Here is a 62,500-nt window from a genome sequence, read left to right on the forward strand (position 1 = left end):
TTTTGTGAGATCACAAAGTAGTAACAACCGCAGTAGGGTGATGCATAAGCATGCTGGTAGAATCTATAAATAGATGGAATGTCTTGAGAATTGCAATCTCATCGGTAACCTTTGATTCTTGCAACCGATGGCGAACATTAGTTATCACGATCCAAATAAGGTGTATCATAATTAATCCTTTTTGTAACAATTGTAGACACTTGTCATTGTCAGCAAATGCATGGACAAAACTGGCATTAAATAAATGACCCGGCGTGGTATGTTTTATCGCATTGTTCAAAGCTTAATTTATCATGTCCGACTTATGGAGAAAAACAATTATGCGGGCTTAGAACAGGGTTCATCTCTATCGGAGCGTTGAAGTCTTTTGTGTGCCAGTAGTACTGGCCCAGTTGTACAGCAAACGTTAAACTCCGTACGTGACCTGAATAGGTTATTTTCGAAAGCCCTCAAACGCGAAGGGGAATTATTGAAAACAATATTGACGATGTAAATACAGATATATTGTCTATATAGATGTATTGACAATAAGATTATTGTCAATAAAAGCAATCGTGTTGGGTCCACTTCACACTTAATCTCATATCGATCTTCGGTTCGTTTTTTTTAGCGGACTACACTCGGCAAAACTATTAAATTGTAAAACATTCGGCTTTTTTCCATGTTTATACCGAAATCAATTTACTTTGTTCTGCTATTTTCTTTACTGATCTATTCTGTAAACTTAAATTATCTTCTATGGTCAATTATTTTGTTAATATAAGTTACTGGTTCGTCGGTAAACATATCTTTTTTACTGTATGGTCACCATTTCATTGCCGAAAAATTGTTCAAATTAACTGAACAAACTGTAATTTGTGATCTCACGTGGAACATCTGTCAAAAACATCAAAATCGCACCAGTTTGTGAATAAAATTTTGTATTACGAAGTAAAAAGTCTATTTTCCTCCTTATTAGCTACACAGATAAAAATTCTGAATTTTAATTGTGATGTAAACATTCATTCACGTAGACTTGTATTTCATTCCACGCAACCGAGCAACATGCAAACAATGTTGTTTACAAAGATGGGCCTTTGTATGCATTATTAGCTACATTGCATGAAATGTGTCAGAACTTTCCATGATATATAATGTAAACGTATATGATATGTGACGCTCCATTTATGTGCATCATATTGATCAGAAATTTACACTATTTTTTCAAACTGTGTAGAGAATAGTCTTAAAAGATGGTAGGTACATAGTTCCGTTAGAGTACGGCAGTATGAAAATTGAACAGAAGTTGAAAATGAGTCAAACGCACACTTCTTTGCCTAACCCGTACGATGTACGCGGAGAATTGAAGTATGTCTTCAAATCTAGAGGCAAAAAAATGTGCGGCCGCCTTTGCTCATATACTGTCTGCGGCTGTGGAATAGTTCTAGCGACATTTCATCACTACCTAAAGCCTGGTAGCAATCGTTTCGGTAATATTTGACAGCTCACGAGAGTCCCTTAACTACCGAGTACTCTGCACCTGGTATAATTAGCGAAACGATCGCCAAGTGCTCAGATGTTCTTATCTCATCAAAAAATAAACCAAGTTTGGTGAAAAAAAAGTTAATATGCTTGGTTAAAAATCTAAAACCTTTATATAATAACTATATAGGAAATGAGCAATTTTGGAGATTTTGAAAAATGTTTTTTTAGACGAACCACGGAGTAATAACATGTTACAGGCTATCTTGATAAGGTGTTTCTTGTCGATAATTATTATATACAAGGGTGTTATGTTATAACTCTGTAGTCTGAATGGTACATAATATAATATAAGGTACAAAAATGGATTAAATCCAGACATGTTTTTTATTATAGTTATTTAGAGATCCAAAATATTTATTCACACCTGAGATTCAATATTTTAGCTAAGCCATATTATAATTTTTACGCTATTTTTGCGAGCGTTTTATCCGCTCTCGGTAGTTTTCTTCACCTTCACAATTATTAGTTGTGGGCTTTCTATGCTAACCAATGCATGAAATTGTAAATTGTTTGTCTAGCACAATGATCCGTAATGATTCTCTATGAGCAAGGAAACCGAGAAAATTCCCCACCCGAAAGATTACCTCGACCGGACAAGGGAGTCAAACCCGCCACCTCCGTCTTGGTAATATCGTGCCTTTACTCACTGTGCTAACTGAAACCGAAATCTCCAAAATGTTCAAATATGTAACTCCTGAATTTTTAGTTATTGTTATTGCGCATTTTGCACCAAATTAGACTCCTGTGCAAAAAATAATTGCGCAGTAATATTTTCGCACATGCCAGAAAATGTAAAAATAGACATATTTGAAAGCAGTAACAGCTTAAGAACATTACTAGCAAGCTACACTGTTGAATTAAAGCTCTAGAAAGCATTAAGAAGCTCCATATTTAACTGTTATGACCAGTGCGAAAATATTACTGTGTACTTATTTTTAGCGCAGGAGTCTAATCAGGTGTGAAATCCGCAATATCAGTCGTTAAAATTATCTGTAATGATCCACCGAACTCCCTTTGGGACTGTCCTGAGAGTAACAGAACAGAAACATTATTTTTATATTCTTGAACTTACAAAAAAATTTGGGATTCCGCAAAATTTTTATGATACTGAATTTGGGAAGCATTTGCTTTCCTCCTCTGACACTCTCTGTTAACACCCATAGATTAAATAACTGAGGAATGCGAGGGGGGCGACTCTATCTACGATACAGGAAAAAATGTGTTTTGCTGTGGTTAGCTGCACAGCGTGATAGAAAGAAGATTGATAACGATTCTGAAGATTTCCTGCAAAAATATGATGCGCGATGCAAGTAGATGCGAGGAATTAATGAAGATTTTTCGAAGATTGATTCATCGCTGTAACATTCCGGAACCTGTGGAAAGTCAGTACCAGCTGTAACTTGCTAACTCAGGGATAAAGGGTCGTTAATTGACTTCTTCCATTCACACACATTCAAGAACTTTCACACACATACACGAACAATAGTTGACTAAACAGGAACATTTGGAAAAGAGACGCGACTTCACAATGGTCGTGTTGAAAATGAGTATCAAATGATCTCTTCAACGAGCTTAAAATCGTCAAAGAAGAAAGTTTCAACTAAATCACAAGAATGGCGAAGTCAGATAGTATTCTTTGAGAACTTCCACAGTTGTTAATTACGACCTTTCTAGGCATGTACCAGCTTTGCATTAGCATTACCCAACTAACAATTTTCACAATATAAACGCTTTACTCATTTCATTTATAAATCCTCAAGCTGCATTCAAACGTTATACGATATCAGGCAACCTTTACTCAACCTCTATACAAGCAAATCTGGCGAACTTAGTCAGCTACTTATGGCTGTTGGAACGGTCGGGAGAAGCTCTTATTGCATATCCATTAACGCTTCTATACAGCTGTTATCCTGCTGTTTAGTTGTGTGTGAACTTGAAAGGCGCTTATTCAACCTCTTTCCGGTTGTACAATAATCACTACACAGCTTTCTCTTGAAGCCGGTTTAAATACTGTTTACGCTTTTTTATGAAGGAATTTATTGAGTTTAATTTGCTGTGAATCAAATTAATCGGAATTAGTTACAAATCATCACCAAATTATTTACCCTGCACCGGAACCTGGAATCGAACTCGAGACGACCTCATTGGCAAACCTTGACAATTCCAACTGTGCTACGCCAACACTTTGAACTTATGTAAACAAATCAACATTCCCTTCTACAACAAACAACAAACAACTACAAGTTAAAGGTATTCTTATTCTTAAGCTCCCTATAAAACGAATATCTTGAGCATTTTTAGTATTATGAATAATTACACCAACACATATAAATAATAAAGCCTTAAATAAAGCATGAGTTAATAAATGAAAAAAAGTTTATTTATAAAATCAAATTGATAAAATTCTTATCATAAGGCCTAATTAACTTAATGTTGATAAAGCAATATTTTTTTTAAGTCGAATTCAAAATTAGCCCCTAATCCTGCTATAAATATAGTTAACCCAGGAAATAAAAATAATAATTGATCAAAAAAGAATTTTCTAATAAAATATTAAACCGAATTAATAAATAAACCCCTGCTGTTACTAAAGTTTAAGAATGAACCAAAGCAGAAACAGGAGTAGAAGCAGCTATTGCCGCAAGTAAGAAGAAAATGGAATTTGAGCTTTTTTAGTTATAGCTGCTAATATAACTAATCCTCCAATAGAGATGAAAAAATCTCTTAAATAAAGAAAAAAATAACTAATCCTCCAATAATTATTATAATTGATACGTACCGATATTTAACAATTATAATTTTACTGATACCTCTTTTACGCTGCTGAAATTTGGTATTTTATTCCTCCTTTTGTCGACAAATCAGTAATTCTGAACAACAGTCAATTTTACAATTGCTGAAATCCCGGCAAACTTATTTTTTTGCGGAGTTGGTTGCTGAGCACTCGGCGGTACGAGCAGTTTGAAATGACGTTTCCTACCACTCGAACTTCGCCGTGAAACAATATTTTGAAAACAAATATCTTCTAGCACCTCAGAAAAATACTGTGGTCTCAAAACTGCAAAATAAAACTTAATGTGTACCATAAGCGCCAATTGTGGTAGAGCACTGGCTAGACAATGCTTATGAGTAACCATCCCTGAAAGAATCGGAAGTTCGGGTAATCTACAGAGGACTTTCTCCATGTTAAGGGCTGCTCGAAAGCGTCTGTTCCCTATGTTAGCGGCGGCTAATTATCGTCCCCGTGGTCCTCTGATGAGACAGGCCCATGAAAAAAGACTCGATGCAAATTACACAGAAGCAATTACGTATCGATGAAATAGGCAAAGATCTAGGCGATGAAAAAAGGACTACGATTGGTAATTCGGAACATGGAACTGCAAGTCGCTTTCCTTCGGGGAAGTGATACGACGAGATTCAACCCCACAACTTCGTAGTCGTAGCGCTGCACGAACTTTTCTAGACGGGACAGAAAGAATGGAAGCCAATGACTCCACACAATCACAAAAATAAAACAATAGATTATATGCCGTAATCAAAAAGCCGTAGACACATATTTCTTCAGCTATGCCATTACTTATACCGATAATTGAAACTAATTTGTTTGATGCTATCACGACTCACCCATTTGTGAACGATCGCATCTTGTATCCTACACTCAAAAAATAAATCACATTTCCGATGGAAAATATCCATTAGAATTTCACATAACTTTCATGTGATCTCATAATTGGGAATCGCACTACAAAATCACATGAACTTTATGTGTGCAATGAAATTTATGTGATTTATCACATAGAATTCATGTGATCATATGAATGTTATGTGAATTTCAGATAAAAATCATTAGTTTTGTTATTGGAAAAATATCATGTGCGTTCCCAATGGTAACTATATGCAAACTTTTTTCGGTGTACCTATCCTTCCAAACGAACTGTTAATGATTGTCAATTCTTTTCTTTATTCGTTTCATTTTCTCTTGCCCACAGCGTTCCGAGGAGCGTTCTGTCCAATTGGCCGTACGAGTGCATAAAACGCTGGAGCTGGCCGATGACAAATTTTACGTTATCACTTGTGGTAAAACTGGATTCGCAAGGTAAGGCATCAAAGCTTCATTGGGGCTCATCTGACTGTAGGTTGCAATATAGTACAACTATTAATGGCTTTTCCTCTCACTTTAATACAACTGCACCGTCTCAAACACAATAATCATTCACTTTAATTAAGGCATTGTTGTAGAAGGTTTTTGTTATATACTCCATACTATTATAAAATTAATAACCCAAGAGAAGTACAAGAAATTTCTTTCATGTAAAAATCAAATATTCGGCTTTCCTCATTTACTTTGTTTTTTGTTTTTTTTTTGGCAAGGGCGCACAGTCACGGTGACAGGGTGTGTGGGATTCTTACCGCACTAAAACCTCCTTGGATGCCTTGCCCTTTTCCCCCGGAACCACTTGTCGTATTACTTCGGAGGGGCCGTCCATTACGCACCTCACTTTACCTCAGCTAATTGGCGCTTCCAGTTCGCTGATCGTCTCTCAGATTTGTGAGCCATTTAGCTTCCAGCGTCACGTTCTACTCGGTTATCCCCGGTGGTGGATTCAGCCTACTCTGACGGAGAGTTCTCCCTGCTTCGGCTTTCAGTTCGCACTTGTGTGAGCACATTACTACTTTCTAGTTGGTCTTCTCGCCATTTTCGCTGCAGCGCTGACATGATCTGAGTTACTGCTCTGCTGACGGCGTTAAAGGTGCCCTCCTCTCGACACATTTCTTCGACGACATTCTCCGTGCTAAGGGCGAGCATATCCTCTCGCACATCATCAAATCTAGGACATTCGAAGACCACGTGCTCTGGTGATTCTTCCACATTCCCACACTCCGGACAGAAGGGTGACGTTGTGTGTCCGAACCGATGCAGGTACTTCCTGAAGCAGCCATGACCAGACAGGAGCTGCGTCAAGTGGAAGTTTACTTCTCCATGCTTCCTGATCACCCAGGTCGAAAGAGTCGGTATTAGCCTGTGTGTCCATTTACCTTTCTCTACTGCATCCCACTCCTGCTGCCACTTAGCCATCGACTCCGTTCTTACCATTTTTCGTACTCCTCTGGTTTCTCTCGTCATATGGCACTCGTAGTCCTCCGCCAAGGTGATGCCGATTGGTATCATACCGGCGATAATGCATACTGCCTCCATCGAAATGGTTATGTACGCATTCAAACTCGCATGGCCATGAGCCGTAACGTACTGCTCAATTTCCTTTGATTCTGCTTCGTTTTCAGCGCTTCAATCCAGGCTGGACCTCCGTACCTTAGTATCGATGAGGACACACTAACCAGAAGACGCCTCTTGCTGCTGCTTGGACCAGAATTGGGCGGCATGATTCTGGCTATTGCGTTCTGGCCTCTGCCTGGATCCCCTCGGGACCACTGTGAAGCGACTACTTAGGGGGGTGGCTGTGCTCATGCACTTGTCGTACTCTTAAGGGCCACCCACATTAGATCCGTTTGCGTTGCGTTGACGTAAATTTGACAGTTAGACAATGGATTCAGCTGTCACTTTGCCGCAACGCGTCCGATCCGGATCTAATGTGCGTGGGCCTTTAGCGCTAGCTGGCGTTGCTAGATCGCTGCTATTCTCTCCATTTACGCTTTAGCTCCGACATAATCTGCGTGACTGCCCTGCTGACGGCATTCCAAGTGCCCTTCTCTCGACATATTTCAACGACAACATTCTCCACGTTAAGCACGGGCATCTCCCTTCGCACTTCTTCGAACCTTGGACAGCCGAAGACCACACGCTCCGGCGTTTCTTCGACGTTGCCACACTCCGGACAGAGAGGTGGCGCTGCGTGTCCAAACCGATGCAGGTATTTCCTGAAGCAGCCGTGACCAGAAAGGGACTGCGTTAGGTGGAAGTTGACTTCTCGGTATTTTCTGTTCACCCAGGTCGAAAGAATCGGTATTAGTCTATGTGTCCATCTACCGTTCTCCGTAGTGTTCCACTCCTGTTGCCACTTAGCCAATGATTCCACTCTCACAACTTTCCGTACTCTTCCGGCTTCTCTCCGCATGTAGCACTCGCTGTCCTCCACCAGGGTTGTGCCGATAGGGATCATACCGGCAATAACGCATACTGCTTACGACGAGATGGTTCTGTACACACTCACGACTCGCATGGCCATGAGCCGGAACGTGCTGCTCAATTTCTTTTTGTTCTGCTTCGTTTCCAGCGCTGGAACCCAGGCTGGACTTCCATATCTCAGTATCAATGACAACACACTGGCCAGAAGACGCCTCTTGTTACTGCTGGGGCCAGTGTTGTTCGGCATGATTCTAGCTATCTCGTTGATGACCTTCGAAGTCTTTTCACAGGCAATTCAACGTGGCTGTTGAAGTTTAGCCGGTCATCGATCATCACTCCCAGGTATTTTAGCACACGCTTCGAGGCTATGGCGTGCTTCCCAACGGTGATTTCTGCCCGCTGTACCGCTTTACAGTTACTGACCAATAGCACTTCCGTTTTGTGGTGGGCTATCTGCAGCTTCGCTCCTTGCATCCAGTTACCAATCATTTCGATCACCTCGGTTGACAACACTTCCACCTCTTCCAGCGTCTCGCCTGTTACCGTCAAGACGACGTCGTTCGCAAATCCAATGACCTCAACATCTTTGGGCAGCTTCAGCGTTAGCACACCGTTGTACATCCCGTTCCAGAGCGTTGGACCAAGGATGGAGCCTTGTGGAACTCCCGCTGTGATCCTTATCGATCTCTGTCCCATGTCTGTCTCGTAGACTAGAACCCGGTTCTGGAAATAGCTTTTCAGGATCCTGCACAGGTAGTCAGGGACTCTCATTCTATGCAGCGCCTCGGCGATGGCCTCCAAGCTGGTGCTGTTGAAGGCATTCTTGACGTCGATCGTTATCACGGCGCAATATCGATCTCCTCTCCGCTTCAGCTTGGACACATTCTCACCTCTCTCGACCACTGTCCGAATTGCATCCACCGTTGATCTCCCTTTCCAGAATCCGAACTGCATCTCCGACAATCGGTGCTCACTCTCCGTGTATTTCGTTAGCCTGTTTAGGATGATCCTCTCCAAGATTTTTCCGAGTGTATCCAGCAGGCATATAGGCCTATACGATGCTGGATCCCCCGGTGGTTTTCCTGGTTTCGGTAGCAACACTAGCTTCTGCATCTTCTACCTATCAGGAAAATGACCCTTGTCCAGGCATTTCTGCTGCACCATCCTGAACATGTCCGGGGACGCCTGGATCGCCACTTTTAACTCTACGTTCAGGATTCCATCCGGACCAGGAGCTTTCTTCACCTTCAATCCTCTCGCCACTGCTACAAGTTCCTCGTTGGTGAATTCGACGTTATCTCCCTCTCCTTCTCCGTACGGTGTAGTCAAGTTGTTGGGTCGTGCTTCGGGAAAAGTCCTTCCACGATGACTTTCAGCTTCTCTGGACCCATTTCAGCGGGCATCGTTCCTCTCTGTCTGCTTCTGTTCTTGCTCTCTGAACACGTCTTCTGGCTCTGAGACAACTAGCGCGGAGGGTGCTAAGTGCCTCGTTCCACCAGTAAAGTTGACGCCGTCTGTTATTTGGCTCCAGTTTCCTCGGCATGGTCGTGTCACAAGCTCTCACTAACGTTTCTGTCAGCTCGTCCACGTTCAGAACCACGGGGTTCCTGTCCACACGAAGTGCCTCAACGAAAAGATCCTTGTCGTTAGCCTTCGTCTTCCACTTCTGGTCACAAGTTCTCGTCCTCCGTACTGCCACAGTATTCCGTTGGCCGATGCCATATCGGATCGCCTGATGGTCGCTATGAGTGTGTGCTTCGCACACTCTCCAATCCATGTTTGCCGGCCATCTTTGCGAAAATTGCTGCTGGTGCCTTCGTTAGTCTGCATAACTTCCAGTTTTGCCAGAGCTTCCAGCAGACTGTGCCCTCTTGCATTGGAACATCTGCTTGGCCACTCAACTGCCCAAACATTGAAGTCTCCTCCGATGACTACCCGTCGTCGTCCAATCAGCTCTTCGGTAAACCCATGCAGCATCTCGTGGAACTGCTCCATCGTCCATCTGGGGGGTACATAACAACTACATATGAATATTCCGTTAATTTTGGCGATCACGAAACATTCGTATGAGCTCGCAACCACTTCTTGAATAGGGTATCTGCTCATAACTTGTAGAGCCGCCATCTCAGCTCTATCCGCCACCCAGTTACCGCTATCTGGACAGACTCGATACGGTTCCTCAATGACTGCAACGTCGCACTTTGCTTCTGTTGTCTACTGTCACAACAGTTGCTGTGTAGTGTCGCAATGATTGAGGTTTATTTGGCTTACCATTTCGATCAAACAAATCGTTCTCGAGGTAGCTATTTTTAATTATTGCATAAGCCCTTTTAAAAAGTTATTCGCGTACAATACTAAAGGCTGGCGCACAATGCATACGTTTTCGGGTTTTTGACAGATAATGCATGGGCTAACTGTCAAAAAACCTGAAAACGTATCTATTGTGCGCCGGCCTTAATCAAGCAAATGTGTAAAGTGGCATTTTGGGCAATAACAAACAACTGTGCAAAATTTCATCTTAGGCTCAAGGTGACTACATATAGGTGTTCTAATGTGTCAAATTCATGATTCAGCCATGTTGGATTTTTGTATGGGACAGCGACCGAGTTTGTTTACAATTTGCACTAAAACCGCACTTTCCCCCCCCCCCCCCCGCGACCTCCTCGCTTATATAGTGACAAAGCTGTATCACCATTTATATACCCACCATGCTTAGGCTCTGAACTATTTGGTAGATTATTTTAACTTTTGGTTAAAATTTGACAGAAATTATCGATTAACTCTGCTATCAGAGCTTGGTTACTTCTGAAAGATAAGAAGTTAAATTTCGACAACCTTGGCTAAGTTCTTCTCGAAAATCGGTCGATCGACAGCACAGGGATTTACGAACATAGAAAATAACTTTCGAAATATTACTTTTAACCACGAGTTAAATTTTACTCGGCAAATAGTTCACAGCCTTAATCGGTAACAATCGATAAAAAAATCGTTATTTGAAATGGAACCGCTCAACTGCAAGCTGCTTGTTTCAATGAACACCTATGTAGAGAATAATTTGCAACTTTCTTCAATTGCTTATAAAACTTGTCTATAGGAAAAGACTATTGTTCTTCTTCTTTCTAAAATCCTCCTTGGTAAGGCAATATCTCGAATCAGCTGATAAACCTTGCTCGAACAATACATATATCACTAGCTGTTTCTACCTACTCGAAGTCGCTCATATTTGACTGAATGAACACCAGTAAAAGTAGCTCGGATCTGTTGAATGAACGCCAAAAACGAGCTTGCAAGTTGTTGCAATCTGTTTCGATCTTGAACAAAGCTATAGCATATATGGTTATTTATAAGTACCTAAACCCACGGATAAACGATTAATCATATACCTTCCTTTCGATTCTCAGGGACGACAACTCTCCTGTGGCGCTCAAATTCTTCGAGAATGACCGTCGAGTACAAGAAACTGTGTATGGTCGTAGATATACCGTTAAGGCGGAGGTAACCCACCCGAATGGAACTCATGGAATCCGAGTGAGGAATTGTTTCGCTTTTAACAAGAAAAACAAAACCATCGTATTAATCGATGATCGAGGGTAAATCAAAATTGCATGGAGTGTTAAAAGCGTTATCATTATTAGTTATTATTCTTTATTAATTCAGATGTCCTGTTATGAACAGCGGAACATACATCATGACTCGCTTCCGAACTGCTGCCAATGGAACAACGGCTATTGCCACATTGAACTCTATGTTCCGCTTCCCTGATGGTATGAAGACATTCTAGTGAAGCTACGTAGATCACTATATAAGAATCAAATTCTTTCTTTTCAGGCTCGGAAGTTCACTTCCAGTGTGATGTGGACCAGTGCAATGGTCTTTGCCCTGATATAGATGATAGCATGTGTTCACAAGATCCGAGCGCTTATATCAAGTCTGGTCGAGCGTTAGGACAAACTGACGAAGGAATGCTATTAGCAGCCACTACAGTCTTTGTGCTGGATCCAATTGATGCTAAACGTTAGTATTATACATACTTGATTGATGCTTGAAGAGCTTTAGACTGTTGGTTCTTATCTTTTGCTGGTCAAACGCCTTCGAGGCTTGACCTGCTTTACGCTACCTACTGAGTTCGAAGCTGCTTGAGAGTCCCACACTTTTTAGATCTTGCTTCACTTGGCGTAACCACCTTTTTGGTCAAAATGTACCTACACCATGTTTGCGGGATTTTATTCCGGCAGTACGCACGACTTCCGGTAATAAAACGTTTCTGAATATCTCTGCCGACGTCACCCGAGGTATAAAAATTCATCCACCACCTCAAATTCGTCTCCGTTTATTATTAGATTTCTGCCTATACGAGCTCTATCGCGCTCGGTAGCTTCAGTCTACCGATATTTTATCTTCAATGTTTTCACAATCCTATTTATTCTGCTTCTATTTCAACACCTTCCTTATTGATTACCGATACTTCTCCAGCTACCACACCTGCTTGCTTAAACTTAAAAAAAATTCAGATATTCGGAACTAGCCCTGATGAAGATCCCAACCACTGGATCGAACGTTGACTGTAAAACTTTTTCTTGGAAGCTGAAAGCCAAAAAAATACTAATCCATCTTTAAACTTCCCCGAAAGGCTAGAGTTTTCTGTACTTTTTAGAGCTTCCCTGAAGTAATTGGAACTGCCCTAAAGATCTCTGATCTTCAATAATGTTCTCTGGACCTGAATTCATCAGAGGTTTTTAAAAGCTGACGCAAATTTTCTGAAGATAATTTAATTGCGCTGATGTTCTTTGATCTATCCTAAAGCTCCCACAATTTTTCTGATGTTTTCGATACTTAATTTAAGCTCATGAAACTTCCATTAAAATCAAAAAACCTCCCTGAAGTTTTTATTAAATTTTCAAGAAGTTCTCGAATTTTCTCTTAAGTTTCCTAATGTTTCAAGTAGTTCTCGGAACTTCTCTAGCTAGGAACTTGCTTGAAGACCCCACATTTTCAGAACATTCCTGCAATTCTCGGAATATTCCATAATTCTTCGGAACTTCTTGAAAGTTCCTGCAATTAATTAATGGAACTACTCTGAAGATCTCTGATCTTCCTCGAAATACATTGAACATCTCTGAAAATAATGAAACTGTTTAAAAATCTCTAAACTTCTATGTAGTTATCTAATCTTCTGTGAAGATATTGATTAAGTTTTCTTAAACTCCGTGACTTTCTTGAAACTTCTGTAAAGTTCCGGTTATTTCCTTGCGGTTCATTAAACTGCCTAGAGGTTTTCAAAGCCATCCTGAAGTTCTTGCAATTCTCCTGAAGTTCTTGGTACTGCTCTGAAAGAAATGGAACTGTCCTTTTTTTTTCCTTTGGTTTGTTTTTTCCGTCCATCTTGTTTTCCGTGCTGAGCACCAATGCTACCGACGTGTAAATGGAACTGTCCAAAAAATCTTTAAACTTCCCTGAAAATCTCAGACCTTCTTTAGAATTCACAAAACATGCCTAGAGTTTTCTAAAATGTTCGGAACTTCCCTGAAATTCCTTGAACTTCTTAAAGTATCTTAAAATGTTGTCCCGGATTCATCAAAACAAACGTTCAAGGTTTTTAAACTTGCCCGAAAGTCTAGACGTCCCTGAAGCTATCGTGACAGCCTTAAGATCTCTGAGCTACCCTGATAATCTCTAGACCTATATTTCTTGAGGTTCTTGGGACTTTTCTAAAGTTTCCACAATTTCCCTCAAGTTTTCTGAACTCCTTTGAAGTTTTCTCGACATTCCTGAAGCTCTCTACATATACCTGAAGTTCCGATAACTTCTTGAAAGTCCCTGCAGTTTCCCTGAAGCAGATGGAACAACCCTAAAGTTCTCGAAGCCTATCAGATGCGCTCGAAATTTTACAGAAGTTTCCTTACTATCCCGTAGTCTGTTCATGAAACTTCTTCAAAATCCTCGGTTTTTACTTTCATTCCTCAAAACTTCTTCAAAGTTCTTACAATTTGTGCAGACCGTCCTGAAGTTCTCTTGTCATTCTCACTATTAACTTTTCTGATAATGTTGCTAGAATTGCTCTAAAATTCATAAAACTGCTCTAAAGACCTCTTAAACATTTTTTTTTTGTTTTTCTGTGAAGTTTCCAACAATTTTCTTGTTCTCTAAACTTTCTGATGTTCCTTAGACTGTCATGTTTTTTTGAAACCCCTTGAAGGTTCTCGCTATTTTCCTGAATTTAATGGAACAGCCTTAAAGTGCTCAGAATTCACCTGAAGTTACCATGATTTTCCTGATAATCATGGAACTGTCCTGAACTGCCCAAAGTTACGTAACATCCCTTAAGATATTAAAACTCAACTGAAGTTTTCGCAACGGAAGCAATTTTCCTTAATTTAATAGAACTGCTCTACCAAAGCAAGCTGAACAACAGATATTCCAATGTTTGTATGTTCTGATAAGGCCCGTATATAGTCAATAAGGCGAAACAACGTGACAATTGGTACTTGGGTAAAGCTCTCAGTCTTTACTGAAGTTCTCGAAACTTTCCAGAAATCTATGGAACCTACCCTAAAGATCTTAAAACTTCCATGTTGTTCTGAACGTTCACGATGTTCTTGATGTTTTCGGAATTTCCATAAAATTCTCAGATCTGAAGGTTCTCGTCATTCTGTTGCTAGTGGAATTTACATAATGTTTCCACAGGTGCTTGCAACTCTTAACTTCTTGGGACTCTTAACTTCTTTGAAGACATATTATATATGTATATTTTCTGTTCATGGAACATTTGCAAAGTTCTTGCAATTATAATTAAGTTGAAGCTCTCAGGTAGCGGCGTAATCCAAACACTGAATACGCTACTTTGAACTTACGTCATGTTAAGTTTGTTTGCAGTGCAATTTTGCTGATATGAGCGCACAGTAATGTCCAAAACTTCCCTTATGCAAAGCTTTGTAACAGAAACGGTTCTAGATTGATATATCTGCGCCCAGTTAGTATTAATTGCACAAACAAACCATCATGACAGGCCTAGCTAAATCCGGTTAGTTTGCGATTCCATCAGATGTGCCACAAGGAAGTCATCTAGATCCATTGATATTATATTTCAATGACCTATGTGGTAGTCTGTGCCCTAAGAAGACATTGTATGCGGATGACCTGAAAATTTCCAGAGCGATACAATAAATTGTGGACTGCTACGCACTTCAAGCTGATTTCGAGCGACTATCTATCTGGTGCCAGGTAAATAGAATGCATACTAATGTTTATTTATTTGTCGTCAATCAGTGTAGACTGTTTTGCAATTGTTGTCTTAAGTGCTATTTTTACAATTTTGTCTTTGTTTATATTTTTTATAATATGTCTTGAAAACAAGTTAAAAAAAAATTACTTCTAGCTAGTTATGCGAGGAATTAAAATATTGCTTTAATTTGGTTTTTGTCATTGTAAAGTCAATGTTATCGCAGTGCTTATTATATTTGTCCATCATTTGGTTCAAGGGTCCAAATTTGGCATAATTCGTACGATGACGATTTGCAGCAAATATATTTCTGTTTCGTAAATGCCTAGATGGTGTATATATATTTAAGGATCTTACATATGCAATGTACAATGTTTTTTATCGTATACGGATCGTGAAAGTTATAACAGAAACGTTTTATGAAACCAAGCATGTTCCCTAATAAAAATTGTATGGTTAATTTGCTTAACGCCGTGTTCTGGGTATCATCCAAACCATTTGTGGAATAGTTCAATGATTTGGGTTATCGTTCGTTTATGGTTATTTTTTATTAGGGTTGTTAGCTCTGTTAATAATCGTGTTATAATGATCTGTGAAAGTATGTTTTGAGTTCAAAATAATACCTAGATCCCTGACTCTATCACACTTTTCCTAAAGTGATTGTTACACAGCAAAAAATTAATTTTAATATCACATCAAAGTTGATGCACTTCAATCGTGTCGAAAATAGGGTGTAATATTACTTGCCAAAAAAATAAACAAATGCAGTGAAAGCAGCGTAATGTCAGCTCATGCACTGTATTAATGATAATTTTGTCCTTTTTGGCAAGTAATATTACTCCATATATTTGACACGATTGAAGTGCATCCACATTGATGTGATATTAAAATTATTGTTTTGCTGTGTATATCAGGTAGGATTCGTTTTCTACTAATGGTAATTGAGTTACATTTTTTATATTTAATTGTAGCAGGCTTTTTTGACACCAAGTATGGAATATCTGTATTTCCTTTTTGAATGTGATGATGTCTTTGACATCTTTTATTTCAAAAAAAAAGTTTAATGTCGTCAGCATAGATTAAAACTTTCAATTTTTTAATAATGTAGCATATGTCATTGACGAAGAGAATAAATAAAGGCGGACCTAAATGGGAGCCTTGAGGAACTCCTGAAGTGACATCAACGGGATTTTATGTTTTTCCTTTGTATTTTACTATTTGTTGGCGGTCAGTTAAATATGATTCAAGCCACTTGAGGAGTGCGTAATGAATTCCCATTTTTTTAAGTTTAAAAAGAAGCATAGGTATGTCAATTCGATCAAACGCTTTGCTGAAATCTGTATACAACACTTCTACATGGTTTCCGTTATCCGTTGCATTCAAAGAATAATTAATTAATTCGAGCAAATTCGTAGTTTTTTTTTTGTTTTTTTTTTATATCTTTATTAAGGAGACTTTCAGCCCGGGGTTGGTTCGTCTCCGCCCGAAATTCGTAGTTGTTGAACGGCCTTTAAAGAAGCCATGTTGCATAGTAGTTATTCTGTTTTTAATTTGAAGAAAGATTTTTTTCATTTATAATCGTCTCGAAAAGTTTCGGAATACAAGAGATCATAGCTATACCACGATAATTACGTATGTCAGATTTTTTTTTTTTTTTTCAAAGATAGGCACTAAAACGAGTTTTTTCCATATTTTAGGGAAGTTTCCAGATTCCAGTGACATATTGAAAGTCCAAATTAATATAGCAGTAAGTTCAGTTGCTAAAGTTTTCATAAAAACTGGCGGTACACCATCTGGACCAGGTCCTTTAGATGCATCTAAATTGTTTAAACCCTTTAAGATATCATGAACCTTGATTTGACTTACGCTGATGTCACTTGAAAATTCTGGATAAGATTCTAAATATCCACGGTCACGGTCCTCTTCTGAAAACGTAGCATAGATTTCTTGGAAGAAATTTGCAAACAAATTGCATATATCATCCGATTTCACACCTGCCTCCAAATGCATCTTTGATGGAAAATTATCAGATTTTAACTTGGTTTTCACATAATTGAAGAAGTTCCTAGGACAAGATTTTATTTCAAGTTCAGTTTTTAAATTATACTCTTCAAATGCCATATGTGTCCGCATCCTTGAGAAGTGTAAAGTCATAACTTTTACGCGTGTACGACCCAATTGTGTACGACTACATGCTGCTCTCGCCATTGTAAAGAGTCAGTTCAATCATGAGTCATTCTAAACAGCAAGTTGCGTTTCCGTGAGGACATCTCGATGACAGTCGTCAAAGCGTATGCAGTGCTTTTATTCTTACGCTCTAATGTCACTGTTTTGCTCACTAGTTCGTAGTGTCATTGAATAGGCCGTACACGTTTGGGCCCCGTTTCACGCTGTTCATGTATAATGAATTAAACGACTATCGCTTTTGTCTTAACCTGGGCCCAGCTCAGATTCCTGTCTTGTCCTTTATTTCCTTGTTGAGGATCCGCCGCCTTTAGCTCATGGGTTTGCCTCTGCTGCGATGTCCTGCTGGGTTCCAATTTAGCGCTTTCTGTTGTGATGCCACCAGGCACGAATTATATACCATAGGCATTAGACTGATGAAAAAATTGAAATTTTCGCTCCACAGTCCTCAAAGGTTACAAATTGGGTTGGCCTCCCAAAAGTTGAACTATTTTAGTGAAAAACTGACTTGGCACAAACCATTTCATGTTTATATAGGAATTACTAAGGGAAAACTTATGTTTTTATTGATATCTATCTAACAATTTTCCACATAAAAAATGCGGTGCTTTTAGAAAATTTTCTCAGCAAATCACTTTTCAAATGTAAGGAACAAAAGTTATTAATGATTCAAGTCACTGATTTCTTATGATTATGCTCATTCAACTGTTCAGCAGTCAACATATTGGTGTTTCTGGCGCGTAGAATAAGAGCACAAAAATCATGGCTACTATGGCTGAAAAAACCAGTGTTCACTCGGCTGTCGACAAAAGCAGACCACTCTCGATGTGTGCTACGCGATCGTCTGTTTTCTCGGCAGCAACCATTGTGTGGTCCTCCTCATTGTTCTTCATCAGCAGTTCTTTCGGTCGATGCGTCGTCGACTTTGGAAAGCAACCGTTTCGCGATGAGTGTGTGAGTGCTGACCACGTTTTGCGTCCATTGCTGCAATGGACGCGCTCTGACCCTCGTTGGCGTACAACAATTTGCCATACAATGCAACTACTGGAATCGGCTCCAGTTCTGATGGAGGAGGCTTTTTGGATAGCGGAAGATAAAGTGTTTATTGTGTTGTACCTTTTGACTATATTTTTAAGATGTATTGCATAGTGACCAATAATCCTCGGCTCTGTAAAGTTAATTCGGTTGAGCCTTATCAAATAAATTAATAAACAACTATGGCTGAAAAAACGATATTCCGCAAAGTTGTAGCTTAGAACATTTTCCATAAGAATAGTTATAAAACTTTTCAACAGTGCAACACAGCAAAAAAAAATGTATTATCGATCAATGTAATTCAAGCTGATGTATGAAATAATGATGTGATAGCAAAAAGCAGATACAATATTACATCAATGGATGTAATTTTGTTCGCAAAATCGATGTACATCGTACAACGTTATATTACACAACCGATGGATTGACCTGGTTGCAGCAGTTTGGATGTAATATTCAACAACTTTTTTTTCTGTGAATATGGAAAATGGTTAGAAGCTAATGAACAAAAAGTTTGGTTTTCCCATAGTAATTTACATATAAAGTTCCAATGGTTTGTGCCAAAACCGTTTCTTACCAAATGAGTTTAAATATTAGGAGGCTAATCAGAAACTGATTTGGAACCGTTTGAGCACTGTGGAGCGAAAATTGCAAAGTCATGCATCTTTGAGTGTTCTCCGCTGATACACACTACGTCTTGTTGGTGTATAGAGATTAGTGACGTTTAACGCACGTACACGCCGTGTAAAGTTATTTTTAGTTTCCTCTGGCTAACCTAAAAAATGTATGAAATTAGATCTGCCAAAATATATTTGACACCGACTTGTTATGTATTTTCCTCTGATTTTCACTAACACGCTCTTATATATCGCACGAATACAACCGGACGTAAAAATAGGGTAGGAGTGTATAAAACGCTACCGGGGCAAAATGCCCTCTTAGCATTTCTTCAAATCCAAGATTAATATAAATGCAAAACATGATGCATATTTAAACAGTGTGGTATGAAACATCTAATATTAACGCTTTGGGCATGACACACCTTTGACGTAGGGGCATATTATATGATAGATGGGGCATTTTACCCTGCGTAGTTGAAGAACCTAAGATTTGGGCGTTGTCGAAAAATGTTTCCTAACTTTTTTCTGTTGTTTGGTTCCGGGTTTTACATATTTTTAGGGTAGATAGGGCTCCTAAAGTTATGAAGAAATCCCCATGAAACATAGGGTCGGAAATGACTGCTAAGTGAGTTATTCAACATTTTATGTTTTTTTTTGTATTTCCAACTTTGGTTAGCTATATTTTTTTAATCTTAATGTGGTTTTCTGATTTCAACATACCAAATGAAAGATTAAAGTCTTAGCTATCGATGCTCTTTAGAAAATAACTCGATTAAAGTTAATTATCATACATTAAAATTGAAAAGTATGTTGAAAGTACCAAAAAAACTGGTGAAATTTCATACATTTTAGTGTTTTTAAGTTGAAAATTTTCATTTCTGTTTATTTAATTGTTCTACAAAACATTCTCCATGCAGTTCCCTAGATGTGTGCCTTTGGTAGTAACCTTGTAGGCTTTATGGTTTCTTCGTAATTATTGATTTAAAACAGCCATAGAAACTTGTGACCTTTTCTTAAAATGCGCTATGGTCACCCTATTCGTTCGTACGTTCGGCTGTTGCAGTGGACTACGCACATGAAAGTTTGGTAGAATGTTATTGTAAATGTTGAGCTACATTCTTAACTTTCGATTACCGCACATCTCTGCGCCGAAAGAAAACATAACTGCGGAGATGTTTCGCGGTATCGAATATTGCTCAATCTCAGCAGAAAACACAACGAGAGACACCGAATCGGCGAATTCTTAGAGCGGATGTCGATTTCCCGTTCACAAATCAGCTTCCTACATATCTGCTTAATAGCGACGATGGACGGTGCTTATCGTGAGGAATGGCACGTCTCCCTTATCCACTGTGGCAATGAAGCCATTATTCATGCTGACCTGGTTCTCCATTATTGCTTATTCATCGTTGGTTCGATCTTCTGGTTTTTCCTGACTTTTCCAAAAGCTTCTCCAAATTCCCTCAATTTCAAAATTGTGTTTCCTACACAGTTGCGTAAAAAGTCCGCTTATAGTTCTACTCAATTATTATATTAGTTGTTCCCATTTTTGTTAAATTATATTAAATACTTACACGATATTTAATTATTTCAACTTCCAGCTCTTGGGGCGTTATGTGACGAAAGTGGTATTAGACCACATTGGCTGCTATGGCTAACAATCGCTCTGGCAGTCTTGTTCCTGATTATGCTGTTGATGAATATTTTCCTGTGTACAGCTATGAGCTGCAGTTGTGCTAGGACTGAGGTAACATTATTTCTGGATATGTTATAATTTCGAGTATTATCGTTGAAAATCTCAATCTTTTACAAACAGATCATCGAGAAGGAACCATCTATAATAGAAGAATATGACCCATATCGAAGTTGGCATGGTTCACAGTATGGCTCGCGCTATTCACTGCACGGTCGTGATGGTGGTCACAACAAGGGCTACACCAGCGGGGGTAGCACGATACACTCAAATCGATCCCTTCCCATAGATTCCGATCATTATGCGATAGTGCACAGCCGCCCGGGATCCAGGCACTCCGGACTGCATGGTCACCGTCCTCGAGGACCACCGAGCAATATGTAAATCATCAACATCCTTCCACTACTTTTCGTCGTAATGGGTACTTCCCAAGCACTGCCTACACACATCGTCCATGCAGGCAACAAAAGGATAAAAATAAAATCAAAACATCGCACTGACCATTTAACCCCTTCCTTCCCTGCGAGTTTTAGCATAACTCACTTCCAAAATCGATATCCGCGGAGTGTACTTAGATATTGACCTAGAAGTTCATCCCAACCGTTGAAGAAGTATTGTAGACTATGTGACTAATGCTTTATGGAAATCGGCTGGCCGTGGATCACCTGTGCAACCCATGGCAAGGAAAGGGTTAAATCAAACAACATTTCTTCCTCAACAAACGTCTATCACTTACAGCATGTATCGCTCACTTGCCTATCCTGAAACAGAACTTATGAAAACCTTCTATCTCCAAAGCATAGCTTGAGGAAGATGTAAATAATTGGAAATTGTGAAACGTGTCACGTTAATTTTATCACTAGATACTCTTAAAAACCCAACACAAATATGTTTTAACTTTTACTTTTGATAAAAATCAGATCAACAGATTAGAAACGAAAGATTTCAAACGTTATTTTATTTAGCGAAAATAAACTAAACAATGCAAATTCAGTCACATTAGTTAAGGATAATCTTCCGACAATTTCACAATTAAGATCGTAACGCTGACGAACCAGCCCATCTATGCGAAAATAACCAACCCTGGAAGTAAATACCCACTACTTGTTGTAAAAATATCAACCAAGCGTTCATTCAAATTCTTCCTAGCAAATCCCACAGGTTGAAGTGTAATAAAAATTTAACGACCAGTTTAAGTTTAAGATAACGATAACAAAAGCGAAAAATGTAAAATAATGAAAGAAAAGGTGAAAATAAATAGGATTAACATATACCATCGAGATTTATCATACAATAATCTTGTAAATATCACAATGTCAGAGGGATTCTACATAGGGTTGATGAACCAATCAAAAACCGAACAACAGAATCCAGTAAGTAACTGGAATACGAACGTGTAGTCACACACAAAATTCTGGTTTTGTATCACAGATATACCGGATATACCCAAGGTGGCCACTTGTTACTGACGAGCCAGAAGGGCCAGTCTAAAGGTTTCCCTGACTTATGGTCTAGCCACGGAGGTCGTCTGGGAGGGCTACATTTGCTTCTTTTTACTGGCTAGTTCATGCTTGAGGTATCTCACTCTCAGGGTCGACATATATTAAGGGAATAACTATTCAATAGTCCAAACTTTCATTGATTAAGCGGCACACAAATTCAATTTAATTTCTTTTATTTTCTCAAACTTACCGTGGGTTTGGTGTGTAACTTTTGGTTGGTCGTCTGGTTGGGTTCACCCAGGGAACCAGCGTGATTTGCAGTGGATCGGTCTACGGCAAAGGTTACCGTGACTCGCACAGGGAACCAGCGTGAGATGTTATCGTGATGAGCGTCGTCTGCCTAACCTCAAACTAGAGGATTGACATGTATTGCCGAGATTTGGTCCACTGTTAACGATGGGAACTAACCTGGATCGTCGTCGTTCCGAGCGGCAAAATGAGACAAAGCCGAAGCCTCAAACTGTCGATAAACTTCAGGCTACGCGCTGTAAAGACTAACCCGTTCGCTCTGTGGGTGTCTGGGGAAACGGCTACAATGGCAGCTTCGTATACTTTTCCAATAATGGCACGACGCTTTAACTGGTAGCACAGTAGTACTTTAGTTTTGCTCTACAAAGATGGTCTGTTCATTTATGTGTCTACTGTGGAAAGCCTCGATTTGCGCCCAAAACCCAGTAGTTTTCCGTTCTCTTTTTGACGTAAAACTACACTGGTGCGTAAATAAAAAAAAAGTGTCGTGAAATAGTGCTAGGCTTTGAACGCTTATAACTTTGTCATTTATAGATGAAATTGAATTTCAAATACGTCAAACGCTAGAATATTACATTACAAATCTGCTGAAATATATATTTTTCCAATTTTTAATTAAAAAAAAACTTTTAAAAATGATAATTTTATCATTGTTTTATAAAATAAACATTTTTTCCCAAACCCAGCCGTCATAATCGAGTACCTCTTGGTTGCACATCTTTCTGCTTCAACCTGAAAAGATATAAAACAGCGCTGCTATCGTGCCTCTGCTCATTGCCGCTTCGGACGGCGTGGCACTGGGTCCTGCAGCAAGCAGGAGCAAGTCAGTTGTTAAAGGTGGATCACGGCGTGATCACCTTGATAACCAGCGATGGGGTGGAAGTAGACTTGGGTCCCGTTTAACTAAAGGGCTGTTCATTAACTACGCAGGCAGTTTAGAAGGGGTTGGCAATTATTAACGGCCCATACAAATTAAAAAAATATGGACAATGGACACCCTTTAACAACCTGAAAAAGACATGGACTTTAACGATCACTTTTTTTAAGGGAAATAATTGTTAAGCAAACTACAATTAAGTAAAACCCGCCCAGAAAGCTTGAAATTTGAGAACAAATCGCTCGACATTTTGATGTTATTCTGTTGGTGATTTACCATCAACTGACTGTAAAACATATCTGGTACCTCTATACATGTAATTAGATTAACATCCCTAGTCCATCCTTTTTTACAAATTCTGCACAAAAGATACTTTCTGCCCGGCCCCATTCATAAAAAAAATGGCGGAAAATCCTGTCAGGGGTGGGGGACTCAGACAGTATTTTTTGTGCAGAATATGTAAAAAGGAGGGTGAGCAGAAAATCATGGGTTTAATCCCAAGCTCTCCGCCATGACTCTTAAAATTCATGATCACCAAACAAAATGAATATTTTCTTTTGATAGTCGGCTATTGAGAGATTAAATGAACAACAAATAAACAATATATAGGGGAAACAGCTCTATTTTTGCGATGCGTTGGCGACGTTAGAAGCCTATTGTTGTGGTTGGAGGAGTTTTTTAGGTTTTTAACGCTGCTGACGTACCGCAGCAATAGGGCTGTTTCCCAACTTTTGGTTGCTTCGCCAGCTTGAGTTCAACCTCGGAAACTATTTGCATATCAAGCGAAAACCTAGTCGTGTTTTGTCGCGAAGTGTTATGGTTATGAGATGCTCGATGAGGGTGGAGGGATCGTTTTTGCTTACTGAGCTCTCCGTCATGACTCTTAAAATTCATGATCACTAAACAAAATGAATATGTTCTTTCGATAGCCGGCTATCGAGAGATTAAATAAACAACATTGCATCGCCAACTAGAGGTGAATCCTAACCGAATACCCTACCCAACCCTCCAACTCCGTAGCACTTATGAGGGTGTCGCTAAGTCGGTGGCCTCTCGTTAAGTAAGTACTACATCAACATTTCCTTCCCTATCCCTAGTTATGGTAAAGATGGGCGTGGCCGGGAATAGCGACAGTTATGCTTCTGTTACTCTTGTTTAGATTGGAACCAATGTTTACTCCCCAGCATTATTCCTGAAAGTAGTCTAACTGAGAATTTCAGAAGAGACGTGAGTGTCGCTAGTATCCAATCTACGAAGTATATCATATAGCGCTAGAATATGTAAAAAAGGAGGGTCTTCAGATGTATTTTTTGTGCAGAATATGTAAAGAAAGAAGGACGTCGGATGTTAACCTAACTTCATATTGACCGAGTGGGAAGACTTTATCTACGTTGCAGGAAAGATTGTGTTTTGCTGTGGCTAGCTACGTGCGCGCTGAATAGATAGAAAGAAGATTAATGACGATTCTGAAGATTTCCTGCAAAAAATGCAAGTAGATGCAAGTAGATGCGAGAACTGAAAGAAGAGTTTTCGAAGATTGATTCGCTAGTGTGATTTTTTTTTGAGCATCTAGTATTGAGATTTAGATGTGTCGCCCCCCTCGATATTGACAGTGAGCATTCATAAGGGCGTAAACGCGATGATCGATTATTTTCATCGATTTTATTTTTGCATTGCTACAGCTTATCGAAACAATTTTCTAGAATTTGTTCAATGCAGAGTTGTAACAGGGTTGTATGGCTATCAAAAGCAACAGTAAACGCACCGAGAAACGTTAATTCTAGCGAATTATTAACAAAATAAAATCGACGAAGAGAATCGATCATCGCGTTTACGCGCTTATGCATGCTCACTGTCGATATACCGTGCATTATAGAGAAAGAAGCGCGCGTGGAAGTTGAAACGGTAGATGTATCGCTTAGCGGAAGTAAAAAATCACTGAGATTATTTCTAATATCAGGCGTAACATTTGATAACGGCACAAAAGCATTTGTTAACAAACTTTCTAAGGCCCTGTGGTAGATATAATAAGGTATGGGAGAGTATTAAAAATAATATTTTATATTGATGTAATATTAAACATACAATGAACAACTTCCTTAAGAGTAAAGTTTGATTTAATTTTAAGTGATTTATGATAACCGTGCACACTTAGAAAAAATTACCGACTTCGGTAATTCATTTACCGAATTCTCAACAGCTGAACGGTCGGTAATGTGTTCGGTAATCGAGAACATTACCGAAAAATCTGTAAACTGAATCAGCAAAACTAGCTGTCAAATTTACCGAACGATCGGTAACGTTTACCGAAAAAACAAGCTTGATATGTAGTTGATTTTACCGGAGAACTGTAATTTTGGAGTCGATATGGAAAATGAAAATTACTGAAAGATCTGTAATTTAAAAAAAAAAGTTTACCGATTCAAATTTAATTCGCTTTAATATTGTTTCAAGGTGTTTTCTTGGTTTTATCAATTATTTAAATTAAATACATTTTTCCTTAGTCATTATTTGATTTCATTCTTACGGACATGTTTTATGTAAATCGAATAGCTCAAAACTTACACGTAGCTGGCAGTTATTGCAATCCATGCAAAAATTTGGCTCCAGTTGTGGTCTATGTGTTGATGTTGAAAACTGCTCCACCGATGAACAAAAAAAAAAATTTTTGTCTGAAGGATTCAGTGGTACACCGAAAACAGGGAAGCGTTGGATGAAGATCCCAAATGCTGATTTTAGATCGTCACCAACGGGAATAGCAATGGTATCCCAGCATACTGCACATCCATCCGTCACGTCAGGGAAATTTCCTCGCACTACCAATAGTGGAATGCTTCCACTATCCTGCAGAAAATCATCTTCGGGCTAGAACAAAAAATATTAATAAAGCAACTTATTTTTATTATACCATACGTCTCACCTGTATCAGTTCGCGTTTGTCTGTCAACGTTAGCAGTTCAACTCGAGCTGTCTGTGCATTTTTTTTTTCTTCTCTCCTTCGCTTGCTGTGTGCTGGCGTTCCGCCTCGCGGACGAAAGGCGCTTGCTAAACGTTGTCGTCATCGTGTTTGTGTGTTGAGCTGCGTTTTACAGACTGTGCTGGCGAACTAAAGCCATTGTGTCGCGAGTGATTGGTGATGGAAAGTGGCTGCAGTCCATTTTTTCTCTGCTGAGATCCCTCCAATTGGAGTAGCTAGTGTGAGTTTCGGGGTTTTTGAGAGTTTCCGCTGCTGTGTGAGGAAGGAAAGGCGAGAGTGCTGTTCTTAACACCGGTTGAAGAAGTAGCGGCAGCATATCTATGGGAGCTCTTCGAAAACATCGTGATGTCATGGATATAAAGTAGTTTTTATCATTTATTACATTTGTTTTAGACATGCTTGTACATTTCAGGTAATTTATTCTCATTAGTGATACCATTATTTTTTTTACATTTGTTTATTTTTTTGGCTCAATTGTTACAAATGTTTTATTGTTTTATTACAGTACTTGTTTTAGAAGAAGCGGTCAATATTTCTCAGGTCATTACTGACGTCTCTGGAATGGGATTTTTTTTTTTTTTTTTTTTTTTTTTTTTATTATAGTCACTTTAACACTCTTGGGTCATTCGTGACTTGTCCGGGGGTGAGATTTGAACTCGTGACTTTGGCGTAAGAGGTATGGATGTTAACCACTACGCCGGGGTCGCCCCCCTGGAATGGGATTATATTCATGCTTATCGTTGGAGGCCTGACGCTGAACATATCATCAAATTTACTTCTAATTATTTGTAGTTATTTCCTGTCAGTACGCAATGGATACAAGGAATGCTTTTTCAAATATGTTTTTTTATTACATCCTATAATATTATTTTATAACCTAATTTTTTCATATTATTAGAGTTGACTATTTTGTGATATTATTTTCTTCCTTTATATTATACATTTTATATCATTATATTATTTTTTATCCACCGGGATCTTGGAAGTAAGTATACAGTCTTCGTGTAATGTATTTTCAAGGAATGATATTTTACTGCATGTAGTATAACATCAATAAATTTTATTTTATACTTCATATTTTATGTTTTCAAACAGAATTTTAATTATTTTTTTCAGATCATCAATATTTAAAAGATCAAATTGTAATATGATCTTCATGGGCACCAATCGAGTAATATAATTTAATAGTTGCTTGCATATTAATCAACAGCTGAAAAAAAAACGCATTACATCATTAGAGATAATTTCAATTATTCTTTAATATAACCATTGCATTACAGATTAACTAAACATATCACTATACTTTTGTAGAGTGTTCAATATTTACAATTATAGATAACCTAGATTTTTCTTTTTTTCCATTGATTACTTCAAATATTCATACGTCGCATGGGGCACAGTGTCAATCTATGGCACATGTATAATTTTTATGTATAAGTACCATTAAAATATAATGAGTTAAGGGAAGATGAATCACAAATACAACAAACACAAATAAATTGTCATACTTATTTATTATCATACATTGTATTTCACTTTATATTTTATACATATTACATTTTTTACTTTTACATTTAACAAGAATAATCCATCCAATCAGAAAAAAATCCCAAACATATCTGAAGCATTGGACTTATCGATATCAATTATTCATGTTTATTTCAATATTTATAAATTTATTTTGTATCGCATTACTCATCGAAATTAAAATTAAGCTGATGAAGCAGAGGAAGCGACAACAATGCATAACATTATATGCAAAATATTTATTTTACGGGTTATTTCTCGTCATGCATGACACCATTTAGATGAGATTCGTTTTTTATTTTTTGTTTTGTTAGTTAAACATTACACTTTTTCATTATTGTAAGGAGAGTATCAAGAATGATTCGAGCTAAAAATGTGTATTTGCTTAATATAACCTTGAGATTTCAGTGTTACATCCACCTGATGCTGTGAGCTGAGCAGACATAAAGCTGTATCTTATTATATGTAAAATATGTATTAATTGCATTGCAGAATATCAGCTATTTTATCCACATAAATGTATTTTCATTATTTCATATTGTAATGTTCGGATATATTTCATTTCTCCATTACATATATTTACATCAGGGTATCATTTGACCTGAAACTGGACGATGGAGTGGTATGACAACCGGAGTCTAGGAGGGAGTAAACACTATCATTTTCTTTATCCTACCGATTCGATTGTGGTGGTGTGAATTCTACTCCAACAGTTTCAGTGAGATTGACGCGCCCTTCTTAACAAACCATCCTGTAGGAAGCTTAATAAGTATTGCGAATTGCGTTATTCGATTTGTTGGATCGTATCGTTGGAAGGAGATTCTTAAATTTCCGTGGATTTCGCGTAAGTGTCTCTACTTACGGGTCCGCCCCTCCGTTTTTGGCCCTTCATACAGCGATATTGTGAATTCAGATCAGTAGCTCAAATTGATCTTGCTATTAAGTGGAGCTGCATACAAGACAAGATCTTTGAAGGGATGGTGGCTACCTTACATACATACATATATACCATACCTCTCACCTGTATCCATTTTACAACACCTGATAGTGATTGTTCAATTCTGCGTCATCAGTCTTGGCTCGTTTGAAACCACGCGATTTTTTTTTAAGAAGGACAAATAATTTTTTTTTCTGGTCACTTTAACCACTCTTGGGTCATTCGTGACTTGTCCGGGGGTGAGATTTGAACTCGTGACTTTGACGTGAGAGGTATGGATGTTAACCACTACGCCGGGATCGCCCCCACAGGTAAAAAATCACAACATGGGGAATTCGACGTCTCTCGCTGTGAAAACTACCGAACTCGGTAATGGAACGGGTTGTTTACCGAAACTTCAGTAAAATATTTCACCGAAGTCAGTGATGAAGCTGATTTACAGATCTGCCGGTAATTTTTTTTTTTACCTTTTTCGTTGAATTGAAATGAAATCACGGAAATTCGGTAATTTTATTTACAGTTTTCAGCAATAGAGTGAGAAAATACCAAAACATCTGTAATGTATAGAATTACCGAACTAAAACGGTATTTCTTTTACCGAACTCAGGATCTCTGTTTCACACTAAGATTTTTTTACAGTATACTGTAATTTTTTACCGAATATGGAACAGCTGAACATTCGGTAATTCATTCGGTAATTTTTTTATTTACAATCTGTTCTGTAAATTTTCTTCGCTTGTGGGCTGTCAAAATTTACTAACCTGGACTGTAAATTTTACTGAAAGATCAGTAAAGTTTACCATAGCGTTCAGTATATTTTTTACCGAATCGACTGTACTTTATTTTCATAATAAATCATAAACATTTTAATTTTTATTGATTAATTAACTGTTTCTTTCTTTCACCAAACCAAAAGATTCATTCCTTTTAATTATATATTTTTGAAGAGGCATTTTCATCTTTCGTTCATACAGAAAATTGAAAAAAAAAATCATTAAAGAACCCAGACTCGCTCGATTTAGTAGTAAACCGTGCTAAAATCTCGGCTAAAATACAGTTTTTTCGGTAGATGAGGACATGCCTAACGTCGATGACGTCTGAAACAAATTGGCCTAGAAATAATACTAATTATATTTTCGACCTAAATTGCCCGGAATCTAGCTAAAAGTAAAGTACTTACGTTTCACAAGGTAGAACCGAAAGACATCGAAATGGCAGCCAATATTGAGTTTGTCAGCACGAAAATCTTTCAGTAACTTTTATAGAATTCGGTATTTTATTGCTGATTCTGTTTGTAAAAGATTATTTTTACAGTACATTCGTCAAAAATTTTACAGAATTGCGGAATCGCAGCCTTTTACAGTTCCGATCCACAAATTTTATTTACAGTTTTCAGTAAATGTATGTAAATTACGTAAATTCAGCAGTTCTGATTGCGGAAAATTGGTAAAAAAAAAATTTTTACATAGGAATCGGTAAAAATTACATTTTACCGAACAAATCCAGCAAAAAAGTACCGAACAAGATTTAAGAAAATTGGTGTGTAAGTGTGTGTTGAGTTGATTGATTACTCAAGAGTAGGGTAAACCCATTGGACAGTGTACGGACAGAGGTTTGTCCTAAAACGGTGTTTCGCAAAAACCCATTAATGGGTATAAAAATACCCATTTCCGCTAAAAGTGCCCCTCCTCATTTAATGGGTAAACTATGGTTTACTCATTAATGGGTAAATGGGTGGTCTGTCAATAAATGGGTGTTTTTACCCATTTTCTTAAATTGATCTTACCGTAAAATGGGTGAAAAATACCCATTTGTACAAATGGAGGATGCAAGCGCTGCACGGTGTTTCGCGAAAACCCATTAATGGGAATAAAGATACCCATTTTCAAACCATGTATGCAGCTGTCAAAAAATGGGGAAATTTTGAAATCATAAAATCAGTGAAAAAATACCCATTTAAAGAATCAGTTCAAGGTTGAATAATGGGTATGTTTTTTACCCACTAATGGGTGAAAAAACACTTCGAAATTTAATCGTCGCATTTCCGTCACCGACTCATTGGGAATGCAAATAGTTACTGTCCGCAGCATATTTAGCGAAAATATACGATCTCCGGAAAAGGATTGAATCCGAAACGTTGGAGAGGCTCACGGATAAGTCATTACAAATTATCCAATATGGTATTATATTATTTCGTGTAATAAAATTTGACCGCAACCCCTTCATTTATTTTCCATGTTTCCGTTCTTGTACTTCCTCGGTCATCATCCCAATTGGGAGAACACAATGCTTTTTTATGGATGCACCATGAAGCAGCATCTTGTGAACTGATGGCGAGAGAGGGTAAAACGAATAAAGCTTCGTCAAACGCAATGCCGTTTGTTCAGCATAATGCTGGTATGCTTCGACGTTTATCGCCATCTTCGAAGACAGAGCCCTTAAGATGTTTGAAAATCGATTGAGTATTTCCTCATCAAGGTCGGTGACTCGAGCGGTACACCGACCTCGAGAAAACTTTTAAGAGCTTGATTAAAGCCAAAAAACGCGGTTACTGGCGTCGGTTCGTCGATGGTTTGTCGAGAGAGACTTCGATGAGAACACTCTGGAATGTCGGCAGGAGAATGCGCAACGCGTCATCACCGGTCAACGAAGACAAGGAGTACTCAGACAGTTGGATATTCAGCTTCGCGCAGAAAGTTTGCCCGGATTCGGTGTCGGTTCAAACCAACGTTCGTGATAGTCCGTCGGGTAGTAACGAAATAGATTCTCCGTTTTCGATGGTGGAATTCTCACTTGCTCTCCTCTCATGTAACAACTCAGCTCCAGGAATGGATAGAATCAAGTTCAACTTGCTCAAAAATCTCCCAGACGTCGCGAAGAGACGCTTGTTGAACTTATTCAATCAATTTCTGGAGCACAACATTGTTCCGGATGATTGGAGGCAAGTAAGAGTTATCGCCATTCGAAAACCCGGTAAACCCGCGTCGGATTATAACTCGTACCGTCCCATCGCGATGCTGTCCTGTATACGGAAATTGTTGGAGAAAATGATTCTTTTTCGTCTAGACAAATGGGTCGAGTCGAATGGTTTACTTTCAGATACGCAATTTGGATTTCGGAGAGGCAAAGGAACGAGCGACTGTCTTGCGTTGCTTTCAACTGAAATTCAACTGGCCTATGCGCAAAAACAGCAAATGGGTTCAGTTTTCTTGGATATTAAGGGGGCTTTTGATTCTGTTTGTATCGATGTCCTTTCGGATAAACTCCACGATAGTGGGCTTTCACCAATTATGAACAACTATTTGAGCAACTTGTTGTCTGAGAAATATATGAGCTTTTCTCATGGAAACTCGACAACTTCACGAATTAGTTACATGGGTCTCCCCCAGGGCTCATGTTTAAGCCCCCTTCTTTATAATTTTTACGTTAAAGACATTGATGGTTGTCTTGATGAAAATTGCTCGCTAAGGCAGCTTGCAGATGACGGCGTTGTGTCCGTTATAGGGCCAAGTGCACCGGACCTGCAAGGACCATTGCAAGATACCTTAGACAATTTGTCTACTTGGGCTATGAAGCTGGGTATCGAATTCTCTCCGGAGAAAACTGAGTTGGTTGTTTTTTCTAGGAAGCATCATCCTGCACAGTTACAGCTTCAACTAAAGGGTAGAACAATCACTCAAAGTATATCTTTCAAGTATTTAGGTGTCTGGTTCGATTCCAAATGCACATGGGGAAAACATATTGCGTATCTAAAACAAAAATGCCAACAAAGAATCAATTTTCTTCGTACAATTACCGGAACTTGGTGGGGAGCACACCCGGAAGATCTTATCAGGTTGTATCGAACAACCATCTTGTCGGTTCTAGAGTACGGTAGCTTCTGCTTTCAATCCGCGGCGAAAACACATATCTTGAAGCTGCAACGAGTTCAATACCGTTGCCTCCGAATCGCGCTTGGCTGTATGCACTCGACGCATACGATGAGCCTCGAAGTACTCGCGGGTGTTCTCCCACTGACAGATCGTTTCGCTGAGCTGTCTTTCCGGTTCCTCATCCGTTGTGAAGTATTGAATCCTTTGGTAATAGAACACTTTGAGAAGCTGCTCGACCAAAATCCTCAAACAAGATTCATGAGTTTGTACTATGAGTACATGACGCTGGAGGTTGGTCCTTCTTCATTAATCTCCAATCGTGATTGCTTCCAAGCCTTCTATAGTCCCTCTGTAAATTTTGATCTGACCATGATGCAAGAAATCCATGGAATACCAGATCACCATCGGTCGATGGTTGTTCCCTCAATTTTTGCAATCAAGTACCACCATGTAAGTAACGATAAAAGATTTTTCACAGATGGGTCAACCATAAATGCTTCCACTGGATTTGGTGTATTTAATCAATTTCATAGCGCCTCCTATAAACTGCAGAAACCATGCTCCGTATACGTTGCAGAACTCGCAGCTATATTTTACGCAGTAGAGCGAATTGCCTCACTACCTTCTGACCATTATTTCATTTTTACGGATAGTCTTAGCTCATTGGAGGCTATTCGTTCAATGAGGCCGATGAAGCACTCCTCGTATTTCCTGCCTGAAATACGATCTAAACTGAGTGCTTTATCTAACTGCTCCTATACTATCACCTTAGCTTGGGTCCCATCTCATTGCTCAATTCCGGGTAATGAGAAAGCGGACTCATTGGCTAAGGTGGGCGCTATGGAAGGCGATATTTTTGAGCGACAAATCGCCTTCAACGAATTTTTCTCCATTGCTCGCCAGCAAGTCCTGATCAGTTGGCAACAAAAATGGAATGATGGTGAATTGGGAAGATGGTTACATTCTATTCTCCCACAGGTGTCGAACAAACCATGGTTCAAAGGGTTGGACATGAGCCGCGACTTTATACGCGTTATTTCAAGGCTTATGTCCAATCACTGCTCGTTAGACTCGCACTTCTATCGAATTGGGCTCTCAGGCAGCAATTTATGTGCATGTGGCAGTGGTTATCACGATATCGAGCATGTTGTTTGGTCGTGTACCTTACACCGTGTTGCCAGATCTGAGTTATCCACATCCCTCAGGGCCCGAGGAAAACAACCCGCGATACCCGTTAGAGATGTCTTGGCGAGCCGAGACCTTGACTATTTGAATTTAATTTATGTGTTTTTAAAACGGATAGATTTGAGGATTTAGAAGTTAGTGTCATCTTGTGTTCTCCCAAGTTGTTAGCTACCCATCGGTGTACCCCCATGTTTGTCTTTTTCATCAGAGTGTCGCCTAGTTCGAGATCAAGAGCACATTGCTCTCCAAACCTTGTGTTCACAATCCCTACCCTGCCATCCATTTGTTACAATTTGTTACCCCTAACCTCGAGATAGCCGCGAGTAATCGGCCCCCGCTTTACTAACGTTAGTTTTAAGTAATTTTGTTATCTAAACAATGAATATCGGCTCCGCAAAGCTACAGCAAATGAGCCTGAAAAAATAAACGAATTATTAAAAAAAAAAAAAAAAAAAAAAAAAAAAAGGTCGGTGATATGCGCTGTCACCGCAGGATCTGCAAAGAATCGTCGAGCTGTATTCCCGTCGTTTGTATTGCCGCCCGAAGGAAGCGGTTCACTGATCCGCAGGCCGATTCGCTTAAACTTTCCTAAAGTAAAAATAAAGCATCGTAGTATTAATTCCACAAAAATAACGAAACTTAAGCTGGGTTTAGATTAGGCAAGTCAAATGATCAACTCAGTTGAATTCAACTGACTTGAACGTGAATTGAACGTGTAAACCATGCCATTCAACTGACTTGATCAACTCACTTGAATTGAAAAAAGTTGAACCAGACTCAACTTTTCAAGCCAATTGAATTCAACTGAGTTGATCATTTGACTTGCCCAATCTAAACCCAGCTTTATGTACATCTGATCGATTGTTGTCTCGCCTTGAGCACTTCATTCCGTTTATTTATCCACCATTTTTGCAATGGAATTCGATAAGCGATATTGAGGAGAAATTCCATGCTCCTTATATACGCATGCAGTATCGGGATGATTTCGAAATCTGATGGTTCATCCGTAATTGGCATGCTCAAAGAATTGCTTAAAGCTTTCCCAGATGCTCCGCATAAATGACATGACTGAGAGCTGGCGTTAGTCAAATCATTCAGAACTTTGCCATCGACCATCGATAAAATTAATTTTGGCGGAACATTTATTTGATGATCATGGAACTGTTTAGCTGTTGGAGATAAGTTGGCTATCTGATTTTTAATGTAGTCCACTTCCTTTCTTGTGAGCTCTCCATTTTCCATCTGGAAAATCATTATTAAACATTACATGTCAAATTCGCCGGACTGTTCGAGTTACGGCAACATTTTATCTCCTGCGATACAAATAATCTTTGTATGGTATGATCCACAAGAGACTGCAAAGGAACCTCCGCGATAGAAGGGCATATGGTAATACCTGCAGATGTATATGTATAAACATTTTAAATATTAGAAATTAATTTATAAGATATATCATACCGTCAGTATAGCATATTGACTTTCCTTCGCGAAGTTCGTTGTGAGTGGGGTAGATGTTAGCACCTCTTTCAAGAAACATCATTCGGATGTTCTGGTATTGAAGTTTCGATAAATTATTCTGGCAAAGAAATCGAAGTGCATCATCAACCGATAAGTGCGACGAGTGCGACGGTTTAGCTTCTAAATCTGCACATTCAAGAAGCTTCCGCACGAACGTTGATTATCCAGGATGGTTGGAGAGGTGCTCAATAACCCACGCCAAATCTCTGTTTCCGGAAACTCGCATAGCAGAAACTGCTGCAAATGTCAACTCATCCGGTGGTAAACACTGGCGAATAGCTTGAATTTTCTTTATTTTTGTCTTCTAGCTGCTATCTTCAAACTTCTTCTTCGGACGGCAAACGGGTGTCGATTGATTTGATGATATTTTAAATGTTATGCGAGAGTTGATCCACGTCGAAAATTTTTGAAGAAAAACGGTTTCTTTTCTATGGCATTTCTTAAATTTCGTCCGGAACTTAGGATTCAGCAACCTACACTGAGAAAATTGTGCATATTGCGTTTATGTGCCACACACATAAATTTTTGCAATGTGATTTCACAAATGAAATTTATGTGTGAGACACATAAAGGCGTTCATTCGTTATTCGATAAAATTTATGTGTGATCAGACATAGAGGTTATGGTTAGGGACAAATGATTTTTATTTGGCAGTTTATGGTTTGTATTGTGTTATTTACATATTTCTTAAATATTCGGAACAGTCTGCGTTAATATGTTGACTAATACGTTAGGGCTGGAATCATTTGGTGTAACATAAACTCTCGTTAGTGACTTTGTTATTTCGTTTCGTGGAGAATAGGACGAAGATTTTAATGGAAAATATGTAGTTGATGGTCCTGTTTGTTGTGTAGTTTTGGATGTCTTCTGTGCAGATGTCGAGGAATAATTCGTAAAGGCGCGAGGATCAGAAATCGTGTTAAAATGTGTCGATTCAGTGATTGGGGGGTCTGGGAGATTTCCACCGCTGATTTTCTTTGCTGGCAGCCTCCTCCAGAATGTTGGTCAGCTCGTCCTTGGTAATGTTTATCATCGATGTTATCTCAAACTCTTCGGCTGAAAAATGAAATGTATAATAACACTTTATTTTTTCTAGTTTTTTTTTTCATATATATTTACCTTCGAAAACGTGCAGCAGTTCGTCGGGTAGATCCAATTCTTCTGGCACTTGCTTTCGGCCTCCATATTGTAATTCATCTTTTTCGAGGTCGGTCAGACAGACATGGGTGTATCATAATTTTTTGCTATATGCCGCTACTCATGACGCTCATTTGAGCTGCACATCTTTGGTATATGTTAAGCACATGACGTTTATGTGTGGTTTATAAAATTAATGTGTGGGGCGTTTAATCGAAGTTATGTGTGAAATCACATAAATAAAATCTTTGCTGTTTTATCAGTGTAAGAGTTCTGAGTGCCGGAGGAATATCTATAATATCGCCTTCGCTTTGGAACTTCCGTTTCAAAGCATTTAACGTTTGACCCACGCTTTTCCGTCTAAAAACAGATCGACAAGCTCCCGACAAAGGATTGCACACTCTGAAAGATTTTCTATGCATCATTTCATATGCATCAACATTATAAACTTCAAATATAAAAATATTCAAAATAAAACAACCTACCTTGAGCCATGGCATCGGTAATAAACTGACATTACAGTATATGTTGAGTTGAAATGCACGAAAAATTAGCAGCAGCCTCTCATGTTAGCTTTCATGGAGTATACCATGAAAATCGATGCATAATAAATTTTATTATGCATCGATTTTCATGGCATACTTCATGAAAGCTAACATGAGAAGCTGCTGCTAATTTTTCGTGCATTTCAACTCAACATATACTCACATTTTTTGTTAAGTTCCATTTAACCCGGAAACAGTAGGCTGTGGAGTTTTGACGTCTTCAAAAGAATTGTTTATTTTATCAAGATAAACTTTGCCGAAGACGTCAAGTCTTCAAAACGCCATTTCAATGTATTAAAAAAAGTTAAAGAAAAAATACGTGTTCCACTAAAATGAAGAAATCTCAAAAACACCAACATGTACCTCTCTCAAATTTTGATATTTTGTTTATCGAGTATTGTTTAATTTTTGCTAAAAATGTCAGGTTGCGATTTTTTGCGCTTTGGGAGGTATTTAAGTTCAAAATGTTTATGTTACTTCATAACGATTTTCAGAGTTGGTTGGAAATGCTAACATGAAGCTTTAGTGTGATAATTTATTAGCTAGAGAATGATCTTTAGAAGAGGGTAGGTGGATAGTTCCGTTAGAGTACGGCAGTATGAATATTGAATAGAAGTTGAAAATGAGCGAAGGGCCATTAATGCGACAGTTTTTAAAGATAGACGCACATCTTTTGCCTAACCCGTACGATGTACGCGGATACTTGAAGTATGAGTAGCCTCGGCCCGGATGTTGTTGTTGCTAGATGGGCGCTACTGTTGAGTAGCCTCAGTCCGGATGTTGTTGTTACTGGATGGGCGCTACTTTTGAGTAGCCTCGGCCCGGATGTTGTTGCTGGATGGGCGCTACTGTTGAGTAGCCTCGGCCCGGATGTTGTTGTTGCTGGATGGGCGCTACTGTTGAGTAGCCTCAGCCCGGATGTTGTTCTTGCTGGATGGGCGCAGCCTCGACCCGGATGTGATTCGCTGTCGTTGTTGCTGGATATGCTCGTGATGGAGGCCCGCTGCTGCTGTTTTTGCTATCTGCTGCTGTATTTGCTATCTGCTGCTGGTTTTTGGTGTTGCCACTTCCAAGTCTGCCGTAATTCTCCCCGTTTGTCTTTTTTTTTTTTTGACTTTAAATGATCTTTATTTCTTGTGTTTGTGTGGTTTACATGTATGAATTTTCAAGTGACACAGATGCGTCTTCTCAACTTTAGTACATTTGACATTTTAATTATTAATTACAGTTCCTAGTCCTATCAGGCCTGTTTTAGAGAATGACCACCTTGGTGGGATTGGTTTGTTTTAAATTGAAAAAGGAAACTACTTATAACTACTATTTACAACTACAACTAACCTACAACTACTATATACACCTAATCTACTATATACAAATTGCATTTTCTGATAAATTACATTTTTGTGCAAATTTAGTGTTAATTTCGTTAATTCTGGAATCTATTTTCGCAATACCTTCCTCTTCGTGTAAATTTGTTATTCTAGTGTCGAAAGGACGATCAAGAACCATCCTCAGCACTCTATTTTGAGCGACCTGAATTTTGTTCCTGTGAGTCTGTGCACATGATTCCCACACCGGAGCTGCGTAGAGGATCGCAGGTGCTATGATTTGTTTGTAGACAGCCAGTTTGTTCACCTTTGAGAGGCGGGATCTGCGGCAAATCAGCGGATACAGACATCTAACCAAGGCAGAACACTTGATTACAGTTTTCTCTACATGCGAACGGAAGAGGAGCTTTTCATCAAACAACATCCCGAGATAGGTAACTTCGACTGCCCCGTAACGTGGGTAGATCACCTTTTCGTGGTACGTTACGGGATGTAAGATCTACCACCGATTCCTAGTCCCGACTACTTCAAACTAGGGGAACAGGATTTTTCAGTAATCCAAGGAACACATCTTAGTCCTTATTACTTTTTATGCCTTGTTGATAGTGACAAGACTCGGCTTTGTCTACCAAGGATGATCTTGAAACAAGGCAAAAAATGAGTTAGTTGTCTTCATCTATGTGATTCCTAATTTTCTATCCGTTGTTCCCTAGTTCCTGACTACTTCAAACTAGGGGAACAGGATTTTTCAGTAATACAAGGAACACATCTTAGTCCTTGTTGATAGTGACAAGACTCGGCTTTGTCTACCGAGGATGATCTTGAAACAAGGCAAAAAAATGAGTTAGTTGTCTTCATCTATGTGATTCCTAATCTTCTCTTCGTTGTTCCCTAGTTTGAAGTGGTTCAGACTAGGGTTCTGATGCATGGTCATTATCGGTGTCATACCTTAATTTTGTTGCTAAGGAATCCAATTTTGACTGACAAAGGGGCGCGCCTTTGGAGGGTGTTTCAACACTCCGAAGGCTATAAATAGCGGGACCTTTCAATTAGTCTCGGATCCTTGCGATAAATGCAAGAGTGGCAACTGTAAAAAAAATCGAATGCTTCATCATTTCTCAATAGTGATGGAGTAATACGACATGCACTAAACTAAGGACACGGGATATACTACAATAGATCAATTTACTGGTCGCAGTAGTGTTAGGTCCCGAACAGAGGAAAAAAAAAAAAACTTCGACAGGCCACTCCCTTGTGCCATCCATGATTACAGTACAAGATGGAACCGGTTTCAGTTTGGGCGATGAAATAATCATTCTTTAATTTGAAATTTTGTTTGACTTTTCTTATTTTTCATAGGATTCACCGTTTCTTGTGAAATGAAGACTGTCAGTATACCGAGCAGTAGACGAGTGCACGGATGGATTTGAGTTCACTCACTCGACAAAAAGTGACACAACAGCGGGGCCCTGTTTACTAAAAATGAACACATGAATAATACTCACGTAACATTTGAAACCGGCCTATCAACTTTCGTACACAAAACTTGTTAAGCCTTTTTCGCGCGAACCGAATACGCCCACGCAAACTAACATCACCATTGGGTAGGGGAAATTCCCCCCTTTCCGATAGTGCTCTTGGTTTGCGTGGACGTACTTCGGTTCTCGTGGAAAGGACCTAGCAAATTATTTACAAAAGTTGGTGGGCCCTTTTCAAATGTTACGTGAGCATTATTCATGTGTTCATTTTTAGTAAACAGGGCCCCGCTGTTGTGTCAAATTTTTTTCAGTAGATGAACAAAAGTTCACCCTTGCACTCGTCTGTAGACGACCTGGTATACGATATGCAATTTTTATGGCATACAGCAGAAAAATAATCAAAATGGTATCACACCACCACGATTCGTTAGTTGGGTCAACTGACAGAAGGCTAAAATTTGTTGAAGGGTATGCACATCCTTTGTCCTGAGAAGATTTAACAAAAAACATTTCGGATTAAGTTGCTTGAAACTGAGTGGAAAAAGTGAAACACTAATATGCTTAATATGGTGGTTATTCCAAGAGTCGAAGTGACTTTTGTCACTAGTGAAGTGAGAAAAGTCACGTCGTGGTAACGTGACTCTCCATTTGATTTGCACAGGGGCCACGTCACCACGACGTGACTTTTCTCACTTCACTAGTGACAAAGTCACTTCGACTCTCGGAATAACCCCCGTTGTTCATTAAACACACATTTAACGGTCAATTTAAATGTTTTTAGTTGGTAGTACCACCACCTGTGGCGCGCATAGTCAATTTCATTGGGTCCACATAGAAAAAAATACCATAAATTCAAGTTCTTTTTATTTAATTTTGGGTTTTGCATCCCACTCTCACTTTTTGTTGTTGTCAAAAACGGAACGAGAGATTCGACTTTCTCATGACTATCGTTCAATAAGCTATTAGTAGTGTATTAGATATTCTCAAATTTGAGTCAATTGAACTTAATTTTTTGGTGGGAAATACTCACGAGTAAGTAATTATTTTTGCCGTAGTCAAATGTAAACTACTATAACTGCCTATAACCCCATATCAGTCCCATATGGAAAAAGTAGGCATTTAGAAAATGGCGTTGAAGTTAAGAAGTGCAATTTCCATGTAAATATTAAAATAATCATAGTAAATTAATCGACAATTTTGTCAAGTTAAAATCAGTTGCAATCCCGCATAAACGCGAACCATAATTTGACCTTACCGATAATAATTATAAATTGTTTATAATCCCTCCTAAACTTTAACTGAAATGATTATGGAACTTTACATGAACGTTTGTGTGATAAAGTTTTAACCTTATGTATTATTGTTTTTTGAAAGCGGACCTCACAAATAATGGGTTGTTAAGAACCATTACCATTCAAAATTCTTGTTTTCTCTATACATTTTCGAAAAGAGAACTATATTATAACGTTTTTACTTATGGTTTGAGAACATTAATGGTTATGGTTATGATAGTCAGTAAGGTCCATTAATGGTTTTGTATTATCGCTCAACTTTACGTGGAATATATCGTGAATTGGTAATCAGTAATTTACAGGCAACCAATTCGCGATATATTCCACATAAAGTTGATCGATGTTACAAAACTATTCATGGACCTTACTGACTACCATAACCATAATCATTAATGTTCTCAAACCATAAGTTAAAAGGTTCTAATATAGTCCTCCTCCCGAAAATATAAGGAGAAAACAAGAATTTTGAATGGTAATGGTTCTTAACAACTCATTATTTGTAAGGTCCGCTTCCAAAAAACCATAATACATAAGGTTAAAACTTTATCATTAAACGTTCTTGTAAAGTTCCGTAACCATTTCAGTTGAAGTTTAGCAGGGATTATAAACAATTTTTAACCATTTTTGGTAAGGTCAATTTATGGTTCGCGTTTATGCGGGATCAAGCTTGCATGTATTGTTATATTAACGAAAAATATGGCGATTCAAAAAACAGAAATGTAGCTTGACCTCTGGACGATTGAATTTCAGGATGTGACTGATATGCGAATGCGATTACTTTGTTTGATGGGACAAACTTAGGCCTATTCTGCGTGGCGTGTGAGGTGAGATGACTCGCTGTCACTAGAGAAGTGACAATTGTCACCTAGGGTGAGGTGACTCTCCATTTGATTTGCATGGAGACTCACCTCACCCGAGGTGACAATTGTCACTTCACCATCACTTCACTGTAACTTCACCTCACACGCCGCGCAGAATAGGCCTAACTGACTTGATGTTGTTTTCACATTTTTCATGATCAAAGTCCGTAGTTTTATCACGTAATATGAAAGTAGATGCCAATTGATAGTGGATAGCGTTATTATCTTAAAATTGAAGAAAATCCATATGGGACTGATATGCGATTATAGCAACAATCAATACGAAACTAACGATTTTAAATTGGCTCACCACTTTAGTAGCCTATTGGTCCCAAGCAAACGATTAACGTACCCTATTCTAGTTGAAATTCTATTACTACACTATGTTTGTTTTGATTCGCTATGAAAGTTTGACAGATAACATCAGGGGTGTGTGGATTCATGCAGAACATGCAGGGGTGAGTTTAATAGCTTGGGACTGCTTGGGACCGTTGTTCTGGTACTGAGTGAGCCAAAAATAATAATGATTTTCTTCGGGACCCAGTGGTCTTAGAGTTACCTCTATGTTTATAGGCAGTATAGAGATTTTCACGTCCGATTGTATTGGTGCGGTATGTGAGAGCGTGTTAGTGATAATACGAGGAAAATGCATAACAAATCGCTGTCAAACTCATTTTGGCAGATCTAATTTCATACATTTTGTAGGTTAGCCAGAGGAAAATAATAAACAACTTTACACGGCGGTGCACCCGCTAGTGTGCGTGCGTTAAACGTCACTAATCTCTATAGGCGGTTTACTAAAAATTAGTTTATTGAACGGAACATGGGAGATGAGTGAAAAGAACTTAATTTTGGGTAATTTATCGGTTCCGTGTACCGCAATCTGTTCAGCGTACTGCCTATCACAGTATGCTCAATAGATGGCGTAGTGTTTAGCGACGATGTTTTATATTAAAAAATATGCAATGTGTTATGTCTGTTTGTCTGTGGTGTAACTATTTCTTTCTCTGAGGTATAAAAATCTCTGGTCACTTCTTCCTTCGGAAGGGAAGGGAAGCCGTTGGTCCCGGCCCATGCGTGTTGAATGGGTGCGATATCCTACGCAGGTGTGGAAACTGCCTTCCTTCACATCGATGTACGTCAGTGATTGGCACTAGATTGCGGAACAGAGACCGACGTTAAATAAAGGAAAGAACTATTTCTACCGCAGTAGTCTAACGAGGTACCGTTAGACCTTAATCTGATGCAAGGAATTTCTCTAAACAAGACAACTCAACTTTTCTCCGTAGGCATTGCATCTTCTTAACAGTATTTCAATATTATAAAGTTGTAGCATTCGCTTGATCGTAACGAACATAAATAGCAAATAAATATTGACAGCGACACGCATGTGGTCTACTTACAATAACTTTTTTTCTTCTTATAGCAGTGAATCAACAACATTACTAAGCGCAAATAGGTAGTCCGCCGATTAAAAGTACTTTCAAATACCTTCGAGGATTTCTCCATTCTGTCGTTACTTGCTTTTCTTTGTGTTTATTTCGTAGTTAAGCTTTCTGGGAGTCATAAATTGCTCCAGAATTTCGTCAGTCACATCCTTCCTTTTTACTTGATGTTCCGCAACGATTGGCTGCAGAGTTTCGATAGCAATCTTTTTAATTTCACCACTCAGCAGTTCACCTTTTGTATAGGCGATACGAATACGTTCCAGCTCATCATCATCTAATAGGAAAAAGCGCAATAATTGGAAACTGACATCAATATCCGTATTTCCACCAAACTGACGATGTTCTTCCAATGTAGGCCTTCCACCGGAGAATGCATGCTTGTTGACCTTGTTTTTGATCTGCTTGGGAGTGTCGGTTAGAAAAACGGCCGAATTAACGTCACTTGCAGACATTTTTGTTTTGGCGCCTTGCAAGGCCGGAAAGAAGCTTGAGTGGATCAGTGCTGGTTTTGGGAACCCTAATCGAGGAGATACGTCTCTAGTCATCCGGAAATACGGATCCTGGTCGATTGCACAAGGAATCAACACAGGAAGCTTGTCGTTTCCGAAAATGAAGGGGAACGTCGTTGATAAGGCTGGGGCTGCTTGTGCCGCTGGGAAACCAATTTTTCCTATAACATCCGAATCGCCAAATCCGAAGATACCTTTCACCTGATTGAAGGTTACACATTTTTGAATCCGTATGATATTCTGGTAAAACGCCGGACAACGACCCATGTAATCAAGATTGGCAAAGATGAAGGTCTTGCTTACATCGAAGCCGATGGCAATGATATCTTTAGCATTTTCTCGTGCCATCCTCATCGATTGCTCTACGGTCAAATCCTTCCAGAGTGTTTTTTCATCGTCCGTCAATTGAATCACCAAAGGAACATCAAACGTTTCCTGTAACCACCTGAAATATGTATAATATTATCAGTACCAAAGATAATATATAACTGTAGCAATGCTAATGTAATTGATACAAGCAATATCAAGCGTAAGTTACATCATCAATAATGACCTATATTGAGCCGCAATGCATTTTTCAAAAAAAAAGCAGTTTTTTTAAACCTAAACTGCCGTTATACGCATAACTGTCCCATGTTCTATGCAATCCTTATGCACCGTGGGACTCTTATGCGTAGAACGGCAGTAAAATTCTGGTAATGAAAATGTATTTACTGTATTCTATTGCCAACCGGAATTTCGGCTTTAAACGAAAAATGCATTTTTGAATAATAAATATGTTTGTTCCCTTTCATTGAATCAACGGAAAAAACTTAACTTCTATGGTAGGTCAAGTTATAACTCATGTATACTATGTATTATAATAGGTTTGTATGAGTCACATAGCGATGAAGAGCTTTTAAAATTTAATACTTACTTGGTAACTATGAAAGGTACTAGATGTCCCAAGTGCATCGATTCGGATGATGGCCCTCTTCCAGTGTAGAGATAAAACTTCTTGCCAGCTTCCGCCATGTTAAGTAGTGTGTGTAGATCACGATGCGAGAAGAAAATCCCTCTCCGGATCAGGGGATGAACCGGTTTTCCTGCCACTTTTTCAAGACGTTGAATTAGGGCATCATCTATGTGCGAGCATCCAAAGCGTTCTGAATGAAAACAAAATTAGTCAACGATACCAACGACCCTTTCACATTCCAGACACGGCCAAAAGGGCAACTACTTACTGATCAATTTTTCATAATCGACACCCGTATCCGATTTGCTCGTTACCGTCCATGGGTCTACAAAATCTTCCTCGTCGGCAGCGCTAGTTGAACTACCATTGTTCTCTTCCAGTTTGATATTTTCGACTTCTGGAACATCTGTCATTTCGTCACTGAGTTAACCAAAAAGGCGCTTTACGAGGGTTAAAATCTTGTTGAGGTACCTCGCCAAAAGAACGGATGCAATTTTTCGCGTTCCGAACAAGATTATCAAGCACATGCACTACACACAGCATAGTACAAACCAGCGCCAGCACAGCACCAGTTCAAGAAAAAAAGCAGTGTCAGCGGCAGCGTGCGAGCGAGAGCGGAGAAGTAAATACCAGCTCTGTCAAAAGTTTAACACGGAAAAACAAAACTTTAGAGATGAAAAACTATACACTCAAAGATAAATTAAATCAAAAAAGCTTAAAAAGTATGCAGCTTCCCGCTTCACCTTATTGAGTCTGAGCCATGATTACTTCGGAAGTAGTCATGCATGATTAAATTCGAAATAATCTTTCCATTATTAAATATTACTCTTTTTCAATACTGATACATATATAATCAAAACGGATTAAAATTCAATCAAAAATTATTGAAATAGAATAAAAAATTATTAAAATTTATTCAAAAAAGATTATCTTCAATCTAATCAACCATGATTAAGCTGGGATTAATAGCAAATGCTTAGTTTTTAGAAAGAGAGTATTCATTTTTAATCTTTCGAAATGATTAAACTGAGTTTAATGTCAAATTGATTAAATTTCAGGCGAAGTGGGAATAGTTTAATTTATCAGTGTACCCAAAATTAAGTACTTTTCCCACAATTCCGGGGTTCAGCCCCCAAATTTGAGAATTCGGATCAAGGTTGCAAATACTCTGCTAATGAATGCTAGAAAATCACATTATCAATAGTTTTTAAATTGAATCTCATTTTTGGTTTCGAAAGAAAACTTGTTCATAATTATTAATTTGACTCGTTTATTTATTGGGCAAATATAAGAGAATATTAGCGGGTAAAAATTGCAACAGTCGTATATACAAAACTCGAGCAATTTAGCACTTGACTGCTCTGAAATCAAATATAAAAGTATTACCATATTGATTCAATGATAAAGTTCATAAACTTACTTCATATTTGCACGATGATGATGTTAAAAAGGAACTTTCTAGCCGACTTGCTATTTCTGAACATAAAGATAAAGATCAAAGGAATGTGAAACGCAAAATGATCGAAAGTTTGACAGATCATGCAATTAACTGATCGTCCAGCAAAACTTTCAGGATTGCTGTTTGTTCAGTAAAAACTGCTTGTGCTGGAAGCAGTTCAGCAATCCATTTTGCTGGACCTCGATTTCAATTTTTGGTGTGTGGGCCTTTCTAATAAAAAAATTCCATAAACGAAAGATTATTCTAATGATAGAACTATCCCACAAATGGTTTGGATGAAACCCGGAACACGTCGTTAAGCAAAATAACCATACAATTTTATTAGGGCAGCTTTTGTACACTGAAACAAGGACCATAGTTAGGAATACTATTTTGCAGAAAACACTTATTATCAATATAACCACGCTTATTGCTGTTGAATATACTATGAATTCAGTATAGTCACAAACGAAGTGACTAACCTGCTATTTCAATTTTTTAGTGTACCACATGGCAACACCACTACTACTAGATTGTACCACATGGCAACACTACTACTGGATTGTACTAGCATTTTCACCAAATGTATTAGAATGTTTTGGTTCTATCTCTTTCACTCTACTCAAAACTGAAATGCATAAAAAAAAAAAGAAAAAGTGATACACTCTTTGCACACTGTCAAAGAATCATTGTACACAAAATCAACTTTGTTCAAATCAAAACTAAAAAACTAACCCATCTGGTGGATGATGGCACAAGCTTCCAAGAAAATTCTATTACAGTGAACACTCAAAAAATATTGAAACCTAAATAGTATAAAAGTTACGCTAATTCGCAACTCTCCGTACCGACGCAAAGGTCGGTATAAAGGGAGAGAATGCAAACTTAGTATAAAAATTGTTTATGCGTGCCATAGTATAAAATCGAAATATACACAGCAAAAAAAATGTTGAATATTACATCGAAACTGCTGCAACCAGGTCAATCCATCATCGGTTGTGTAATATCACATTGTACGATGTACATCGATTTTGCGAACAAAATTACATCCATTGATGTAATATTGTATCTGCTTTTTGCTATTACATCATTATTTCATACATTAGCTTGAATTACGTTGATCGATATTACATTTTTTTTGCTGTGTACTTTCAATGCATAGATACAGCTTATTCGAGAGAACGTATTTTTCGCTTCTTTATTTTATTTATGGAAAATATTATTGTTTTCAAATAAAAATAAAAATTGTCTCAGGAAGCCTTTTTAATTAGTTTATTTTTTATGAATATTATTTAAAAAAATACTTACAATTTCGATGCTGCCCAGCAGATCACAGGCGCAGTAGAAATCCGCCGGGACAAAGCTCTTCATCAGCACGAAGCTCCGAAGGGAATCCAGATGTTCTTTTTCTGTCATTTTAGTAAACACTGAGCGAATTCCACTCCTTTATTCGGACTTAGTATAATTTTGACGAAAATTTTAATCGAACCAATGTATACATTTTGAAAAACCATAAAATGCATAAAATTTAATCTATATTCGTTTTGTAATATTTTTGAGTGAACCACATTATTTTAATGGATGTCTTCGCCAGTTAGTCGACTGTCACTTGGTTTGTGGTATAGTTTACTATGAATGTTAACATTTTTACTATGAATCTGGCAATACTACTATGCTTGCTTAAAATGCATAGTAATTTTGATAGAAATAATAGTAAAATTAAATGAAATTGTTTTCTGCAAAAATCTATTGGTGAGGGTATTTAATCTAAACCATCAATATAGTATTTTTGCCAATGGATTTTGTTTCAGTGTATGATTGATATCGTCCTTGACTTCTGATGAATAGGTTTGTCATTGACCGCTATTTTACGGAAAGGCGCTGCTATCGCAGTCGATCTGTCAAAGTATGGCGAGGAAAATAACCAAACATTGCCGAAAAAAGGAAAAACATACTTCAACGTTCTTTAATTGATGCGTTTTTATTCGATTATTCCCTAAACCGTCGCTTTTCTTAGTTAAAATTATCTTCGACATATATCTTACGTGAGGAATATTAAGGTATTTCATATATGTTATAAAATCAGTACGTGGCTTCATTGGTACACCTGAAATTAAAAGGCAAACTTCCTTGCATCGATTCAGCTATGGCTACCGACATTATAAAAGGGTATGTTACTGCTTCTATTTCGGTACCGAAATATTTACACCGATTAACAATATATTTCGTATGCGTGTCCATTAGGTACTCACATCTTCAGCAAGAGCTGAATAAGGCTCGCGATAATCTCAAGGATCTAAATGAAAATATTCGCAAAATTATTGGACGTGATCCGTCGACTACTGAACAGTATAATAGCGGGAACAGGTAATGTTACTTAAGCTTAGCTTGCTAACAAATGATAGTTCTAAACATTGATATCTCTGTACAGCTTTGGAGCATATTCGCGCAACGAAGTTAGGAAACGTAATTTGGCCGGATTTGAACCAGGTAGACGCATGGAACAAGAACGTCGCTATTCCGATGTTGGTGGTCAAAATCCACCTAAACGACGAGCCGTTGGGGAAACTAAATCGGTTTTCAGCCGATTGTCTGGTCCGCCAAATCGTGATCTAGAGTACGAAAAACCGAGGATTCACTCTCGGGTTATCAAAGAACAACCAACAAGACAAGAGATCGTTGCTGCTCAGGCTGGCGATGAACAGTCCCGTGCCCGAAATCGGCGCATCTTCGGTTCCCTTCTGGGTACGCTGCAGAAATTTTCCCAGGAAGAATCCAAACTGAAGTCGAAGGAAGAGAAAAAGGCTCAGATAGAGAAGAAACTGGAAGATCAGCAGAAAGTTGAACGGGAAAATTTACGTAAAGAAAAACAATGCTTGTACACCGATCGAAAACGTCAGCAGTTGGAGATTCGCGCTTTAGAAACGAAGATGAACAAAATGAAAGATCTGGAAGCGTGGGAGGAAACGAAGAAGCCGCTTGCCAATTACATCAAGACCAAGACGAAACCACATATGTTCTATCTTCCAAAAAAGATGGACTCGAAGATGGAGAAAAAGTTAAAGGAATGCCAAGAGGAGCACGCAAGTAAGTGTTTTATAATAGTTCTTTCATTCATTTTACTTATCGTAAAATCTCTGCAGAAATGATGGAACAAAAGCGTCAAGAGGTCATGGACAGCATTGCCACTGTGGAGGCTCGTCTCAAGGCTGATCTTAAGAATTTAGAGGAAAATGCTAACCGCGATCGATCAGTTGCCACAGGTACAAATCTGAATAACTCGAAACTGGACCGTATTGCTGCCGCAGACGACGACGAAGATTACCACGAAGATGATCATGCAAACAGTTCGTATAATGACGATGATCATTCCGACGTAGCTGAAGGACCTGCACTACCTTCGGCGTTGGTGGCACCCAATTTCAAAATAACTATCCATAATAATGAGATTAAGCAAGGTAGGTTCAAACATATTTTGAGTTAACCATGATGACTAAATTGCATTTTATTCGATTAGCCGAAAAATCAGAATTATCTCCCAATATATTGCGTTTGGTCGATGGAACGGTTTCGTCATCGATGAACATCGATTCACCGTCGGAAAGTGCTTCCTATTTGACTCAGGGTGAAAACTTCCAGATCACATTCAAAACTGATCGCAATTCTGAGTGATCCGATCAGTCGCTCTCCGTACTGTCATCCCATGCAAACAACAAGCAATGCTGAATACGAAGTAGAGGATTGCCATCGATATACAGTACAATAAAAGTTAGAAACACAGGGACAGAGAGCGTATATGCATAAGCAAGTGCTTCATCGATAAAGAAAAACAAACAAACAGCATCAGAATGAGACATCATAAGGCATTGATTGCCCTTTGTTTGTTTGCGAAATAAAACCATTAGAGCCAACCGAAGTTGAAGCACTGACGAGAGTGAAGAGCAGTAATTTTTCGTTCCAAGCACACAGTTCCGTATTTCCGGATGCGTTTTCCTAGTGTACTCAAGCGTAGACTTCATAAATAATGAAGAGGAAACTATTTCAAAAACTAATAATGTAGCCGTAAAGTTATCTAACAATGCAGTGAGTAATAATAAATAACTGGTACTTTACCACGTTGATGACGTTTTCTTAAAACTACTTACCAAAAAAGCTCTGCCTGAAATATGCCCAATGGGGTAGCACCTTTCGGGAAAACATATACACTCAAGGCCCAAGCGCAATGACAGCGGAAGCGGAACGGCAGCGGCAGCGGAAAAGCCCGATCTGAGTAAGCCTACTTGTCGGATTGAAAACTAGTTAGAATCAAATCGACTTCGGTTAGGCATCTTGATGTCATTTGTGACAACTGTCAAACTTTCCGTTTCCGTTCCGCTTCCGCCCACATTGCGTTTGGGCCTTCAGGTCTTTTTTTACACGGGGGATACGTACCGTGTAAAAAAAAGCGTGTAAAAAAACCTACGAGATTTTGATTTTTCGCATGCTTAAATGTTGTTAAAAAATCGGATTTTGATGCCATTTGTAATTAAAGCATGCTATGGTCCATACAGACATATTTTAAAAATTTCTGTATTTACACCAAAAATTGTGATTTTTTTTTAAGTACACGGATAGAAATCTCCTTATACCTTTTGGCAAATTTCCATTGCTGATTATTCATAAAATGTATAAGTCAACTAATAAGCAGACGCCTTGCAAAAAGTTAATAAAGATCATGTGTCAAATGAAATGTATAAGCGGTCACACATACCTTTCATGCATTCTAATAGGACCTATGTGGTTTGTTTTATGGAATGTATAAGGCTGATACTTTGGCAAAAATGTATAAGTGAAACACATGAATTAAATAATTGATTTTCGTTTCGTGTATGCCATTCGATTACCTATAGCTTGAAACGGATAATGTGATTGGAATCAAGTCGATAGGTTGTATCGTTGTCGAGAAATCGTTAAAAACGTACCGTGTAAATCGTGGAAAACCGTGTAAAAATAACCGTGCAAAAAAAAACCGTGTAAAAAAAGACTTCAGTGTATTGCTACTTAAGGCAACTTTAACTTTTGCCTTTGGCTGGTACACGGCTGGACAAAGTGTACCATTGCACAGAGGTCCAGAAAAAGTGTCTTTTACAAAGTTGTTTCTTATAGTACGTTCAGACTACAGACGAGGCTCGGTAGCTCAGTGGTTACCGTTTCTGCTTACTGAGCAGAAGGTCGGGAGTTCAATCCCAGGCCCGTCCCCTTCCTTGCAATTTTTCACTTTGCCTTATTCTATACCCACTAGATTTTAATGAAAACAAATTCTTCTTTAACACCGATCGCATCACTTACCACAGTGTGGGTCCTGATCTAAAAATAGAAATTGGATGAGTGCGCGCGCGTGTGTGTGTGTGTGTTTGTGTATTATAATCGCTCTACCAAAAAACGATCCCTGCGTGTGCGGTGCAACCTTTCCCCACATCCAACATCCCAGTGATTTCTCGTGGAAGCGCAGAGGATTTCTCGGTTTCCTTCACAGCGAGTACCACGTCAACACATTCCTTCCCATTCTAGTTGACCTGCATTCGGACACGGCCGGCGCTGGTATTGCTAAATATTAGATCTCCAGTTCTTACACATTGAGGATGAATGTTAGTCCCAAACATCATCTGTTGGTTCTCTGTGTAATTGCAGCTGATCTGGTAATAACAGAGCAGCAACCGTGGGCGGTCAAACTCATTTTTTTTTTATAGTACGTTCAGACTACAGAGTTATAATATGTTATAGGGCTAGCTTGATGGTGGTTTCTGTGTTGCAATTATTTGACAACCGTTATAACACAAACGAAGTGACAGACGGAGCGGCTCGAAAATTTTGGTGACGAACCTGCTATTGCAATTTTTCAGTGTACCACATGGCAACACCACTACTACTGGATTGTACCACATGGCAACACTACTACTGGATTGAACTAGCATTTTCACCAAATGTACTAGAATGTTTTGGTTCTATCTCTTTCACTCTACTCAAACTGAAATGCATAAAAAAATGACAAAATGATACACTCTTTGCACACTGTCAAATAATCATTGTACACAAAATCAACTTTGTTCAAATCAAAACAAAAAAACTAACCCATCTGGTGGATGATGGCACAAGCTTCCAAGAAAATTCTATTACAGTGAACCACATTATTTTAATGGATTTCTTCGCCAGTTAGTCGTCTGTCACTTCGTTTGTGGTTATAACATGTTATAACTCTTAAGTCTGTACAGCGTTTTAAGGACTATCCACATTAGATCCGTTTGCATTGCGTCTACCAAGGTGCTATATAGGTGTTCTAATGTGTCAAATTCATGATTCAGCCATGTTGAATTTTTGTATGGGACAGCGACCGAGTTTGTTTACAATTTGCTCTAAAACCGCACTAAATTGTCCAATTTTTTTTTTTTTTTTTTTTTTTATTAATTTATTTGTACAGGCTCAATCGAATAAACTTTACAGAGCCGAGTTATCATTTGCATTATACATGATTCATGTCTTAAATCTAGAGTTAAAGGAATTGAACCGATTACTCGCGGTCGTCTCGAGGTTAGTGGAGATTTACAATTTTTTGGATGGGGAAAGGGAGAAGGAGGTTTGAAATATGATTTATTATACAAATATTTAATTAATCCTAAAACATGAACTTATTTCTATTCATCTTGAAGACAAACATAAAAAAAAAAAAAAACTACGCGCACAATACACAAACTAAACACAAGGTTAACCAAACTTACAATCTAAGGTTAGTATTCTTAAAGTAAACATATATGAGTTTCATAAACTCCAGATCACGTCTAGCCAAAATATCCCGAACTGGAACATTAGGTTGTCTACCTCGAGCCCGAAGGGAATCGCATAGCTCAGATCTGACTCCGCGATGCTCAGCACAAGACCAAAGGATGTGATCGGCGTCTTGGTAACCTTGTCCACATTCACAGAGATTGCGGTCTCCCAGCCCAACACGAAACAAGTGAGCGTTTAACGAATAGTGATTGGACATGAGGCGAGACATCAGACGAATGAAGTCTCGACCCACATCCAACCCCTTGAACCAAGGACTCTTCGACACCTTAGGGATGATCGAGATTAGCCATCGTCCCAAACTTCCTTCACTCCATTTATTTTGCCAGCTGGCGAGCGACTGTTGACGATAAATGAAGAAAAATTCATTGTAAGCGATTTGTCGATCGTAAATATCGCCTTGCATAGCGCCCACCTTAGCAAGTGAGTCCGCCTTCTCATTGCCCGGAATCGAGCAATGAGATGGGACCCATGCAAAGGTGATGACAAAAGATCTTAAAGATAAAGCACTCAGAAGCTCTCGTATTTTCATGAGAAAATACGAGGAGTGCTTTACCGGCCTCATGGATCGAATAGCCTCGACAGAACTGAGACTATCCGTAAAAATAAAATAATGATCTGGTGCAAGTGAGGCGATCGTTTCTAGCGTATAATGTATTGCCGCCAGCTCAGCAACATATACGGAACAAGGAGCTTGAAGCATTCGAGAGGCGCTGTGAAATTCGTTATAAATACCAAAACCAGCGGACGCCTCTATTAATGATCCATCTGTGAAGAACGATCTTGCGGAATCAACTTGGCCAAACTTTGCAGCGTAAATTGACGGAACAATCATGGAACGATGATGTTCTGGGATCCCACGAATCTCCCGCGTCATGGATAAATCAAAACTAACTGAATTGCCGAAGTCGGAGAAGCATACACGATGAGGATTATGCTGTGAAGGGCTGACATCCTGAGTTATGTACACGTAGTACAATGACATAAAACGAGTTTGAGGGTTTAGCTCAAGAAGCTTCTCAAAGTTTTCGATTACCAGTGGGTTCATAACTTCACAACGGGTGAGGAGCCTGAGGGACAATTCCGAAAACCGATCCGATAGTGGCAACATGCCCGCCAACACTTCGAGACTCATCGTATGAGTCGAGTGCATGCATCCTAACGCGATACGAAGACAACGATACTGGATACGTTCCAGTTTGATGATGTGAGTTTTAGCCGCCGACTGGAAGCAAAAACTACCGTACTCTAAAACCGATAAAATCGTTGTCCGGTACAACGTTAGAAGATCTTGCGGATGAGCTCCCCACCACGTTCCGGTAATTGTTCGGAGAAAATTGATCCGTTGTTGGCATTTTCGTCTCAGATACTCAATGTGGGATCTCCAGGTGCATTTGGAATCGAACCAGACCCCAAGATATTTGAAAGACATGGAATGAGTGATCGGTTTACCCAAAAGTTGAAGCTTTGGTTGTGCTGGGCTATGCTTCCTAGAAAAAACGACCAACTCAGTTTTCTCCGTGGAGAATTCGATACCTAGCAGGATAGCCCAAGTAGACAAATTGTCTAAGGTATCCTGTAAGGGTCCTTGCAGGTTGACCCCTTTGGGCCCTGTCGTAGACACTACGCCATCATCTGCAAGTTGTCTCAACGTGCAGTTGTCACTTAGACAATTGTCAATTTCTCTGACGTAGAAATTATACAAAAGGGGGCTTAAACATGAGCCCTGGGGGAGACCCATGTAACTAAATCGAGAAGCTGTAGAGTTTCCATGAGAAAAGCTCATGTGTTTCTCTGACAGCAAATTGTACAAAAAGTTATTAATTAATGGGGAAAGGCCACAAGCGTGGAGTTTGTCTGAAAGGACTTCAACCGATACTGAATCAAAAGCCCCCTTAATATCCAAGAACACAGAAGCCATTTGCTCTTTTTTAGCAAAAGCCAACTGGATTTCTGTGGAAAGCAACGCGAGACAGTCGTTCGTTCCCTTACCCCTACGGAAACCAAATTGAGTATCTGAGAGTAGGTGGTTCGTCTCAACCCATTTGTCGAGGCGAAAAAGGATCATTTTCTCCAACAATTTTCGAATGCACGATAACATCGCGATGGGACGATACGAGTTATGATCTGACGCGGGTTTTCCAGGCTTTTTAATGGCTATAACTCTCACTCGCCTCCAATCATCTGGAACAATATTGAACTCCAGGAACTGACAAAACAAGTTCAACATGCGCCTCTTAGCGACGTCTGGGAGGTTCTTCAACAAGTCGAACTTGATCCTATCAGCCCCCGGAGCCGAATTGCGACACGAAAGGAGCGCGAGTGAGAGCTCTAGCATTGAAAAAGGCTGGCTGATCTCGTCTACCGAATTCGTCGTTTCGCGAGGAATCATCTGTGCCGGCACGGAATCAGGACATACTTTTCGCGCGAACTTGAGAATCCACCGATCCGAGTACTCCTCGCTCTCGTTGTTTGAAGACCGGTTACGCATCCTTCGCGCCGTGTTCCAAAGCGTATTCATCGACGTTTCGCGCGATAAACCGTCCACGAATTGCCGCCAGTATCCGCGTTTCTTGGCTTTGATGAGGCTCTTGAGTTCGTGTTCAAGAGTCGAGTACGCTTCGAAATACTCGGGTGTTCCGCGTTTCCGGAAAAGCTTAAACGCGTCGGACTTTTTACGATAAACCTCAGTGCATTGCTGGTCCCACCAAGGGGTAGGAGGTTTCCTACGAAAAGACGTTCCTGGAACCGGCCGAGTTTGAGCTCGGAGCGCGCTGTCCAAGATCAGATTGGAGAGGAAGTTATATTCCTCCAACGGTGGAAGCTCTTCTACCGACGACACGGCTTCATCTATCGCGGTCTTGAACGTTGTCCAATCGATATTACGGGTGAGGTCGTACGCGACGTTAACGGATTCCGACGAATTGAACCCACTGGCAATCGAAATGCCGATCGGCAAGTGATCACTACCGTGGGGATCCTGGATCACATTCCACGTGCAATCCAACGATAATGAATTAGAGCAAAGTGTGAGGTCTAATCTACTTCCATTTGAGGATGGACCATTCTTCTTCTTCTTCGCATTTCAAGCTTATTGCATATCGCATATTAGCTTATTGCGTGCTCTCAACTTAGTGTTCTAGATGCACTTCCACAGTTATTAATTGAGAGCTTTCGATGCCTGTACCATTTTTGCATTGGTATAATTGTGTGGCAAGTCCAATCATACTTCTATGCCCAGGGAAGTCGAGAAATTTTCCAACCCGAAAAATTCCTAGACCGGACCGGGAATCGAACCCAGTCACCTCCAGCATGTTCTTGCTTTGTAGCTGCGCCTTTACCGACTGAGCTAAGGGAGGCCAGCCAGACCAGCCAGACGTGTTACTTCTCCATTGTTAAGAATTGTCATATTGAAGTTATCACAGAGGTCATATATCAAAGTAGAACGGTTGTCATCATACAGTTCCCCCCAGCCTGTACCGTGGGAATTAAAATCTCCCATAATCAACCGTGGAGTAGGAAGAACTGAACAGATATCTGAAAGTTGTTTTTGACTAATCGAAACTCGGGGAGGAATATACACAGAAGCAATACAAAGGCTCTTGCCTTTAACAAAAGCCTGACATGCGACAACCTCAATACCTGGAAATTGTGGAAGATTCACTCTATAGAAGGAATGGCACTTTTTGATCCCCAAAAGTACTCCTCCTCCACGCGAATCCTCACGATCCAGTCGAATAATGTTAAAATCATGAAAAGGAAGATCGATATCTGAAGAGAGCCAAGTTTCACATAGAGCAAATGCATCACAATCATTATTGTGAACCAAAAACTTAAACGATTCTATCTTAGGAATAAGACTTCGACAATTCCACTGTAGAACAGTGATCAAATCCCCGACCTCGTTTGGAAAATTATCCATCGAAGGAGATGATTGCTGCAAGGAGGGGCCACTTCAATGTCAACTGCTTCAAGAGGGTTTTCACAGTAGGAAGCATTGCCAGAACAATGCTTTTCAGAGGATCAGAAATATCGAGGTAATTAAGGATACTGTCCACAATGTTATCAAATGAGAACAACCCAGATGAAGAAGGGGCTTGTGTTCTGAAAATTGGGGCATCGGGGGTTTTGGATGTCCCCGGGAGAGGTGGAAAATCCTGGGTATAATCAGTTCTGCGGAATCCAGGAGGAGTAGAAGTCTCCTTTTTTCCACCACCCCTTGATTTGGGTAAGCTGATTTGGGGTTCTTGATCTGCAACTTTCCGCGAACGGATGCGTTTTCGTTTCCGGGCAGAACCTTCCGGAAAACTGAAAGAAACTCCCTCCTCAGCCAAGTCAGAGCCAGACTCGTCATCTGACAAAAGAGCGAAGGGATTTGTTTCGTTGGTCGATGGCTTGGCTGTCTTAAGCATTTCTGCAAAAGACCGCCTGGAACGTTCTTTAAGAGAGCGCTCTAGTTTTTCCCCGCGTTGTTTGTACACCGGGCATGACGAGAGACCATGAGGAGTTCCCTTACAGTACACGCATTTTGGTGCAGTGACTGTGCAGGCGCCATCCTCGTGCTTCTCCCCGCATTTGGAACAGCGTGCCTTGCTGCCACAGTGGGACGCCGTATGTCCCAACTGCTTACAGTTTTGGCAGTTCATGACCCGGGGAACGAACAAGCGCACAGGTAGTCGAAGTTTTCCCAGCTCGATGTAGTGAGGAAGGGCTGAACCAGAAAAGGTCACACGGAACGAGTCTGTGGGGGTAAAACTCTTTTTACCCTCGCTGACAGATACTGAGCCCAGTTTTTGAACATCCAGTATCTTCACCGGGGGGAGCAAGGGGTTCTTGAAACGGCCAACCGCCTGCTTCTCCAAGATCTCGGGGGTCAGACTCGCTTCGGTGACCACACCTTCGATCTCCACATCACGAGCTGGTATGTAAACCCTGTACTCAATCGTAAAGAGCTGGGAGGCAGCAATCTCGTTAGCCTGCTTCAGGTTAGAAACGACAACACGAAGTTTATTATGCCTAACCTTCGTGATTTCGGTCACGGCTGAGTATCGCTTCGTCAGATCAGTGGAAATTTGCATCAAGTTCAAAGGTTTGTTTTTGGGCTGAAAGTAGACAACCCATGGCCCAGTCGAGTCATCTGGATAGGCTCGCGATCGGGGGCTTTTCTGAGACGAACCATGAATGACAGGACGTTTTCGTCTTTTCTTGCCATCGAGTGGCAAACTGGTGTCATCTTCCGACAAAATGTCCATATCGTCTTCTGACGAGACGTCCATTTTGCCGTACTAGTGGGAGCGGTAAACGCTCTACCACTGAAACGATGCTTAAAACCACACAGACACAATAAACAGAAAAAAAAACTACAAACACAGAAACACAAAATTAAATTTAACTGATGGGCGAGAGAAAGAAACAGGAAAAAAAAACTTATCTGCTATACTACTACCACCGAGTGATTACACAGCAGCAGCGGAGCGACGCGCAGCGTGGGTGACCTTCGATGCGCGTGTGCGGGCGATCTTTGTAGTGGTGTGCTTGTATGAGGTTCGGCACTCTGCTGGACACACGATGATGGATGACCGGTATAAATGCGGAGGCAGATGCTGACACTCGATGACGATGATCTGTGTGCAGGTATGCGTGATCACGCACCGATGAAGCGCAAATTGGTTTGCGAATATCCAATTGCAAGTGAACAATTTTCTTTCCGATGGCGTCGAAAACCACTTTCTTCTCAGAAAAACTCACTTTCAGATAATTGTTTAGCCGGGTACTATGCCAGTAATCACTAAGCGAGAAAAAACTGATAATTTAAACCAACCGAATACCGAGAAAACTTCCGAAATACCGGAGCGCGAAACAAGTCGACTGTACTTCTTGCTAGGTCGCAGTGGGATGAAAAAATTGTCCAATGTACAGTTTGAAATGATGGTTACTTGATTGTTACTTCGGTCATTCGGACTACCTAACATGATTGGTGCTCATTTTCCAAAGGCGGGGCCAATCTAAAGTTATGTACTATACTCTGAAATCTGTGAAAGGGAATCTAGTATCATGTAGACAAAACGTCCAATGTAACACTCATTGATTATGTCATTGAGAAAAATCGTCCAATGTAACATGTCCGATGTACAACTCGACTTGTCAAAACGTTCTATGTGGTTTTTTCTATGTTGTAGCATGAAATTCAAAGTTAAATTGTGATTTTACCGTTTCTTCTGAATTTTCAAAGTTATTATACACTGACTACATTAAAAATAGTATTGCAAAATGTATTGTTTTTAAACAGTTAAAATAATAATCTGTCGAACTTCAACTTCGATTTTCTCAAAATGGTGGATATGTTACATTGGTCTATTTAAAAAGTGACACGAGATTTGACAGCACGTCACCCCCAGTTACTCCTGCCGACGAAAAACAGAAGAAAACTTTCAACGAAGTGCATCATGGGAGAGATGAAAGTCGAAAACAGATGCAACTCTGTTGAATGTTCCCTGCAGTCCGCAAATCGCACCGTACGCTCCATAATTTGTGCGACGTAGAGGCAGTCTTAGCATAAGGTTATTACGAAGTCTTCATGGCCAACTTTCCTGAAGGAGAAAGGACTATTACCAAACCGTTGGTCGAGGTTTGTTGACGATATCTTCAGCGTAGTTAAACGGGAAGCCCTTCCACAAATTTTAGATGAGATCAACAGAATTCATAAGGATATCAAATTCACTCACGAGGTAGAAAAAGACGGGAAACTCGCATTTCTCGATCTTCTAGTCATCAGGGAATCGTCATCATCTTCCTCGCTTGAATACGAAATTTACAGGAAACCAACAAGCACCAAAAGAGTTATCCCCTATACTTCCAACCATTCGTTCCAGCAGAAAATGGCCGCCTTTCACCACATGATTCACCGAATGCAGACTCTTCTACTCAGCGATACAGGAAAGGTTAAGGAATTACAGTACATCTTCGAAACAGCAAGACTCAACGGATACAAGGAGACCACAATCCAGGCAATCATCGATAAAAAAGCGAGAATTCTACAAGGAGATTATTTACAACCCTCACCACAGCACCTGAACCATTGAAACGAGTGTCCGTTCCATTTGATCAAGATATTACTTGTAAACTAAGACCACAGTTAAAACAATTCGGATTAGATTTAGTTTTCACCAGTAGACATAACCAGTTGAAATCATTGTTAGGATCCACTAAAGACCCAGTTAATGTTTTAGGTAAAGCAGGTGTATATAAAATAAGCTGTAATCATTGTAACAAAGTATATGTAGGACAAACCAAGAGAACTTTAGCAACTAGATTTAAAGAACATATAGCGGAGGTTAATAAGGCCAAAAAGCAAGAAGAAAAAGGCCTAACATATGATTTCAAATCAAAGGTTGCAGAACACATCTTCACAGAGGACCGCCAACTATCGACGGAGGACATAACGATTTTACGAACCGTATCTACACCATGGAAATTGGATGTTGCAGAAAGCCTCGAGATCAACAAACAACGTAATTCAACTTTACTCAACAGGGATCAAGGAAACGGACACACATGGCTTTTCAAGTTACTACCTAGGACACATCAACGAGTAAGCAGCGGAGTACCTGTTCCTATAGAAAATTAAATTTAAGTTTACCTAGTTTCTAAGTGAAAATGTACCTGTGTTAATATATATTCGGTAAATGCGATGTTTTTCTTCAGTCGAGTATTAGTACAAGACACTGAAGAAGTCTGCACATTGTAGACGAAATACGCGTATCTGTCAAGGATAAGCAAATAAAGTAGTGGAATTAAATGGAAAATACTAGTCCTTCTCTCTCTCATTAATAGAGAGATTTTAGACAGTAGATATCAGTGAAGTTTTTAGCTATCATAAAAAAAACCCTTGACGCCTTATCAACAACATATGCAATGTGTTACTTGAATGAAAGCTGCGAATCCAAGATCACACCCAAGTCTTTTACCTGATTCACGCGTTCGATTGTCGAGCCAAGCAGGTAATAGCTAAATATTATCGGTTGTTGTTTTCGTGAGAACGTAATAGCGGAGCATTTGACTGGGTTCACTACCATTCTGTTTAACCTGCACCAACTAGCGAATACATTCAGTTGACGTTGAATAAAGTGACAGTCAGCAATGGAGCAGATTCGTAGGAAGATTTTGAGGTCATCTGCATATGATAACCGAGGAGCTTCGATGACCAGATGCACGTCGTTGAAGTACAGTATAAAAATTAACGGTCCCATGTGGCTTCCCTGAGGTATACCTGAAGCTAGCTGATCTGCAATCTCCTATGGCAACCTTTAGTTGCCGACCGGTAAGATATGATCGAAACCAACTCAGAAGATTACCGCATACACCGAGCCTGCCGAGCTTAGCAATCGCAATAGCATGGTTATATCATAGAGGTAACTCTAAGACTAGAAGGTCCCGAAATAACGTGCTCAACTTTTTGGCTCAGCGCTGGTACTCTCTTCGGTCCCAAGCTAATCGATTCACCACTCGAAACATAGGAAAAACCAATAACCCCTCATTTTATCTGTCAAACTTTCATAGCGAATCAAAACAAACAGTGCGTAGTACCAGAATTACGACTAGAATGGAGTACGTTAATCGTTTGCTTGGGACCAATAGGCTAGTCAAGTAGTGAGCCAATTTAAAATCGTAAATTCAGCAATACCGTCCCAATGTTCATCTAGATAAAATTGGAATATAGCTGATTTTTTTGCGATGGGCTTAATCTTAGATCCATAGGCCAACATTAGAGCCATTTCCCCTATATAATTTCAGGCATAACATTTGATAACGGCACAAAAGCTTTTGTAAACAAACTTTTTAAGGCCCTTTACACGTGAACCGAAGTACGCTCACGCAAACCAACAACATCATCGGATATGGGCAACTCTCACCTTTCCGAAAGTGGTATTGGTTTGCGTAGGCGTACTTTGGTTAGCGTGTAAAGGGCTTTAGAAAGTTTGTTTACAAAAGCTTTTGTGCCGTTATCAAATGTTATGCCTGATTTTATCTATCAAACTTTCATAGCGAATCAAAATAAATATTGTGTAGTACTAGAATTTTGACTAGAATGGGGTACGCTAATTGATTTGCTTGGGACCAATTAGGTTTTGCACCGTCGGGGTTAACCTCAATCTGATGACAGTTCAGTGTGTTTACGTGGACTTAGTCGATTTTTTCTTGAGTGGATTTTCTCGATAATTTTTCAAACTGCAGTGAGATGTAAACCACACTTCTGCAATGTCCACGAGCAACATCCTTTCAACGCGCTGTTCCTCGACAATTTTTAAGTTAAAATTCGGAAATTTTAGAATTTTTTTTTCGAAAAAACGACTAAGTGCTTGTAAACAGTACCACTGAACTGTCAAAAAGGTTCAGCCGATTGACACTGAGTTCATTCGTGACGTCACACAGCAGTACCTAATAGCAACAATCAATACGAAACTAACGATTTTAAATTGGCTCACCACTTTAGTAGCCTATTGGTCCCAAGCAAACGATTAACGTACCCTATTCTAGTTGAAATTCTATTACTACACTATGTTTGTTTTGATTCGCTATGAAAGTTTGACAGATAACATCAGGGGTGTGTGGATTCATGCAGAACATGCAGGGGTGAGTGAAATAGCTTGGGACTGCTTGGGACCGTTGTTCTGGTACTGAGAG

General features: G+C 39.3%; 3 protein-coding genes across 3 annotated transcripts; 2 read left to right on the forward strand and 1 right to left on the reverse strand.

Moving 5' to 3' along the window:
* Positions 1 to 5,513: 5,513 nt before the first annotated feature.
* LOC135714546 (uncharacterized) lies at positions 5,514 to 21,226 on the forward strand (the record flags this gene model as incomplete). The annotated part of the gene is made up of 6 exons (XM_065237925.1): positions 5,514 to 5,620; positions 11,011 to 11,199; positions 11,267 to 11,373; positions 11,438 to 11,623; positions 20,269 to 20,414; positions 20,484 to 21,226. Coding segments are annotated over 6 exons (996 nt in total), but the record flags the coding sequence as incomplete, so codon positions are not given.
* Positions 21,227 to 42,920: 21,694 nt separating this feature from the next.
* TrpRS (Tryptophanyl-tRNA synthetase) lies at positions 42,921 to 45,143 on the reverse strand. Its single transcript, XM_065237922.1, has 3 exons — positions 44,825 to 45,143; positions 44,518 to 44,746; positions 42,921 to 44,046 (listed from the first exon to the last, which is right to left on the reverse strand). Exons 1-3 carry the CDS (start codon positions 44,967 to 44,969, stop codon positions 43,161 to 43,163), a joined length of 1,260 nt encoding a protein of 419 aa, XP_065093994.1. The 5' UTR covers positions 44,970 to 45,143; the 3' UTR covers positions 42,921 to 43,160.
* A 2,765-nt stretch (positions 45,144 to 47,908) lies between these two features.
* Positions 47,909 to 50,101, forward strand: Pnn (desmosome associated protein-like protein pinnin). The gene is made up of 5 exons (XM_065237923.1): positions 47,909 to 48,163; positions 48,239 to 48,361; positions 48,426 to 49,081; positions 49,138 to 49,452; positions 49,512 to 50,101. The coding sequence occupies exons 1-5, from the start codon at positions 48,141 to 48,143 to the stop codon at positions 49,664 to 49,666; spliced, it is 1,272 nt and encodes a 423-aa protein (XP_065093995.1). The 5' UTR covers positions 47,909 to 48,140; the 3' UTR covers positions 49,667 to 50,101.
* Positions 50,102 to 62,500: the final 12,399 nt, after the last annotated feature.

This window comes from Ochlerotatus camptorhynchus, unplaced genomic scaffold (genome assembly GCF_037179485.1).
Source record: "Ochlerotatus camptorhynchus isolate MF236.1 unplaced genomic scaffold, CSIRO-AGI_Acam_v1.1 ptg000660l, whole genome shotgun sequence".
Classification (NCBI taxonomy): domain Eukaryota; kingdom Metazoa; phylum Arthropoda; class Insecta; order Diptera; family Culicidae; genus Ochlerotatus; species Ochlerotatus camptorhynchus.

What these genes read in the sequence shown, in the direction of transcription:
- Pnn (XM_065237923.1), top strand. Translation starts at nt 48,141, where the DNA reads ATGGCTACCGACATTATAAAAGG. An exon ending in CAGTATAATAGCGGGAACAG is followed by an intron (nt 48,362 to 48,425) that starts GTAATGTTACTT and finishes ATCTCTGTACAG; the next exon opens with CTTTGGAGCATATTCGCGCA. An exon ending in TAATAATGAGATTAAGCAAG is followed by an intron (nt 49,453 to 49,511) that starts GTAGGTTCAAAC and finishes TTATTCGATTAG; the next exon opens with CCGAAAAATCAGAATTATCT.
- TrpRS (XM_065237922.1), bottom strand. Translation starts at nt 44,969, where the DNA reads ATGACAGATGTTCCAGAAGTCGAAAATATCAAACTGGAAGAGAACAAT. An exon ending in CGATTATGAAAAATTGATCA is followed by an intron (nt 44,747 to 44,824) that starts GTAAGTAGTTGC and finishes GTTTTCATTCAG; the next exon opens with AACGCTTTGGATGCTCGCAC. An exon ending in GTACCTTTCATAGTTACCAA is followed by an intron (nt 44,047 to 44,517) that starts GTAAGTATTAAA and finishes TACATATTTCAG; the next exon opens with GTGGTTACAGGAAACGTTTG.